General features: G+C 34.1%; 1 protein-coding gene, 1 long non-coding RNA gene, 1 other non-coding gene and 1 pseudogene across 5 annotated transcripts in view; 1 reads left to right on the forward strand and 3 right to left on the reverse strand.

The window, feature by feature from the left end:
* Nucleotides 1-7,394: 7,394 nt before the first annotated feature.
* Nucleotides 7,395-8,034, forward strand: LOC122197276 (protein TIC 214-like; the record flags this gene model as incomplete). The annotated part of the gene is made up of 1 exon (XM_042900891.2): nucleotides 7,395-8,034. A coding segment is annotated over exon 1 (474 nt), but the record flags the coding sequence as incomplete, so codon positions are not given.
* Nucleotides 8,035-8,036: 2 nt separating this feature from the next.
* Nucleotides 8,037-27,377, reverse strand: LOC128133399 (NAD(P)H-quinone oxidoreductase subunit 5, chloroplastic-like; annotated as a pseudogene).
* A 359-nt stretch (nucleotides 27,378-27,736) lies between these two features.
* Nucleotides 27,737-27,843, reverse strand: LOC111896535 (small nucleolar RNA R71). Its single transcript, XR_002851948.1, has one exon. It is a non-coding gene; the product is annotated as a small nucleolar RNA R71 (small nucleolar RNA).
* A 26,336-nt stretch (nucleotides 27,844-54,179) lies between these two features.
* The window catches only part of LOC111896431 (uncharacterized), a 19,975-nt gene continuing 2,065 nt past the window's right edge, over nucleotides 54,180-72,089 (reverse strand). Inside the window, exons 3-4 of one of the 3 annotated variants that reach the window (XR_002851896.3) lie at nucleotides 64,049-64,130; nucleotides 54,180-55,369 (exon numbers count right to left, since the gene is read on the reverse strand). This is a non-coding gene — a long non-coding RNA (uncharacterized LOC111896431). Of the gene's footprint in view, nucleotides 55,370-55,619; nucleotides 55,924-63,753; nucleotides 64,131-72,089 lie in introns of those variants that run through there. The other 2 variants (XR_006190170.2, XR_002851895.3) reach the window with 2 other exon arrangements.

Below are 72,089 nucleotides of genomic sequence, written 5' to 3' on the forward strand. Positions count from 1 at the left end.
TAAAGAATCGTTACCCACGTCCTAGTATTGATGACCTCTTTGATTAGCTACAGGGTGCATGTTGGTTCTCCAAGATTGAATTGAGGTCAGGTTACCACCAGATGAGAGTCCGGAAGGAGGATGTGGAGAAGAAAGCATTTTGAACTCGTTATGGTCATTACGAGTTCATGGTGATTCTGTTTGGGCTCACCAACGTACCTGTAATATTCATGGATTTGATGAACTGGGTATGCATGCCGATGCTCAAACGGTCGGTTATTGTTTTCATTGATGACATTTTGGTCTGATCCAAGACTAGGGAGCAGCATAAGGAGCATCTTAGATTAGGGTACCAAGACAGGAGGGGCTTTATGCCAAGTTAAGGAGCAGGATGAGGAGCATCTTAAATTAGGGTATTGAGATAGGAGAGGCTTTATGACAAGTTCTCCCAATGTGAGTTGTAGTTACGAGAGGTCCAGTTTCTAGGACACATTGTCAATCAGAACGAGATTCTGGTCGATCTGGCCAAGATCGAGGCAGTGATGCAGTGGGAGGTCCCGAAGTCTCCGTCTGAGATTATGAGTTTTCTGGGGTTGGTTGGTTACCGTAACATCCCAAAAATCATGGTAATTTAAAAAAAAAACCATTTTCATAAACCTTATGTCATACAAAACATTATTCCAAAACATAATCATAAAATCAAAGTATCCTCTTCTAGAAGGTGTACGCGTTGTACACGTGCCGCGCACACAAATTTTTATTTTTCTTCTAAAAATCATATATTTTTTATACGACCTCTGTTTTTGACGTTCTTTATATCCACATGTAGTTATCATCGAGTACTACAACTTTCAATTTCTACTTTGTTTTAGACTTTGTTGACTAATTCTCACTTTATTTTTGATTTTATATTTTTAAAGTGATTAGACTGTTAAAACTCGTATAAAAATCATAACCTTTTCATACGAATTCCGTTCTCGACTATTTTATATTGATGGAATTGTGTTCACCATATCTTTACTCTCATTTACATTGTTTTGGATAACACTCAACCAATTTTAGTTTCAATTTCAGTGTCCACACTATTGCACTGAAATTTTGAAAAATCATAACTTCCTCATACGAAGTCAAAATTTGATATTCTCCATATGCACACTTTCGCTTTTATGATTACTACGATTTCATTTAGATTGTTTAGGCTAATAAACAACCTATTGATGATTTGTATTTTACGACACACTTATTCGTAAATGACTGAATGCAAAACTTTAAACAATCATAACTTGTTCATACGAAATCTGATTTGAGTGTCCCTTATATCTTTGGAATCATCATCATGATTGCTACAACTTTATGAAGATTATTGATCCTACATAATCCTCTACCATAAACGTTACTTTTATCACTTAATGAAAAATGACCTTTATAGTCTTGTAACACACACCACTAACAATTATCCTATTCGATGATTAAATTATTTAATAAAATGAATAAATTTTATTATAGTTACTCAAATAATCAAGCCCTAACTGTAACATCCCAAAATACGAAGGTAAAATATCATTTTTAAAGCATAATCAAAACACTCAGTTATCCTTTATTCAAACATTTAGAGTATTTCAAAATAAAAATAGTTATTAGAGTTCATTCCCAAAATCACTAATTGTGGAAAACACGGGTGTATACGTTGCGATTAAGCCGGGTCCTTCACTTTTGAACTAGAAGTAACTCAAACCATAAACCACAAACTATAAGCACAAAGATTGGTAAGTTCCTCAAAATACCACATACCATACATAACATACGAGCCATACATATCATGCATACAATAAGAGGTGTTATGTGCCAACCATAGTCTTGTCATTATGTCACGAGCCGTATCATGGTATTTCCTTGCTAATTCGGGGTCCAAAACCTTGGGTCTTATAGACAAGTGACAAGAGCCACCTCCTGGTCTTCCATGCAAGCATCACAAAGACAACTAGCATACAATCTACAACTACTTATCTAATTAACTGCCAAAGTCCAAACTCGGGCCTTGCATACAGATTTCTAGGAGCCACCTCCTGGTCTTTCATACAAATACCAAGGGCCACCCCTTGGTCTTCCTACTATACATAAACCAAATGGGCTGGCATTGGTGCCTTCGACCCATAATATAGTGAGGAGACTCACCTCGACAGCTGAACCCATAATAAATCTCTTACTGTTGATCCGCTAGAATCTCCGCGCTATCAAACAAATAACACCCAATTAACAATTGGGTTCCAAACCGAATCCAATAATCCATGTAACACCCCTGAGTTAGGGTTAGACGTTTAAGGGGTAATAATAATATTAAATATTTGTTTTATCGAACAACTAAAATCCTCAAATATGATAAACGTTCTTCGTATGCGTTACAAGTTATATAGATACTTATTTATTATATAGTGTTATATGGACACATATAATATCAATTTAAAATTCATTGATATATATTTACATATTGGAAAGTTGTATTACGTTAAACAATATACATATTATATATATATATATATATATATATATATATATATATATATATATATAATTTAATTTAATTTCAAAGGTTTTAATAACTGAAGAAATGTATGAATACATTTTGTGAATATAGTGTATATTGATCGGAAGCTACTGGATTAGGAATAGATATATATTTACTAAAATAGATCAATTATTAATATAAAAACGTGGGTGTAGATTATTGGGTCAAAATAGAGACTTGATAGTTTCATGACACATATCTATAGAAGCCTACGTGTAGTGATTATAGCTTTCACGCATATTAACTTCAAATTTTCCTTAGACACCAAGCAAATTTTGATTTTCCGGATAGCATCTACGCATGACTATAAATAGAGTTCTCTTTTCATCATAACATGTATGAATTCAAAATTCAAAGCATACGACTCAAAACATAATTCTAGAAAGAGTATAAGATATTGTCTTTTTTGAAAATAAGAGGGCAATTTTAAATCGAAGAGTTATTATCAGAATTATTACGATCTGAGGCTTACACTCGTTATTTCAGGTGGGTGTATAGTCACTTTCATCTTACACATAGATATGAAGTATTTTATATAAAATACGTGCTATGTGTATATATGTTGTTTGTTTATGGATATTGAATGAATGTTTTATACAGATTTTATATTGTATATGTATTTTTATCTACAAATATGTTGGGTATAACATGGGTAGATGAAATAGTTGATGTGTGATGAAACAAAATGATGAGATGTCTCGATGTTGACGATGTTCCAGTCATCTAGCAGAATATAGATGATGACCACAGACTTTTCTAGATAGTCCAGTGGAACGTTAATAAGTTTGTAATCTGTAGGTGTTTTTTTTGAACTATTTGTTCATCCGGTGTTTTTGAACTATGTGATCGTCAGGTATTTTTGAACTATATGCTCATTAGGTATTTTGAACTAAGTGTTCACTATGTGTTTTCAAACTAGGTGCTCATTAGGTATTTTGAACTTAGTGTTCACTCGGTGTTTTTGAACTAAGTGTATTCATTAATTATTTTTGAACTAAGTGTGTTTAGTATGTATTTTTGAACTAAGTGTGTTCACCCGATATTTTTGAACTACGTATTTACCAGATGTTTTAAACTATGTGTTCACCAGTTGTAATTTAAGAACCCTGGCAGCGATGGACTTCGCGCCTATTTCTTAGGATAATCCTTACGAATGAATGAATGAAGGACAAATGATTCTTAAGATCTTTAAGAATAAAGAAGATAATGGGGATGAGAATTTGGGTTGATTGTTTGATGTTTAAACATAATAAATTTATTTATTGTGGGTTAAAACTCTATATGCTCACCAGGCTCCCAAGCCTGACCCACTCAGTTATCTATATTACAGGTAGAGGAACAAGGGCATAGTTGGATGATGATGAGAGATTTTGGATTATAGTCCAGCAGATGTAAATAATTGCTGTAAGGCCTATTTTATATTGTTTATGGTTTTGGTCTATATCGATGTTGACATCGCGAGTTTTGTAAGGAAAATGAAAATACATTTCTTTAAGAAATGATTTGATAAATGTATATCATATTTTGTTTTTGGGACAAATTTCGCAACACTTTTCGAAAGATTACTCTGATTTTATTTTAAAAGCATAAACGAAATCAGTGTTTTCTGGCCATGAAAATGGGGATGTTACAATCCATATATGGGGTAAAAGACCATTTTACTCCTCACCCAGTTTGGTTCAAGACTAAGGCCCAAATAGGTAATGATTCAGAACATGGCGTTACACTAACTTACAGGAGTTACAACCAATAATAAAGATTAAATAAAATTATGAACAATAAATGATAACAATAGCAATATGTATGCATGGCTTGTTAAGAAATAAGATCACAATCCACAATGGACATACCAACCAACATAAAATTCGGCACTGCATTCATAATATCACACCCAACATGTCAAATATGTGAAGTTCAATAAAAAAAACGTAGACTCAACAATAAGGTGTACCTAATTTTACAAAACAATTTTGAACACACCATGGTGTGACAAATCCTAAACCAAATGAGGACTAAATTTTCATGTGGGGTTGTAAGGCACTACACGACACTTAGGGATACTTTTGGTTCTATCACAAAACATAAAACGCCCAAAGTAGAACATACTACCTTCCCGTTATTCCATTTCTCCACATTTACGTGACACTTTCATGGGTGAAATAAGTATAATATAGCAACGCTTTTTTTTTTTTGAAAAACAAGAAATTTATTAAAGCAACACAAGCAAGATGTTAAAGGAAATTCAAGGCAAATTGGGACTGATGTTCTAGCTATCCCATGACAAAAATCTATCTTTCCTAACTCTACTTTTTATCCACCAAAAGGAGGTGGTTTTAATTTCCCATAAAATGGAATTACAATTCATGATCATGCCCTTGAAAATCTTACTTTTTATATACCACCATAAAACCCATATGAAAGCCAATAGAATCACTCAAAGTCTATTGCTTTTATCCTTATTATCTGCATCTCTCTTCTGAATAGTTTGGAACATATCTTCGATGGTAACCTTGTTAGTTGGGAACTCATGACTCCACATATTAATAAGAGCGATAACTTCCTTATCTGTTGAACACTTAGTAAACATATGGTTCTCCGTCTCCTCATAACTATGCCACAAAGGGTAATGCGTGTGTAACGACCAAAAATTTCAACCAATTTAAAACATTTTATTTCATTCAAAAACCATTAAGTTCATACATCTTGTTTTCAAAATAGTTTAAACATCAGAGTATCCCCCCAGAACCATATCACATAGATCATAAAACATGAGGAGCGGTACGATCACACATTCGCCTTGCCACGATCTCCTGAAGCACCTGAAACAATAAACCACAACTGTAAGCCCAAAAGCTTAGTGAGTTCCCCCAAAGTACCCATACACACATAAACATACGCATACAACAAAGAACAACATACTACGGTTCGAATCAACCTTCTGGTTGGAATACCCCTGGCCCTCAGCTATCGGGTTGGAATGCCTATGTACTACGAGCCCAATCATCCTACTGGGATGGAATACTCTCAGCCTATAACCATCGGGTTGGAATGCCCATACACCTATACGTAAAACAATAACTACTATGGGTCCAATCATCCCTCATGATGGAATACCCCAGGCCCCTTAACCATCAGGTTGGAATGCCAACTTACTATGAGTCCAATCATCCTACCGGGATGGAATACTCCTGGCCCACAACCATTGGGTTGGAATGCCCCACTTCCAATACATACAACAATAACTACTATGGGTCCAATCATCCTACCGGGATGGAATACTCCTGGCCCACAACTATCGGGTTGGAATGCCCCACTTCCTATACATACAGTAACTACTACTACTATGGGTCCAATCATCCCTCAGGATGGAATACCCCATGCCCCTCAACCATCGGGTTGGAATGCCAACCTACTATGAGTCCAATCATCCTATCGGGATGGAATACTCCTAGCCCACAACCATCGGGTTGGATTTCCAATCTACACTAGCAAACATGTATACATAACAGGCAACCACATAACACTCTAAAGAATCAACATACTAGGGCCCTATCATCCTACCGGGATGGAATACCCTCTGCTACTGCTCAACATACATATACCACAGGTAACCTCCTACCAGCGTACATAAGGCAAGACCAACTACAGGTCTATACTCATAACCACTACTCAACTACCAGGGTGCTGACCCAACAGAACTAGCCATCACTAAACTATCCATTCCTCTAGGATACTAAGCTAACAAAGCCTATCCTCATATCATCATCCTATCTACCAGGATATTAGCAAACATATCATCACATAAACATAACAAGCTCTAAACAACAATTCAAAGGGCCAGCCTTGGTGCCTTAGAGCCTTGAGTACAATGAGGATAACTCACCTGAAATGAAGAACCGAACCACGGAAGCACACACCCGAAGCGCTACTCCAAACTCCAACACCTCCAATATAGGCTCCAACTGAAGTAGATCCTGGATCTACACCATTCCTTTGCAGCAAGCCTCTTGATCTTCAAGCCCCTCTCCAATATTTTCTCCTCCAAATCTTTATTATCTCTATTAATGGAGGCTCACTCGATTCTAGGGTTTTTGGATCTCAAAAGGGTAGCAAAGAGGCTGAGGGTGGGTTATAATGTGCTTTATATAGGGCACAACCCCCGGGATTAGGGTTTTCTCTCTTCAGCACCAACTCGTCGAGTCCAAGCCGCCGACTCGGCGAGTTGGCCACTTAGTTTACGACCCAATCCCGCTCCGACTCGGCGAGTAAGAAGACCTACTTGTCGAGTCCCTTCTTTTATTTACACTTTTGGCCCTTCATTGAACTTCTGAAATTTCAGGATGTTACAACTCTCCCCCACTTAAATTAGGCTTCTTCCTCGAAGCCTAATGCAACATACGTTCCAGAACAAACCCTACTTCTGCATCTCTCTTAAAATGGCTTATTCTCGCGTGGCATCCTTGCCACTACTCCAAGCCAACCATTGGCCTTTCAACTCAATAGCACCACCTATTAACCACGAATCACCCGATAATACTAACCCTTCATATCATGGACACACTTCCACGCCCTGCGAATGCTAGATTCCACAAACACCCACTCAGCATTGCCAAGACACTAATCCATCTTCCTATGCCCAAAAATTGGCGATAACCCTGATAACTTGCAACCTGGATGAGGAAACACTTTGACCAGGTGTTGGAATCACATGTGATTTAATAAAAGGGAGTGTACGACCACTTGGAGGAGTGTACGACCACTTTGAGGAGTGTACGGACATGGGTGTGCGTCCAGGGAGTGTACGGCCGCACACTCATGGTAATGAGTCTACAAAAGCTCTATTTCATTATATTCCATCCATATCCCAATTCCATTCATTTAATATCCTTTTAGTGTCATTAACATAACAGATGTCATTTCTAGTCTATCTCTTTCTATTTCTATATATGGAAAGTTTCAAAATCATCATATAATAATCCATAAATTGCAATAGAAAAGAAAAAGGGAGGTTTGTGATGATTTTGAAATCTTTTCTACTAGGTAATCTAGTATCCTTATGCATGAAGATAATCAATTCGGTCGTTGTGGTCGGACTCTATTATGGATTTCTGACCACATTCTCCATAGGTCCCTCCTATCTCTTCTTTCTCCGAGCTCACATTATGGAAGAAGGAGAAGAAGGAACCGAGAAGAAGGTATCAACAACAACTGGATTTATTACGGGACAACTCATAATGTTCATATCGATCTATTATGCGCCTCTGCATCTAGCACTGGGTAGACCTCATACAATAACTGTCCTAGCTCTACCGTATCTTTTGTTTCATTTCTTCTGCAATACTCACAAACACTTCTTTGATTATGGATCTACTAACAAAAATTCAATGCGTAATCTCAGCATTCAATGTGTATTCCTAAATAATCTCATTTTTCAATTATTCAATCATTTCATTTTACCAAGTTCAATGTTAGCGAGATTAGTCAACAAGATTCAAACATTGAAAAAATAGTAAATTAATAAAAAAATTGCTACATAAGAAAAATAAAAGGACAGATAAGAAGAAATACGCCCACCCCCTACCGATTGAATAACCTCTGCTCCAAAGAAACTCAAAAGACCAACTCCATTTGGAATTGCATCATTATTCGTCTATCAAAAAAATGAGCAAAGTTGGCCAATTTTCTAATCCCCGCAGTTAAGAATCTTCCATAAAAGGCATCTATGTAACCCCGATTATATGACCAATCATATATAGAATTTTTTATTTTGTCATAAAAAATTCTATTAGGACCCAAATTTTGAAAAGATGAATAAACAGGTTTATATAAAAAAAGGCTATAAATATTCCGAAAGGGGCTATACTGACTGAAAAAAATGCATCTTTACTAAATTCATACCAATCTATCGAATTATTTGAATTTTGATGTAAAAGATTTATAGACGGGTTTAACCATTTGGATAATATATCAACGTCTTGATTGAAAGGAATTCCTAAGAATCCAACGAACAAAGTAAATAGAATCAATATAAGTATTGGGAATACCATAGTATTATTCGATTCATAAGGATACGAATACGTCTTGGTATTGCCAAAATGCGGAATAGAAAGAAAGGGTTGTATCATATTTCTTACATTCTCATCAATTTTATATACTTTATTATTTGAAAAAAAAGAATGACGTGGATTCTTTTTCATTTTTAATAAAGTTACCAAACTAAAGTTTTTGTTGCTTATTTTCGAACCTTCTTTACCCCATAGAGACATTGAATAGAAGGGGGTATTCCTTTTTCCACTATAATTTTGAAAATGAACGTTTAAATGTCCTTCAAAAGTAAGTAAATAGATCCGACACATATAAAATGCGGTTAATCCCGCCGTAGACCAAGCTACTATTCCAAAAATAGGTGAATACAACCAACTATCATTAAGATCTATTCCAAAGGTAGGGATGCTTGTGGGACAATTGCTTATTAAGTGGTGAAGCTAAAAAGGCACTTTGGAGGCCCTTAAGCACTAAACAAAGGGGTGTACGACCACATGGAGTGTGTGCGGCCGCACACTCCTTGATAAACATGGTTTGGACGTTTTATAAGGATCATATCTAGTAAGTAACAAGCTTAGGGAATGGTACTTACAATATAGAAGCCTTTAGGGGAGTTTTAATGGTGTTTTGAGGGGTGTACGGCCACACCTTTGTATGCGGCCGCACACAACATATGATTATGAGTTCTGGGCATTTTCTAGGACTAAATTAGGTGTTCTAAGAAAGATTCAAGCAAAGGGAAAGAGTACCTACGATCTGGAGGCTCAAGAAGGCTCAAAATCACCAAGAACAAGTGTGTTTTCTTGGTGTTCTTGGTGAAATGGATGAAGATTTGAAGATCTAGCCAAAACATGATTTCAAATGGATGAAATCAAAGGATGTAACTAGTTTAAGAAGATTAACAACAAATCAAGGGAAGAACACTTACGTTCTTGAAGATCTAGGCTGAAAATCGGATGCTAGTTGTGAGAGAAATCGAGTTCTAGACTTGGGAGGGTGAAAAGGGATGAACGAAGGCTGAGTTCTATACTAACACACATGAGTGTGCGGCCAGGAGAGGGGTGTGTGGCCGCATAACCATGTGTGTGGCCGTACACTCCTTATGTTGGAGTGTAAGGCGTGATTTTGGTGCTAGAAGTGTACGCGATCCATTCCTATGCTCAATGCTTGAATGTACGGAGCTTTGAACCTTCGAACGGACTCTAAACAAGGTTAAATGATGGCAGAAATGAGTCTGGTACTCAGTTATTGTAACAACCAGAATCAGAAAGACTAAGAAAGGAAAGGAAAACCCTAAGTCAAGGGGTCAACTCGTTGAGTCCATAGGTGAACTCGACGAGTCGGAGTGGGATCCGAGTTATGGAATAAGTGACCGACTCAGCGAGTCGGCAAGTGGACTCGGCGAGTCTGGTCTGAGCAAGGAAATCCCTAATCCGAGGGTTTCCACCCTATTTAAAGGACCTTATGTCCTCTCCTTAGTCCCCTTTGTCGGCCAGAAGCTGCTATACACGATTCTAAACCCTAAGTTGAGTGAGAGAAGGAAGAAAGTGAGTTTGGGGCTTTGCAAGAGGAAGATTTGGAGGATTTCATCACTAAGGAGCTGGAGGATCCAACCCTTTTGTTGTAAGCATCAGTTTGAAGGTAACAATATGTCACCTTGCCTTTGTTGCTTCTAGATCTTCTCATGGATGATGTTTTGGGGCCATTTTGGTATGATAAGGAGCCTTTTTGAGTTAGAAGTCCATATCTGAGGTTGCTACTTCAGATCTAGGTGTATTTTGGTTCAGAGATCCATAAAGTATCAGTGTTTGGTGTGTTGGTTAAGCATGTTTGCCCCAAACCCTAGCCCTAGAGTGTTTTAAGCCCGTAGCTCCTTGGTTTCACGTAAAGTTTGCAACTTTACATGAGGAATATACTTTGGAAGAGTGGATCTATGAGTTGGAGCCCCTGCATGGCTCGAAAAGCCACTGTATGGATTAAGAACTGAAGCTACTCGGCGATTTGGATGAAGATAGGCAGGAACCCGACAAGTTGGAAGAACAACTCGACGAGTCTGTTCTTCGACTCGACGAGTTGGATCGCAGAACCTCAACCTTTTTTGGTTAAGACTTAGATCGACGAGTTGAGTGGTGACTCAGTGAGTTAGACAGGATGGGACTCGGAGATCGTCGAACTTGACGAGTCGACGGGGTGACTCGGCGAGTTGAGGCGTATTGTGTGAGTTTCTGAGTTTAAGGACTCGACGAGTCAACGGGTTGACTCGGCGAGTAGGGTCGGTCAAGAAGGTTGACTTTGATCGGGACTCTGACTCTGTCAAGAGTGGACTTAGTTGGCTTCTAGAGTTCTCTTTGGATCTAAGTGTTATGTATATTGATATTGGTAGCTCGGGGAGCTAGTGTAGCAGCGGTTCAGAGAATTGTCGGTCAACAGTCAGAGGGTTATCAACAAAAGTTCAGCAGTGCATGTGAGTTTTCCCTTTGTGCGAATGGGTCTAAGGCCACAATGCCGGACCATGTAGATATGAGTAGGAAGACCTAGGGGTTAGCCCTAGGCACTGTATGCCAGTATGATATTTAGGACCAAGGTCCATTGATAGCGGGCAGGTGCCCAAGGAATGGTTTGCATGATAGAGTACACTTATTGTCTGTGTGATACTTGTATGTGCTTGGTAGGGAGGTGAGTGTGGGCGAGGTCCCGTATCTCACCAATAGAAGAGTGTGGACGGTGCTCCACATCTCATTAGCAGCAGAACAGGGGCGAGGCCCAAGTTAGGGAAGAGTGAGTGTGGGTTGGGTCCGTATCTCACTATCAGTAGGAGCATGGACGGGATTCCATGACTCATCAGTAGCAGGACAAGGGCGAGGCCCAAGATAAGCGAGGCCTCAGGACAGGATTCATTAGTATATGTTAGCTTGTGTGCTGTGATATGTTTATGTGTTAGTATATGTTAGCGGGCGAGGCTCAGTGACATGCGAGGCCTAAGTGAAACATATATGTATCCGAGCGGGGCTCGAAGCAAGGCGGGGCATGGAGCGGTGGGGCCGTTGTAGCGGGCGAGGCCCGGAATAACGTGCGTGGCCCAGTATGTGCAATATGTGTTTATACAGGGTATGTGGTAGGTTGGGGGAACTCACTAAGCTTCGTGCTTACGTTTTTCAGTTTTGGTTTCAGGTACTTCTGGTAGCGGAGGTAAGAGCTCGGGGTGATCGCATGGCACACACCATTGATTAGTTAGCCTGGGATGTTTTACTCTGATAATGAAAATATGTTTTGGAAATGATACTCTGAATTCATGTTATGACTTATGATATGTTTTTATGAATATGGCTTTGGTAATGATTTAAAGAAAAATTTTTGGCACGGATTTTTGGGACGTTACAAGTTGGTATCAGAGCCTTGGTTTGAGGGGTTTGGACATACCCATGGGTGTGTCTGAACTCAAACTAAGGGATTGGTATAAAGGTTTTCAAAAGGAAAAGACAGTTTTTTAAAAAGAGTTTTGAGAAAGAAAACAGTTTTAGTAAAGCAAAAAGAATTCAAAAGGAAAATAATTTTGATAAGAAAAAAGGTCTGGTGCATGCAATCAGCCGAACTCAAGTAAGTACCCCAAAATACCGATACAAGTTTATGTTATGATTATCAGTTAGTAGGACAACATGCTAGATTAGGACTAAGGATCTAGGGAGGATGCCTTATGTGCCTGTTATATGTGCTTTGAGCTGCATGATAGTGCTGATTATACAGTAGTAGGATAGCCTGTTTAGGTTATGCCTGAGTTTATGAGCTTATGTCGCATGCCAGTACAAATTCTTGCTATGAGATTATGATTGCTTGAGTATGTTATGGTTAGATTTTCCCTTGTATGAATGTTGCTTGCTCTGTGCATTGTGGGATTCTGAGTGATGGGAGTTAGCCATTAGGTGAATACGTCACGTCACATGAGATCAGGGTTGAATAATCTCAGAGTGTTGGATTTGGCCCTATTGCACAACTCTTGTTTGAGTCTAACCGTTGTAGGGACGAGTCTTTTACTCGAAGGATTATATGAGCCTCGTCACATGTTATGGTATTCAGGTGATGGCTAATTGGCATTACAAGGAGGCCTTCTACAGCTGAGGACTGGTTTGAGTTGAGTCAGAGGTTTCCCTAGGGTAAGCCTAGGATGGGATAGTGCTGGGAGATGTAGTAGTAGAAAAAGGGACCCGGTGGAGTCGAAGCAGTTCTTGAGGAAAGTACGGATAGATGTGGAAGGTAGTATGGGCCTGTACTACTAAAAGCAGAGGATCCGTACTCGATTCGGGAAAGGCCGAGATGAGACCGGGAAACTTGTAGTGTGTGTGTATGATCCCTCAGTAGTGATGAGTATTCTGATAGTTATTGCGATATGTTTTCAGCATCGTGACATTGCGAGAGAGACCAGTGGGCGGATTAGGCGCCGAAGAGGGATCAAGCTCGGGTTCAGGGGCCGAGCGGCTCGAGGAGCGGATGAGGGAGTTGATATCAGCTGAGGTTATGCGCAGTATCCTAGATCAGACTCCTGTGATCTTTGGCACGGTCAAGGAGGGTATGCGGAAGATCTTGGATGAGAGGCTGAGAGCCTTTCGTACCGAGATAATGGCTTTGATTGGAGCGCGTACTATGACATTCGAGAGTTTAGAGCTTGCGAAGAGCCAGATTATCATGGGGCTAGGGACCCCATCGTTAGCAGCAGGTGGTTGGCCGATGTTGCCAACACATTTCGTATGAGCCGGTGTCCCGAGGGGGACAAGGTCAGAATCGCCTCCTGTCTTCTGAAGAACAGAGCGAGGGATTGGTGCGAGGAGATTGGTCATGCCATTGGTGATGATGCCGCATTGGACGCGATGTCATGGAGCGATGTCTCGGCTAAGTTTAGGGCTGAGTTTTCACCGATTATTGAGGTACAACAGTTGGCACGGGAGTTTCAGGATTTGACGCAGACAACTGAGACGGTGGCGGAGATCGCCGCCAAGTTCAGGGAGAGGGCCCTTCTTGTTCCGCAGTATGTCGCAGATGAGGAGATGAAGAAGGCCTGATACCACGAGATGTTGATAGACGACATCGAGGGATTACCAGAGTCGCGGCCGATGCGGGAGGTGCGGCAGGACGCACGAGGGTGCGTGTAGGAGTGGTAGTGGTGGAGATTCAGGCTGCTTTAAGTGTGGCCGGACTGGTCATCTTAGCAGGGATTGTACTGCTACCACCACACAGGGATTAGTCCTGATATGTTTTCACTGCAGTCAGCGAGGCCACAAGAAGGCCCAGTGCCCCAGTTTGTTTTCGGCAGGACGGGTGATAGCACCTGCCCCTGCAACTCTGAGGATCACAGACAGCCATCAGGGCCGAGCAGAGGCGTCTGCGGTAGGAGGCATGGCTTTTCAGATGACTACCATGGAGACGTGAGCAGCTCCGGACGTTGCAGGTATGTGTCTTCCGTTTTCTGCTTTCTTTATTCATGTTTATATTGTTATGGATCTGCATCGTTTGTGGTATAAGTATTTTAGAATTGAGCGGCTTGCTTGTGATTTAGTTATATGCCATCTACATACCTTGGATAATAAAGTGGTAGTTAGGGGGTGGTGCCTTAGGGAAGCAGGTTACTTAGGATGCAGTAACTATAGCATGCTGGTGTGGAACTCAGTAGTCACCCGCTGGATTCAGAAAGGTGTTATTGAGTGATGGATCGGTTAGACCCCTAGCTATGGAAAGCTTGGTTCTTCAGCGGATTGATTGCGGTATAGCAGAGAAGATTTGGAATTCTTCTCAAGCATTGAGCAGTGAGGTATAAGCAGGATCAAAGTGGGGGAGAACCCTCTGAGTGTACAAGGGTAAGAGCACGCAGATGCAGAATGAGTACAAGACCTTTGAGAAGGAAAAGAAGTAGCACATCGACTAATGCGTTGAGGAGTTCAGCGTTGGGAGTTTGAGAGACTTCCCAACAGTAGTTCATGTAATCGAGATGGTTAGTATCTGGTTGGAGGGTCGCCTGTAGGACTCGAGAAAGTTGGAAGGAGGATTTTGAGAATGGTTAGAATGGGATGCTTTCGTGTTAATATTCAGTGGCAGAGACAACATGTAGAGCATGGTAGAGCGGCAAGAAAGCCGCAACATTTTTCGTCAGCGAGCCAGAGGTGGAAAGTGTTGTAAGACTACGGGGTAGCCGTAGCAGCCAGTGAGTATGGAAGGTGTGCAAGGCTACGGGTAAGCAGTGGCATTCCCTAGCAGCTTAGTTAGCGGAGTGTGGGCGGAGGCCCGTATGTCCTAGTTAGTGGATTTTGGGTGAGGCCCTTATCTCCTAAGTGATCAAGGTGGGGATCAGGAATGGGTAGTAAATGAGAATAGTATGGAGCTAGCCTGCATAGCCCTAGAAAAGTGAGACCGTGGGCGAGGCCCGTATGTGTGTAGCAGTATAGGTGAGACTTGAGAGCAGGGTTGCTCAGTAGTTTAAGCGGGTGAGACCCGTGGGTGAGGCCCGTGAGTTTTAGTAGCACAGGTGGGACCTGGTAAGGACCTTAAGGTCGAGTTAGGGGGATCGAGTACCCTAGGACTTGTAGCGCCAGAGTGGCAGAGTAGATGGGGTAGTAATAGGTAGCCTAAGTTTCCTCGGAAGTCGCTAGGAGCGACTAGAAGTTTGTGTTGGGGCTAGCAACCGGTGGGAGCCAGTAATCCAGATATTGATAGATCAATAGGGACCAGGGTGGTCTCGGTTCATCCGAAAGGCGGATAAGGGACGACATAAATTTTTAGTCAGTGGCAGTGATGGTAAGCAGACTATGGTAGAATACAGTTAGTTTATCGAGGGGTGCCATGCACATCACAACAGGTTGGATAATCTCAGAGGGAAGGGTTTGACCCAGTTGCACAGCTCTCATCTGAGTCTAACCGTTGTGGGGATGAATCTTTTACTCGAAGGATTATCCGAACCATTCGTTGGAAGGGGTGCTCAGGACTAAGTTATAGTAGTGAGAAGTGTCCAGTGGATACTGGCGGTAATGACCCGTACTGGAAGTAGCGGGGGTAATGGATTTGGTGAAGGATAGGACCTTCACAGTGTTAGAGGAAGTAGTTGGTTATGGAACGTTGCCTTGGGGAGGCCAGAAAAGCACAATGAAAAGGGGGTGAACCCATAGGGTGTCCAGCATAAGTACTCGGGGAGTACCAGAAGGTTTGTTAGTTGAGTACGTTTTGTTCCTAGGATGGTCACGGTTAGGGTTGACCCGAGAATATTATCTGCAAGGATTAATGTTAGTCAGAATGACCGGGCGGAAGGCCAGCGAAGGTAGTCAACGGGTGTTAGGTCTACCAAGCAGAGTGTTGAAAGCAGATTGCAGGGTGATTGGCCGTAGAGAAACTTCGAGGATGAAGTTTAGCTTAAGTGGGGGAGAGTTGTAACACCCATAATCAGAAAGATTAAGAAAGGAAAGGAAAACCCTAAGTCAAGGGGTCAACTCGTCGAGTCCATAGGTGAACTCGACGAGTCGGAGCGGGATCCGAGTTATGGAATAAGTGACCGACTCATCGAGTCGGCGAGTCTGGTCTGAGCGAGGAAAGCCCTAATCCGAGGGTTTCCACCCTATTTAAAGGACCTTATGTCCTCTCCTTAGTCCCCCTTGTCGGCCAGAAGCTGCTATACACGATTCTAAACCCTAAGTTGAGTGAGAGAAGGAAGAAAGTGAGTTTGGGGATTTGCAAGAGGAAGATTTGGAGGATTTCAACACTAAGGAGATGGAGGATCCAACGCTTTTGTTGTGAGCATCAGTTTGAAGGTAACAATATGTCACCTTGCCATTGTTGCTTCTAGATCTTCTCATGGATGATGTTTTGGGGCCATTTTGGTATGATAAGGAGCCTTTTTGAGTTAGAAGTCCAGATCTGAGGTTGCTACTTCAGATCTAGGTGTATTTCGGTCCAGAGATCCATAAAGTATTAGTGTTTGGTGTGTTGGTTAAGCATGTTTGCCCGAAACGCTAGCCCTAGAGTATTTTAAGCCCATAGCTCCTTGGTTTCACGTAAAGTTTGCAACTTTACGTGAGGAATATACTTTGGAAGAGTGGATATATGAGTTGGAGCCCCTGCATGGCTCGAAAAGCCACTGTATGGATTAAGAACTGAAGCTACTCGGCGAGTCACATGGGTGGACTCGGCGAGTTGGATGAAGATAGGCAGGAACTCGACGAGTTGGAAGAGCAACTCGGCGAGTCTGTTGAATATTTCCTTGGACTCGGCAAGTCTGTTCTTGGACTTGACGAGTTGGATCGCAGAACCTCAACCTTTTTTGGTTAAGACTTAGATCGGTGAGTTGAGTGGTGACTCAGTGAGTTAGACAGGATGGGACTCGGAGATCGTCGAACTCGACGAGTCGACGGGGTGACTCGGCAAGTTGAGGCGTATTGTGTGAGTTTCTGAGTATAAGGACTTGACGAGTCAACGGGTTGACTCGACAAGTAGGCTCAGTCAGGAAGGTTGACTTTGACCAGGACTTTGACTCTGTTAAGAGTGGACTTAGTTGGCTTCTAGAGTTCTCTTTGGATCTAAGTGTTATGTATATTGATATTGGTAGCTCGGGGAGCTAGTGGAGCAGCGATTCAGAGAATTTTCGGTCAGCAGTCAGAGGGTTATCAGCAAAAGTTTAGCAGTGCAAGTGAGTTTTCCCTTTGTGTGAATGGGTCTAAGGCCACAATGCCGACCCATGTAGATATGAGTAGGAAGACCCAGGGGTTAGCCCTAGGCACTGTATGCCAGTATGATATTTAGGACCAAGGTCCATTGATAGCGGGCGGGTGCCCAAGGAATGGTTTGCATGATAGAGTATACTTGTTTTCTGTGTGATACTTGTATGTGCCTGGTAGGGAGGTGAGTGTGGGCGAGGTCTCGTATCTCACCAATAGCAGAGTGTGGATGGTGTTCCATATCTCATTAGCAGCAGAACAGGGGCGAGGCCCAAGTTAGGGAAGAGTGAGTGTGGGTTAGGCCCGTATCTCACTATCAGTAGGAGCGTGGACGGGGTTCCATGACTCATCAGTAGCAGCACAAGGGCGAGGCCCAAGACGAGACCTCAGGACAGGATTCATTAGTATATGTTAGCTTGTGTGTTGTGATATGTTTATGTGTTAGTATATGTTAGCGGGTGAGGCCCATTGACAGGCAAGGCCTAAGTGAAACATATATGTATCAGAGCGGGGCTCGAAGCCAGGGGGCCTGGAGCGGAGGGGCCGTTGTAGCGGGCGAGGCTCGGAATAGCGGGCGTGGCCCAGTATGTGTAGTATGTGTTTATGCAGGGTATGTGGTAGGTTGGGGGAACTCACTAAGCTTCGTGCTTACGTTTTTCAGTTTTGGTTTCAGGTACTTCCGGTAGCGGAGGGTAGAGCTCGGGGTGATCGCATGACACACATCATTGATTAGTCAGCCTGGGATGTTTTACTCTGATAATGAAAATATGTTTTGGAAATGATACTCTGAATTCATGTTATGACTTATGATATGTTTTTATGAATATGGCTTTGGTAATGATTTAAAGAAAAATTTTTGGCAGTGATTTTTGTGACATTACAGTTTTGTTGACTGGCTGGGCTTTACAAGGCAAAAAAATTTTAAAAAAAATTATGGGTTGTCACAGGTTTCGACGTCGTTCTGGGAATAGATTGGCTTAGCGCCAACGATGTTGAGATTCTTTGCAGGAAGAAGATAGTAAGGGTGAACCTACTCGGAAAAGAGTCATTTATGGTGTATGAGGACAAACGCAAAGTGAATTCTGGAATCATCTCCCTGATGAAAACCAGGAAATGCTTGTCCAAGGGATGCACATCGTATTTGGCATTTATGATTGATGCTAAGATGGAAAAGGAGGTGCAGAATATACCAGTGGTGTGTGATTATCCAGAAGTCTTTCCCGAAGATCTTCCCGGATTACCGCCTGATAGACAAGTAGAGTTCCGAATAGACTTGTTACCAGGGACGACACCAATAGCAAAATCATCGTACCGATTAGCACCGACGGAGATGAAGGAGCTTATGACGCAACTTTAGGAGTTGTTGGACAACGATTTTATTCGACCAAGTTCATCACCCTGGGGAGCTTCGGTGCTATTCGTGAAGAAGAAAGATGGAAGCATGCGAATGTGCATAGATTACAAAGAATTAAACAAGGCATCGGTGAAGAACAAGTACCCATTGCCAAGAATTGATGACCTATTCGATTAGCTGCAAGGTTCGAGTTATTTCTCAAACATCGATCCTAGGTCAGGATATCATCAGCTGAAGGTGAGAGAGCAGGATATTGAGAAAAACTATGTTCAGGACGAGATATGGACACTACAAGTTCTTGGTTATGTCGTTTAGACTTACCAATGCTCCAGCAACATTCATGGATTTGATGGACAGGGTTTGTAAACCATTCCTCGACAAATCCGTGATAGTGTTCATAGATATGAACATTCTCATCTAATCGAAAAGCCAGGAGGAGCATGGAAAACATCTATAAGAAGTGTTGGAAGTGTTGAAGAGGGAGAAACTTTATGCAAAGTTCTCCAAATGCGATTTTTGGATCCGAGAAGTCCAATTCTTGGGTCATGTGGTTAACCAAGAAGGGATAATGGTTGACCCAACAAAAATCAAAGCGGTGATGAAGTGGGAACGACTGAAAAGTCCCACGGAGATTCGAAGCTTTCTGGGATTAACTGGATACTACCAACGATTTATCCAAGGATTTTCTTCGATAGTTGCTCTATTAACAGATTTGACCCACAAAGGAGCTACTTATACATGGAGTGAGAAGCACGAAGAAGCATTCAAGAAGCTAAAGAAGAAGTTGTGTGAAACACCAATTCTTTCTCTACCCGATGGAGTTGAAGACTTCGCAGTGTATAGCGATGCGTCAGGAGTCGGGTTGGGTTGTGTTCTGACCCAAAGAGAAAAGGTGGTAGCATACGCATCTCGTCAATTGAAGGAGCATGAAAAGAACTACCTCACTCATGATCTGGAGTTGGCAGCCGTGGTTTTTGCTGTAAAGATATGGAGACATTACCTCTATGGCACGAAGTGCAAACTTTTCATTGATCATAAGAGTGTCTGGTATCTCTTTAATCAGAAGGAATTGAACATGAGACAACGAGGCTGGCTAGAGATACTCAAGGACTACGATTGTGAGATACTTTACCACCCCGGTAAAGCAAATGTTGTTGCTGATGCTCTCAGTTGAAAAGTCAACCTTGAGAGAAAAAGGCCAAGAGCATTGAGGATAGAAGTTGTCTCGACGATTGTGGAAAGTATCAGGAAAGCTCAAGAAGAAGCTTCAGAGAAAGATGACCGAAAGGAATAACGTTTGGGCAAAATGTTAGTGTTCGGTACAAACAGTCAAGGACTGAAGGTATTCCAAGATCGGATTTTGGTACCTAAATAAGAGATCTTCTGATGGAAGAAGGGCACAAGACCATGTACTTAATTCATCCCGGCAGCACAAAAATATAAAGGGACCTTAAACCCTACTATTGGTGGCCGACGATGAAGCTCGATGTTGCAAAGTATGTGGTCGAGTGTGTAACCTGTGCAAGAGTTAAGGCACAACATCAAAAACCGTATGGGAGTTTAGAAACTTTACCTGTACCCATGGGTAAATGGGAAGACATCACCATGGATTTTGTGACTAAACTGTCCAGGACGAAGAACAGTCACGACATGATTTGGGTAGTCGTGGATCGTTTCACCAAAAGTGCACAAGTCATACCAGTCAACGAAAGGTGGTCTATGGATAAGCTCGCAAATGATTACGTGAAGGAAGTGTTAAGACTTCACGGTGTTCCTCTAACGATTGTATCATATTGTGATAGTCGTTTCACCTCACGGTTTTGGAGAAATCTACAAGAAGAAATTGGTACGAAGTTGTGTTTGAATACAACTTACCATCCGCAGACTGATGGTCAGAGCAAAAGAAAGATACAAACACTGGACGATATGCTGAGAGCATGTACCCCAGATTTCCAAGGGAATTGGGACGAGCACTTACCTCTGGTAGAGTTTTCCTATAACAATAGTTTCCACTCGAGCATCAAGATGGCACCTTATCAAGCTTTGTACGGACAGAAGTGTCATACGCCATCTTGTTGGCTTGAGGTTGGAGAAAAGCAGTTTATGGGCCCCGAGATAGTCCATGAGATTGCTGAGAAGCTGAAGGTGATTAGGTAAAGAATGTTAGTAGCTCATTATCGTCAGAAGAGCTATGCTGACAAGAAAAGATGATCGATGACTTTTGAAATTGGAGATTCAGTTTTGCTTAAAGTCTCACTGTGGAAGGGACTTATAAGATTTGGGAAATGAGGAAAGTTGAGTCCAAGGTTTATTGGACCGTTCAAAGTTCTTCATAGGATTGGGAACCAAGCTTACAAGCTCGAATTACCCAAAGAACTATATGGTATTCATAACACTTTTTATGTGTGTTTTTTGAGGAAGTTTACAGGAGAAGTTCCCAACATAATTCCAATCTCAGAGTTAAGAATGGATGAGAATAAGAGCCTAATCGAAGAGCCCGAGGCAATCGTTGACCGTAAGACTAAGAAGTTACGACGCAAGATGGTCGATTTAGTGCTAGTATTTTAGAAACATGCAAATGGGCCGAATCTCACCTGGGAGACAGATAATGACATGATGAGTCGCTATCCACATCTGTTTGTTGATGCATGGTTGCAGGACGGAATCATCCTAAGGGGGAGAGAATTGTAACGTCCGTGTTTCGGGGATAAGCAGTAGTAAATGATGTAATAGTCTAGGTCAACTATTGTAATACTTTTTGAAGTAATAAAGATGAATTATTTGAGTAATACGTGAACTATATGAATTTATGTGCTTATTACTTGTTTATAATGAAATAATAAATAAAGGATAAAAATAAGCGTAAAAAATAAAGTGTTAGATAAACCCAATCTCAATGAAGAAAGTTGTATTGGTCGTGACAAGGATTTCGGACATATAAAGAATGTTGAAATCCGAGTTATAACGAAGAAGTTATGACTTGTCGAAGTTTCACGACAAAACCGGCACGACGTTGTGTGACGTAAATAGTTAATTTACGATAGAGGACTTTTTTTCCTTAGTAATCTAAACCAAAGTTGTAGTATACATTAAACTGAGAACGTGCATAAAAAGAACGCCCAAATCTGACTTCGTATGAGGAAGTTATGAATTTTCTAAGATTTGGCTTAGCAGTGCACAGCCCGAAACTCGAATTTTAGATCGAACAGTTTTTGGCCTATGCGACCTAAATGAGAATTGAAGATCTCATTAATAGGAACTCAACGGTAAAAAGACAGACGGAAACGGAGTCTGTATGTAGAAGTTATGAATTTTACGCGGACATTTAACAGTATAATCTCCTCGTACTGTTAAATTTAAGATCGGTCGAGAATTAGCCGACAGAGTAAAAATGAAAGTTGTAGATCTTATTTTTACCTATGCGTTGATATAAAGAACGTAAAAAATGGAGCTCGTATGTGAAAGTTACGAATTATAGAAGTCGGAAGTGTGCGCGAAAATGGGTGCGCGACACAATCTTGGCCATTGCTTTCTCCCAAAGTCTTGCCACCAGATGGTGACATGTGGCACCAAGTTCAGCCATATTTCATCCTAAAAATATAACCTCTTTCACCCTCATTTTCTTCACACCTTTCCCATTCTTTCTTCTCTCTACTCTCTCTCTAAACCTCCCCCCCCCCCCCCCCCCTTAAGCCCTAAGGAGCTCCCTTAGCGCTAGAAGAAAGCCCCAGAGTGCTCGACGGCTCCGAGAAGAAGAGATTTTCGGCTCGGGAACACTGCTCCAAGCGAAGCCCGGTTTTCGAGAAAAACTGTTGTAAGTAAGCTACGCCTACACTATTTTTAATATAGCTGTTAATTAAATATAGTAACGTTATTAGGACCTTATAATAATTATTTGGGCTATTATTATGAGTTATATAAGTGTCATTATAATATTTTTTAGCTACTCGCGGTACAGGGAATCTAATTTAAAGGGCCGCATAGGGTTGTTGGATTTCAGAAGTGTTATATGCCAAAATGGTCATGCCCTCCGGTGTTTTATGTCTGGACCTTGTCTGTACATAGCGGTTGGAAAATGTTGTTTAAACGCTTATATAATAATAATAATAATAATAATAATAATAATAATAATAATAATAATAATAATAATAATAGTAGTAGTAGTAGTAATAATAATAACAACAACAACAACAACAACAACAACAACAACAACAACAAGAACAACAACAACAATAATAATAATAATAATAATAATAAGACTAATAAGACTAATAATTAGTCACGGTAAATATTAGACTAAAATCTAGTGGTAATAATACTAGGTTTCGTCGAAGGAAATTATTTTTAAGAAGTGAAGCACTGTCTGAGTTTGGAATCACCACCTTTTCAGGTGAGTGCATAGTCACTTTCATCTTACACATAAATATGAAGTATTTTATATAAATTACGTGCTATGTGTGCATATTATCTTTATACTTGCTATCTATGTTGGATGAACGATTTTTATACATGTTTTAAATGATTTAAATTGTATATGTATTTTATATCTACAAAAATGTTGGGGTAAAACATGGGTAGATGTGACAACCCTAAATTTCTATCTTGTACAAACCATTCACTTCAATCAAATTCAGACTTGTTTCTGCTAACTTTTAGCACTGTTTAGAGTCTGTTTAAGCATTTTGAGCCTAGTACACCAAAGGAATGAGTGAAAGGAAGTGTCAATTGAAGTTGTAAACCATCAAATAAGCCATAAAACCTCAAATGAGGAGTTTACGGCCAAGACCCATGAGTTTACGGCCGTAAACTCATGATGGTCGTAAACTCCATCCTATAAGTATGAACCTTGGCCATTTTTCTTCACTTTTACTAATTCCAAGTCTAGAAATCGGTTTTTCTCTCAACTATCTTCAAGAGTTCTTCATTTTTCTTCAAGAATGTAAGTGATTTACTTACTTTGTGAGATTATACTCCTCTTATCCTTGATAACCCATTGATTCATACATCGATTTCATCTTTAAGACTAGATCTTCAAAGATTCTCAAGAACATCAAGAACACTTAAGTGTTTTGGGCCGAAAACACCCTCCTTTTGCCTTCAAATCGTAAGTATCTACCTCCTATACTTGTTAGTTAGTTAGGATGTTTGGATTAAGGCCTTGAAAGCAAACTTTTCCAAGAACATGAGGTGTTTACGGACAAGAGCATCTCCCTTGGCCGTGAACCCTAATTGTTGGTGCGTAAGAACCATAACTTCCTCCTAAGGCTTGGACATGAACCTAGAAGCCTTCCTCAATGCTTGAAAGCCCTTTAAAACACCATTTGGCACCTTTCACCATGAGTTTACGGCCGTAAACTCATGTAGCCGTAAACTCATGGCCGTAAACTCCCATGGAGCATACCACTTGGATGTAAACACTAGTGTGTAGCCATACACCCCTTAGATGCAACCCTTTGTACTTCTAACACTTGAATATAAGTGTTTTCCATGTCCTAGGATGTCTTTACTTGAATAATTATTTGTTATAAGCACTAATTAGATGCATATATGTGTCATTATACGCTAAATAGGATCCGTGTGTGCTCAAGTCTTCACTTGACACTTAGCATCCTTTACCGATCTTACATTCGCATCACTCACTACAGGTGAGTTCATACCCCTTAATCTATCTTTTAAATGATTTTAAATGATTTTAAAGGGGGAATACAAGTAGAAAACATATTAGTTATATAATCAATCACATGTGATTTATAAACTGTGTTTCAAACAAAGGATTTCATATACTTCAAAATGTGTTTCAAACAAAGGATTTCTTATGCTTTAACTGTGTTTCAAACAAATGATTTCTCATACTTTAAACTTTCTTGTCAACCAAACTACTTTTAAATCGTTTTATAAATTGACATCAATTCATCAAAATTTATTATTAAACTCTTCAAATGTTTTACAAAACTTCTTTTTAAAATTATATATTGTCAAATGCATGTCTATATATGTATAGTTATATAATTAATGTTTAAAGAACTTAGGACTAATAACTCGCTTTATTTCCTTTTCCTTGTTTGGATGTGGCCTGAGAGTATTGGTTATTTGTCCGAATGTCGTTTAAATATCAGTTATATATTATGTATATATATATAGATATAAAAGTACTATCAATCAGTTCAACACCTTTGGGTAGCAAAGGTATACCTTCATTTATTCAATTACAGAAATCACTAGTAAACTATAATAGGTATAGTTTACGAGAATACTATCATATACAAATACTAGACAAAGAATACTATAACAAAGAATACTAGACAGAGAATACTATAACAGAGAATACTAGACAGGGAATACTATAACAGAGAATACTATATAACAGAGAATACTAGACAGAGAATACTATAACAGAGAATACTATAACAGAGAATAGTAGACAGAGAATACTATAACAGAGGATACTATAACATAGAATACTATAAAAGAAATACTATACATAGAATACTATTACTATATCAAGTATACTATAACAAGATTTACAGATAACATAATGTGAGATACTACTTCATGACACAACAACCATTTCGTTGTGTCACGTTTTGTAACCAAAATCTCCTGGAGGGAGAGCGTGAGTTTGCATATAGATCTATACTGGATTGACTATCCTACACCTTGTTGTTCGCTACAGTGGGACTTGCAAGTCTACGGGTGCCAAATGTCATTTCTTTCGACGTCTTTCATCGTCGTGTTTTAGTTAGTTTGATATTTGCATTTTTAGCTATATTTCTATGTTTGATTTTTATCCTTTATTGGCTAATTAATTGCATATCGTGGACAAAAGATACTTAATATTGTTCAAATTATGTTTTCAGTTCTAAAAAGAATCTCGGAAGAAAAAGGAAGCAGGAGATATGAAAGGAAGCTTGGGAAAGAAAGAAAGAAGAAAAAAGGCTAATTCTGAAGCTACTCGGTGAGTAGGATCGTCTACTCGATGAGTCGACACGAAGATTCGCGAAGCGAAACGTGGAGCCCTTGCCGTATACGGATTCCTCAAGGGGGACTCGGCGAGTCTGTTGGCTACTCGACGAGTAGCCCCTGTTTTGAGAAAACTATAAATAAACTTCATAACCCCGAATTGAGGACTCTCTCTGGATCTTTGGTGGAACACTTGGCGATCAAGAAACCCTTGGAGCTCTGGAAAACGATTGAAGAACCCTAATCCTTCGTTCTTAATAGATTAAGACACTTTAGGTTTAATATTCCACTTTTCTTTTGCATTGAATTATGTTGGGATTATTTGAATTTGTCTTTGAGCTTTCACATACTGAATTCATGAACTAATTTCGTTAGTTTCTGTTTAGGGAAAAAATTTTGCTCCTATGGTTTAATTTATTTGTTTTTGATTAATTGTTAGTTGGTGATATTGTTAAATTAAGCTTGTTAAAGACCCTCATGTATTAACCATAACTGTTTTCTGTTAATTGCTAAGTAATGAAGCTGCATGAACATCTCTTAATTGCTTATCTCATATAATTTATGTGAACACAATACTATATGCCTAGGAATAATGAACATGAAACTAGGATTAATTAGAGAATGGGTAAATTAATGTGTGAGCTTGTGTGATACACCATCAACAAGAGGTTAATTGAATCACCAAATTTAATTAGCTAGTTACAAGTCTTATTCAACCCAAATAATAAACCTAGAAAATCTATTAGTTTAATCAACTGGACATTGCTTGAATTGGTAAGTTTTCAAAGGATTAGTAATAGTGACTGCGAATCTAATCACCAGAGTCGGTAACCAATAACAATTAATCTATCATATTATCATAAAATTGACCATAGGAGTAAAAGAGTTGAACCTAAACAGAAACCCTTTTTGATCATTGAATGAGTTTGTTTTTATGTGTTTTCAGTTTTTCATTGAGTAGTCAAGTTGTAGTTAAATTTATAGTCTTGCAAAACTAGAGAAACCCCTTATTTATATTACTTGTTTTTAGTTAATTCTAGTTTTTAGTATTAATTTTTTGTTCCCTAAGTTCGATACCCTACTTATTTAGTTTTACCACAATTGATAAGTCAACTGCCTTTGTGTGTCAATTTATAATTAAAAGTAGGATTAAAACTAGTTGAGTAAACACACATTAAGTTTTTGGCACCGTTGCCGGTGAACAGTTCAAAAATTAGCACTAATTTCTAGTTTTATCGATCCTTTGTGTGAGATTTATCTTGCACAAAGTTATTTTTAAGTAATTTAGTTATTAGGTTTAGTTTTAATAGTTTTCTGTTTTAGAATTTTAATTAGAATTTTTTTCTGTTTCTGCCTTGAACTTGCCGAATGCAGTCGAAGCTACTCGGCAAAGTCCGTCGCAGTTTCACACTTTTGTTTTTTATTTACTTTTTGTTCTTTTTACGCATTTTTCTTACTTTGGTTGCAGTTATTACATGACCCGAGGATCCAATACGCCTTTAGTCCCTCCACTTGAAGACCCGGAGTCCGCCGTAAAGAAGAATAAAGGAAAAGTCGTTGGAGAATTCGCTTCTTCGAAGAGCTCGCATTTGAAGAATCTAAAGTCCGTTTTCAGCAAGAAGAAGAGCAGCAAATCAGGAGCATCCATCAACTCTTCCTTGGCAAACGAAGACCCAATCAAGGAAGACACCGTGAACGAGTAAAGGGAAGAAAGCGAATTTGGAGAAGACAGCGATCTAGAAGGTGAATTTGACAACACCATGGCGAACATTGATGAAGTTACCATGGGCGAATGGAAGAAGAGGATACGAGATGACACCGGCCCGGGACTTGTGCAACCCACAATTCCTGCGACTGCCACTTTTGAGCTCAAGGGTCACATACTTGCTCAACTCAAGGAGATCCCCTTTTTACGGAAAAGACCACGAAGATGATTATAAACACTTGGATGAAGTCAATGATGTAGCTGATTACTCTAATGTTCCAAATGTGCCTCGTGAAACCCAGCTGCTTCGTATGCTTCCAATTACATTCAAAGGTGCTGCAAAAGATTGGCTCAAGTCACTCCCTCCCGGATCCATCACTACATGGGCTAAGATGAAAGAAGAATTCATTAACCAGTTTTGCCCACCTTCTAAAATAGCCAAGTTGAAGAAAGCTATAGCCAACTTTGAACAACAACCCGGAGAGTCCATTTATGAGGCGTGGGAGAGGTACAAAAGTCTACTAAGGAATTGCCCACACCATGACCTTAATAGCCAACAAGAAATCTCCATCTTCTATGATGGAGTCAATGTTACAACTCAACAGCTCCTTGACTCGCAAGGACCCCTCACAAAGAAGGCACCCCCGGTGATCAAGGGATTGATTGAGGAGTTCTCTAACCAATCTATAGAATATCACAACCCACGAAATGAAGTAAGTAGGTGGGCAGTGAACACGGTTAACGATGACATGGAGGCAATGATGGCCAAACTAGATAGTTTAGATAGGAGGATGACAAAGATGTATCAAACAATCCATGCTATTCGGGTAAGATGTGAGAATTGTAGAGGACCTCACCTCACAAGGTATTGTGACTTGGATGAGAATGGAAACAAGAAGGCTCAAGTATTCTATTCAAGTGGCGACAGATTTGATGATAATTCGCGGAAACCAAAGAAGGAATGGGTCCCGTATGAAGAATACAAAAAGGCAAAGGAGGAGAAATTCAAGCAAAAAGAACGGGGTTAGTATCAAAAGGAGGAACCGGTTGTGGAGAAGAAAGCTGATTTGGAAGAGATGCTTACCAGATTTGTAGCCGCGTCCGAGAAACGACACAATGATACCGATGCTACACTTAAAGATCAAAAAAATATTTTGAGAGAACACCAACTTATGATGAAAGATCAGCAAGCCTTACTTAGGAATCAACAAGCATCCATTCTCAACATAGAAAAACCGATAGGGCACTTGCACAACAAGTGAACGAGAGAAGACCGGGTGGACTTCCAAGCAATACCGAAAGTAACCCGAAAGGCGCACATATAAACATTGTCATAACCAGGAGTGGGAAGATTATAACCCCTCTAACCCCTATTTAGAACGAAGATCCAAATTCGGTGCAAGAGAAGGAGGCAGAAGGGCAGAATCAAGACCAGAACCAGCTGAACCCAGACCCTACTCGCCGAGTCCACGATATGGACTTGAAGAGTCCGACACCTGATCAGAAAAGTAAAACTCTTGTTAAGCCATATCAGCCTCCACTGCCATATCCAGCCCGAGCTAGACAAGAGAAGAATGAAGAAGGCTACCAGAAGTTTCTAGAACACATAAAGGCTCTTCAAATCAATATACCATTCATAGAAGCGGTTTCCCAAATGCCAAAATACGCCAAGTTTCTCAAGGAGCTTCTAACTAATAGAAGGAAGATGGAAGAAGTGAAGAAGGTGGTCCTAAACGAAAACTGTTTAGCTGCTATGTTGAACACACTTCCTGAGAAGAAATGAGATCCATGAAGTTTAACATTGCCCTGTCAATTTGGAAACTTGGCCACCATATATGCACTAGCTGATTCGGGGGCAAGTGTAAACCTCATGCCTTATTCATTTTTCAAAAAGTTAGATCTCCCCGATCCAAGACCCATTCGCATGGCAATCCACCTAGCAAACAAAATGGTTACATTTCCTAGGGGAGTCTGTGAAGATCTTTTGGTAAAGGTGGACAAGTTCGTGTTCCCCTTGGACTTTATAGTTCTCGACATGGAAGCGGATCCCCAAGTCCTGATCATATTGGGAAGACCTTTTCTCAATACAGCAAGCGCTATAGTCGATATGAGAGATTCTAAACTTACCCTTCGGGTAGGGGACGAATCAGTCACTTTCGGAGTTGATCAAGCCATGAAGCATGCAAGGAGTAGTGATGACACGACGTTTTCAATTGACATGTTGGAAGAGTTATTGGAAGATTGGAAAGAAGAAAAGACAAGAAAGCCCACCGTTTCATTTGAAGAACAGTTTGATGCTGAAAAGGACCTGATGGAGTTAGAAAGACTGCTCGAGGAAGCTGAGTATGACGATCTGATCAGAAGTGCTGAAGAAACGACTCGCCGAGTAGCCTCGATCTACTCGACGAGTCTATTCGAAGAACCCCGTACAGTCGTGAAAATTACATTGGACTCGACGAGTCCCTTTTCTGGACTCGACGTGTTCAACATATAGAACATAGAAACTGAGCTCAAGGCACTACCAGATCACTTGAAGTACGCATTCCTTAAAGATGGCCAACAAAAACCTGTAATTATAGCTGCTGATTTGGCCAAACATGAGAAGGATAGCCTTGTACGGATACTAAAGAAGAGACAAGGTGCTATAGCATGGAAAATAACCGACATAAAGGGAATTAGTTGTGACATCCCCTAATTTCTCGGCCAGAAAAGACCGATTTAATTTATGCTTTTTAAAATAAAATCAGAGAAATCTTTTTAAAAGATGTTGCGGAATTGGTCCCCAAACAACATATGATAAAATTTTATCAAAACCCTTCATTAAGAAGGTATATATTTTCCATATATATCAAAACCTCGGGATGTCATGTTCCGATACAGATCAAAAGCATAAACAAGACATTATAAGCCTTTCAACAGTTATTTACAACTACTGGCCTATAATCCAAAAATCTCTCGTCGTCCTCCGACTATGCTCGGGGTCCACTACCTGTAACATAAAAAGCTGAGTGGGTCAGGCTTGGGAGCCTGGTGAGCATATAGGGTTTTCAACCCACAATAATAATAAACTTTATTAAGTTCACCAATCAACAATAACCCTGATTACCCGTTCCCGTTATCCTCACTTTACGTCCCTAAACACTTTTCACAAGGGACCTAGCCTAAAGAATATCATCGAGATGGACACTACTGCTAAGGGGTTTCCTCAGCCATGCATGTCCTAAAGGCAACCATGAGGGGGATGGAGTACAGCGAATGAACACCCAAGTTCAGTAACACCTATAGGTTGCGGACCTGCTAATGTTTCCCACTGGACCGTCTAGAAAGTCCGTGGTCGTCATCCAAACTCCGCTAGATGACTTGATCTCAAAACACATCGAGGCCTCTCATCACTTTTATTTTATCACACATCACTATCTACCCATGTTCTACCCAACATATTTATAGATAAAAATACATATACAGTTTAAAACTTGTATAAAACATCAACTCAATAGTCACCTCAAATAAACAATTAATATATTTACACATAGCACGTATTATAAGGTAAATACTTCATATCTATGTATAAAATGAAAGTGACTATACACTCACTTAATTTGATGATGATCGGGCAGCAATTCGTTTCCTAAAACGATCGTTTCTAATAAAACCGGGAGTTTTATTGAGAAACCGGGCTCTACAAAGGTCGGGTTTCGAAACCGAAAAGATAATTTTTCCGGGCTTCGCGGGCGCTTCATGGAGTATTCCGGGGCTTATAATCGATATCGGGGCTTTGGGGGATGTTAATATGAAGAAAATATGGGAAAAGGGGTTAAAAGTGGCAAATTTCCAAAGTTACCCGGGAGGTCTCGCTCCCTTCTAGTTATAGGGGCGAGGCTTCTTATCAGACGGTCAGGAGGGAAGACACACATCGCAGATCCGGAGGCTCGTAGGGAGGGCTCGCACATGGCTCATACCTGTGAGGGGCTCGCTGTCAGTCTATGATTGGATCGAGGTCTAGGGTCCGAAGTCGGTTCCGGTGGTGGGGTACGCAGGCGAAGGTGCGCAGATGGCAGCACGTGCGAGGGTCTCGGTGGTGGTTGCTGATTGGACCGCGGTCTAGCAGTCCATGTGCGAGGCTCGAACTAAGGCGTGCGAGGTTCGGATTAGGCCTCCCTTCGGTCAAATCAGAATTCGACACGTGGCTTCGCATGACTCACCATTTCTGACATGTGGCACATGCGAGGCGAGGGCGACGTGACAACTCGTGACTATGCGAATTTTCTCGATTTTCGCGCCAAAACTTCTAACATCCATAACTTTCGCATACGAGCTCCGTTTTTGACGTTCTTTATATGCACGCGTAGGTAAAATTATGCTCTACAACTTTCGTTTAGACATCTTTGGCTAATTTTGATTTTAATTTTTATATTATTATTTTTAACAGACCGGGACAGCAAATCTGTTAAAAATTCATAACTTCTTCATTTGACGTTCGTTTTCGTCAGACTTTTTACCGTTGTGTTACTAATGACGAGACCTTCAATTCTCGTTTAGGTCGTGTTGGCTAAAAATCACTCGATCTAAAATTCGAGTTTTTAGCTGTCTACTGTTAAGCTGGAACTTCGAAAAATCATAACTTCCTCATACGAAGTCAGATTTGGGCATTCTTTTTATTGAACTTCTCGGTTTAACGAATACTACAACTTTCGTTTAGATCACTAAGGCTAAAAAGTAGTTCATCAAAAACTCATTTTTTACGACATTCAGCACCGTGCCGGTTTTGTTGTAAAACTTTGACAAGTCATAACTTCTTCGTTATAACTTGGATTTCAGTATTCTTTATATCCCCGAAATCCTTGTTTCGACCACTACAACTTTATGTAAAGATATCGGCTTTATCTCACACTTTAATTTTGAGGCTTATTTTTATTCTTAATTAATTAAACCCTAATAATTAAGCATAAAACACATAATTCACATAATTCCTTTTCATTTCTTCATAATGAGTTACAAAGGTTAACCTAGACTATAATGTCAATATTAATGCCTAGCCTAGAAACACGGGCATTACAATTCTCTCCCCCTTAGGATGATTCCGTCCCTGGAATCACACAACGACAAACAATTACAGGTAGCGACTCACCATGTCACTCTTCGTTTCCCAAGTGAGATTTCGCCCATTTATAACGTTGCAATGCACAAGCACTAAATCGACTATCTTACGTTACAACTTCTTAGTCTTACGGCTAACAATTGCCTCAGGTTCTCCAATTAACCTCTTGCTCTCATCCAACCTTAATTCAGAAATGGGAATTATGTCGGGCACACCTCTCGTAAACTACCTCAAATAACACACATGAAAGGTATTGTTAATACCCTATGGTTCTTCCGGTAATTCTAGCTTGTAAGCTTGATTTTCGATCCTCTGAATAACTTTTAAATGGTCCAATAAACCTTGGAATATGAGTCTCGCAAAGCAAAAAGCAAGCATCATTCAGGCATCGAGTAATCTAAACCAGTGCATCACCTATTCATGCCATTTTATCCAACATTTGAAATCCATACTAGCATGCAGTTCTAAAAGCTTAATCACTAGGTACATAAGGGCATCTCTCCTAGCATTCTATCATGCAATCTTGAGCAAGCCCTTAGCCCTAATCTAGCATGCAGTTATCATAACATATAACATAATATCATGTATGGGTATTCTGGGAATCACTTACTTGAGCTCGGCTGATTTCACGCATCACACCCTTTTTCTTTTATACATAAAGAAAATCTTTAAGAAAATTCATTCTCTTTCAAAAATATTACCAATTCCTCAATTTGAGTTCGGACACACCCGAGAGTGTGCCCGAATCCCTCAAACCAAGGCTCTGATACCAGCCTGTAACACCCCAAAAACTCATAATAAAAATTTTATTTTATAATTAATCAAACCATTTATTCAATTGCTTCAAAAGAAAATCAAGTAATAGTTTTCTCAAACATCAGAGTAAAGACCACAAATAGTCAATGTAGAATAAACTTTGGGGGAATAAATGCGATCACGTTGGGCCATTCCGTTTGGAACCAGAAGTACCTGAAAAAATAAATGTGAAACTGTAAGCACAAAGCTTAGTGAGTTCCCTAAAATACGCCATACCTTACATAACCTCGGGCCTCGCGCAACATATAATCGGCCCCGCCAAGCGTACATAAGGGGCCCCGCCCAACATACATAACGAGCCCCTCCCAACATTGTAACACCTCAAATTTTAAACCAAAATTTTCATTTTTTAAGTTTCCAAAATATTGTTCACAAACCAAGTCATCCAAAAACATAAGTGTCAAATATAATCATCATCATAAAATATCAGAGTATCACAGACTGTCCCAGTAACAAATATCCCAATGAGTGGGTATAATCAGACCTTCACCTTCCCGCGATCTTTAAAAGTGCGTGAAACACATAAATAAACAACTATAAGCACGAACCTTAGTGAGTTCCCCAAGACACCACATACAACACAACATAAATAAACATCTATGTGTTATCAGCAACCATGGGGACTATCAGCAGTCCCAATGGGCAACAACACGCCCTATGGGTCATCAACAACCCTGGAGACAATCTGCAGTCTCAGTCACACATAAATATCATAATACAAAATAGCAGTTAGACCCAGCTGGTCATCACAAATACAACTATTCTACCACATAGGTAAGAATAAGTGATAAGACTCACCTGATACTGATGACAAATATATCTCACACCCGAACTGTCAGAACTAGACTCCGCCTAATAACACAATAATTAACCCTAATTAATAATTAAGGTCCATAACTCAACCCACGAGTCCAAATCCCATAACTAATCCCCTTAATGGCAAAAAGACCATTATGCCCCTCCCATGGTCCACAACACTAAATCTTGAACAAAGGTCAAAGTTAGCAAAAGTTAACTACCTGGATACGTTGGGCGTACTCGAAAGACCAGGCGGAATCGGGGTCGGACCTGGATACATTGGGCATAGCCAGAAGTACACGGGGCATATGCCGCCTGGCCCCAAAAATCACTCCAAATTGGTCTTGATCATTAAGATATACATCCAAACACATATTTGACCTTATTAAGACGTCTTAAACCATAAAGTCCAAAACTTTAAGCCTTCGCATGGTTGAACAGAGCTTAATCCTTAAAACTCTAACTTAATGCGTACTTAACACTACCAAAATCTTGTATGGGTAGAAAGGGACCATTAAGCAACCATTTTTATGAATATACAAGACCTAAAATGCATGAAAGGACAACTAAAATAATTTGGAGTACTCCATACTCACAAAGGTCCAATCTTTGAGACAAGAAGATCATAAAAACTCATCCATAGGGGGAGGTAAAAAAGGAAACACATCAAGGTATTAAGTTTATACCTTCAAAAGATGCACAAGGTGAAGCATTTTTTTGTTCCACAAGCTTGCAAGCAACACGACTTTCTTCGCTAGTCTTTTTCTTCAACAAAAGTCCACCAAAACCACCACCAAGCTTCAAGATCTTCCCTCATAATGGATACACTAGAGATTAGAGTTTGGAAGGAGTGGAGGCTGATTATGGAAGGTCCAAGGGTGAGTTAATGTCTGTAAATAGGGGTGACACCCTAAAATTTAGGGTTTAGAGGTTGGGCTAGTACCCCTGGTGTACCATATATACGCCCAGCGTACTAGCTTGGCTTCCGCGATCCGGGCTCCTCACGAGTACGTTGCGCGTACCTACACATACGCCCAACATATGGGTTGAAATGTGGAACTTTACACCACAAAGGACCAAATGTGCCAACTTTGATTAGGTTGTGGGCTAAAAATGAAAGTACCTTATAATTGGATGTTACAATCCTCCCCCCACTAGAATCAGACGCCACCCTCCCATTTTCAGTCGCCACCACCCCGGTTGAGACCCCTAACCACCGGAGCAACCCTCTCGTGCTCACGATGACGCCGGGAAGACGAAGTTGTTCGTGTAACCGCCGCCTTCTCTCGTTAGGCTGCCTTTCAGTCTTCATAGCTGCCATGGAAGCCCTCCTTCACCGTCGAGAGTGTAACAAAAACTCGGGAACCACCAGCCGAGTCCGATCCCGCTATAGCCGGCCGATAGCACCGCTGCGGCCACTGCCTTGTGTCGCCGATAGCCGCTGTTATTGCTCGTTGTATTTGCCGCCTGCCTCCCAAAGCGGCTGAGCTAGTTGTGTTCTCATTACTCCATCCCGTATGGCGCTTGTAGATGTGTGCTGATGGGACTGAGAAGTTGGGTGCTTGTGATGCTGGCCGGAGATCGAGGAAGAACCACCATGGCCGCGAGCCATGGTGGCCGCCACCACTGCCATCCCAAAGCCGCTGCAATCTCCGCCTCGAGCCACCAGCTGGGTGGCTGGAGAGTATTATGAAACTTGAAGTATGTGTGTGTATTATGGGGGTGTTTGGATAGGAAAAAAAGAGGTGCTTATTGCTTATTCGCACAATAAGCTAATTTGAGTGTTTGGATAAAATCTAGCTTATTAGGCTAAATAAGCTAATTTTAATAAGCATCCCTCCCCATGCTTATTGCTTATTGTTTATTCCCACCACAAATAAGCTATAAGCAATAAGCTAAAAATCTAATCCAAACACCCCCAATGTATATCCGAAAATTTGAGGATATCCACCACCACCATCATGAGGTGGTGGCTGCCGTCATCTACCACCGCTGGCCACCACGAGGTAGTTGGGTGTGTATGCTATTAGTGGGTGTGTATGTGTTTATTAATGAGTTGTGTGTGTTGGTTAATTGGGGTTTAATATTGTAATTGTAACAAAAGAGGAATAATGAAAAGAAGAAACCAAACCACCACCATACGGTGTTGGCTACCGCCACCGGCCGTCGTGTCGGGTGGCGGTGTGCTTGTCTTGTTGTGTTTGACTCGTTTGGGGGACGATTGGACTATGTGGAATCAAGGAAACCCTAGTGGGCCCAAAGAGACCCCAATGGACCTAATAAAACCCTAATGGGCCCAATAAGGCCCAAAGTGACCTAAAAGCCCACCAATGGGCTAATGGGCTAGTATTGGGTTGGAAAACCCTAATTAGGGTTTGGAAAACCCTAAGAGCATAAAATCCTAAATGTGGGAATTGTTTGGGATACACACGAGAAATTAATTATTAAACCTAAAATAATAATTAATAATCATTGAAAAACTATCTTAAGGTAAAAAAAGTCCTTAATGGATTAAGTCCTTAATGGGTTAAGTAAGAAACACTTAATCCTAATCATCATTTCATGTGGAAACCCTAATTTTGGGATTAGGGGCTTGGACTTATCGGGACCCACATTTAGGCCATTGGAATGGAATTGTGTATTAAGCCCAATCACACCATATGACTTATTTAGTAAAGTGAGAGACTTAATGGATTAAGTCCTTAATGGGTTAAGTGAGAAACACTTAACCCTAATTGTCATTTAGTAAAGTGAGAAACACACACCATATGGAATTGTAATTTCACTTGGGCTTTGTGTTGGGCCTTTCCTTTAGGCTTTGGTAATCGGATTATTAATGGGTCATCCAAGAATAATCATATGGACTAGAATATGTTGATGGGATTAGGGTAAGGCCACATGAGGGTGTGGGCCCAATTTGGAAAATTGGGCCATATGTTGGGCTTTAGTCCATTACTTGACTATTGAGCCTTTAGTGTGTGAGTTGGACTTTAGGCTTGGAACCCAATTATTAATTGGGTGTTGTTTGATGTTGACAGTTTGGGAATCTGTCAACCAGCAGCTGGAGTTTTATCGGTGGGACTTCAGCAGTGTCAGGTGAGTTCTCCTCACTATATCAACAGGGTCTAAGGCACCAAGGCCGGCCCTTTATGGATTGTATTCGGATTATTGCATGTTATGCTTACTGATTTATATCCTGGTAGTTAGGATGGTGATATGATATGCTTTAGTGACCTGGTTGGGTCGGTATCCTGGTATATAGGATGATGCTATGTTAGTGACCTGTTAGGTCGATATCCTGGTTATTGGATTGTTGTTATGCTTTGGGATATGTTAGATCGGTTTGACTGTTACATATATACATGCTAGTGTTATATGATGTTTATGTGCACATGATTGTCCTGGTTATAAGATGATGTTATAGTGACCGGTTAGGTCTGTATCTCGATTATTGGGATGTTGCTATGATTGGTGATCTGTTAGATCAGTTTGACTGTTATACGAAATGAGCTAGCGTATGATATTTATGTGTACATGTTTGTTTGATTGGGGGTTGGGTTGAGGCGGTCTTGCTTTGTGTTGTAGGCCAACATACCCGACGAGCGGTCCGGATAGGCTGTAGGCCCTGCGAGGCGGTCAAGACGTGTCGAAGGCTCGGAGAGCAGTCCATATAGACTGAAGGCCTGTAAGGCGGTCCAGTCGGGCTGATGACTTATTATGCATGATGTTCTGTATTGGTTATATGATATGGTTATGTTTGTATGGCGTTGGTATTTTGGGGAAACTCACTAAGCTTCGGGCTTACAGTTGTTGATGTTGTTTCAGGCTTCTGATGAGCGCGGGAAGGCGAAGGCATGATCGTGCACCTCCTCATATTTTCATGATTGATTCTGGGGATACTCTGATGTCTGAACCATTTTGAAAACAAACTGTAATAACTTAATGGTTTTAAAATGTATTAAAAAGTTTAAATTTGGCTTGAATTTTATGGGTGTTACATCATGAGAGAACAAAACATGTGGAAATTGATTGTCATTTTATCCGTGATAAAATCATTGATCAAACTATTAAACATCTTCCCATAAGAACTCAATTCCAGCTTGCTGACATATTTACCAAACCATTACCACGAGCTAAACTGTTCCCTTTAATGTCCAAGATGGCCTTGAAATCGATTTTTTCATGTCCATCTTGAGGGGGGATATTGGGGGTATAAATGTAATTTAACAGTTTTAGTTAGTTAGATAGTTAATTACTGTTTGTACTTTGTTAATTAGTAACAGAGTATGTTAGCATTAGAGGCGTATGGTAAACCTTTGTATATAATCTCTTTGTAATCTTTGTAGTTAACAAAGTAATGAGAATTTGATTCACTCATTCTCTTTCTCTTGATTTCTCACTCGTACTTGTCGTTGTTGATAAGAAGTTCAAAAGTATCTTATCTTAATGTCAACAACTTCTTTTTTTGTGAATCCACGTATTTGGCATTCATTATGTTCTTTTATCAACAGTCCTTCAAACTCGTATGTTCCAATTTTAAGCTCTCATTTCAGTTGGAACTAGAAACATGATTTTTTTTAATTTTTTGTTATCGTAAATATCATCCCAATACCACAATAGTCAACTAGCATACAGTTATCCATATAAATGTATGCATTCGCCATTAAATGAAAATTCATATAAATGTTAGCCCATTCATTTCACTTAATATCCCCTCCTTTTTTCTCTCTGCACATTTCCCTTCACTTATCACCTTTTTAAACTCACGGTCTTTGAAGTAAAAAAAAAAAAAAAGCAAAACAAAACATTTCTTGGATAACAGAGGGATTTATGTTAGTTTCTCACTGAAAGACCCTTCTTGTTCAAATTAAAAAGTAAAATCGTCCTTTACCATCTTTCATTGATGTATAAATGTATATGTTGCATATATAGCTTTTGGGTGGCGCTTAAACATCTGCTCCAAAATATACTTTATATTACCCAATGATGTCTGCAAGAATGAATCCAGTTTAGATTTGAACAAAATTAGAGAAACGTATGTGACCTCCTTTCCGTAACCCGATCAAGAACACTCCATGGTCATATCATCAAATTAGGCTTTCAAATAATCACAGTCGTTGCAAGAAGGAAGGCACAACAACATAGGAAGAAGGAAGGCGACTTCAATTTTAATACCTGCTATACGATCATGGGAGTCTCTGATTGTAAATCCTTAAGTGTGAATTGTGATATTAATTCCATTAAGGGTATTATTGTCCATTTGATATGTTTTTTCAATTATAATGATAGAAGATTATAAAAAAGAATTATAAATTAATAAAAATCATTAAAAAAATATATTTGGATAAATATGATATTTTAAAACATTAAGAAGGGTAAATATGATATTTAGATATTAGGTCGGACAAATATGATATTTTGATGTTTAATAAGGGTATATACGAAATTCTCCCTTGTATGAATGTTTTCATTTTTCAATTTTATTTGGGTGTTAATGACTTTATGTAGCACTCAGTTCAAGGTATTTTTCATTTTGGACCCTTGTCGTGTAATTAGATTGCAATTTTGGTCCTTAGGGGCATATTTGTAATTTTTGGGAGGAGGGTGCGTACGATGGGCATACGTAATCATGGGACAAACCCTAATTTTAGGGTTTGTATTCTATTTAAGCAACCTTATTTCCCAAGGTTCTCTCATTTCCGAGCCTCCATTGCCCTTTTGAGTCCCATTTCGAAACCCTAGTTCATTTCAAGAGAGAGTTAGCATTTGTGTGTGTTTTGGTGTGTGTTTGGTGTAACTCCAAGAAGAAGAAGCTTGGAGAAGGGGCTTTGAGCAAGGATGAGCTTGTAGATCCAAATTTCACTCATCATTTCTAGATTCATTGAGTTATAAAGCTTGGACCATGCTCATTATATGCTTAAATCTAGTTATTATGGAGTTTTGGCCACTTTTTGGTCCCATGAATGAGATCTAGTGGACTTTTACCACTCTATAAGTTATGAGTTACTCCTCTTGATGTTTCTGAGATCCCTAGTCCATAAAGTTAGCATCTTGGTGGTTGAGGATCAACCATGCATGAGTTTTATGTCCACTTGGTGAAAGTATGATGCTAAATCTAGGGTTTAAGTTCATTTGAGCCATGCAAAGGCTCAAATTTAGTGACTTTATGAATTAAGACGTTCCCCAAGGCTTGGATCTGAAATTTGGATGTTTGGTCTTAAGAGTTAATGACTTAGCTAAATGGATTAACATGGGGCATACGTTGGGCGTACACAAGTGTACGCAAATGTACACGTCCGAGTCCCCGATTAGGCATAGCCACCCGGTATGCCGGGCGTACGTCTGGAATGTTTAGTATTTGCGGCCTAGTCATGGGCTTTTGTTGGTTTAGGTTATCTTTGGACTTTAGGGTTTTGGTCCTTTGTTAGGCCACAAGTTTTTCTGATTATGGGCCACTTTTAGGGCTTGGGCCTTCTTGGATTTGGGCCCATATTGGGCTTTGAGTGTCCTTTAGGAATTAGGCCATTATTTGGGCTTTTGTGCCATTGAGTGTGGGCCTCAGCTTTTAGCCCAATTAAAGGAAGGGTAAAATGGTCTTGTAACCTAGGGTTCCAGGTTAGTTGATTAAAGTCTCGATGATGGTTTATAACCCAGTTATTAATTAGGGTTTTATTTGATTGTTTAATGTGGGGATTCTCTGGTTCAGCAACCCATACATCTATTTGACTGATAACAGACTGAGGTGAGTTTTCTCACTATACTATAGGACACTAGGGATTATATGTGTGCGTGTAGTCTGTGTGACTCCTGTTGTATATGTTTTATGCATGTTTGATATATGTATGTGGGGTGAAATAGACTCGGGGTGAAATAGACCCGATTCAGCCTTGTGCTGACATTTGAGTTGAAATAGACTCGGAGGTGAAATTGATTTGCGGTGAAATAGACCCGGTACGGCCTTGCGGTGACATATGAGTTGAAATAGACTTGGGGGTGAAATAGACCCAGGGGTGAAATAGACCTGACACAACCTTGAGCTGGCGTATATGTATGGTATGTGGTATTTTGGGGAACTCACTAAGCTTCATGCTTACGGTTTTTAGTTTATGTTTCAGGTACTTCTGGATCGAAGGGGAAGAGCTTAAGATGATCGCATCGCACACACCATGAATTTTCACCTATTTCACTCTATGTATTTTGGATGATTATGGATACGTTATGATTTCCATTTGGTTTTGATAAACACATGTGGTTAATGTTTTATTTAATATAAAAACAAGAAATTTTGGTTTTGAGTTCTGGGACATTACACTTTATGACTTTATGTTGAAAACCTTTTTTATGTTAATAACTTTAATCACTTTATGACATTATGTTGAAAAAACCTCATTTTTTTAAAATGTGTTGCTTATTTATTAAACGAGTTATGCGGGTTGGTTCGACCCACTAACCTGTGAACCAGCAAACCATATACGTAAACGGGTTATATGGGTTGGGTTGATGTTACAACCCCCAAAAATATACTATATGGGTTAGGTCAAGTTTATATTTTCTAACCCGCCAACCGGAACCCAACCCGATTGTCAAGTCTAGTCCAGACACATATATAGTATATAGTGAGGTGTCGAAGTACAGTTAGGCCTAGTTAGTGTCGAAGTCGTTGTATTGCATTTCAAATGTATGTATTACATAAGGCATTTTTAGAGGTCGAAGCTATCATGTCTAGCCCTTATGTACTTTATGTACGCGTCTGTTACTCCTTATAAATAGGGGTATATATCGGAGTCGAGAGTAAATTTTGGTGATCGTGAGCACTTTACTCTTCTGTACCTTTGTATTCTTTCAGACATAATCAAAGAGCCAAACAGATTCTACTTACATCATTGTTCTTATCGCATTGAGTTCTTGATTTTGTTCTTAATACTCGATTCAAACTCACTACAATTGGTATCTGAGCATGATTTAATCAGTCATTTATGGTTTTCTCGTCTTTTTCAAAAGTTTTGAATCGTTATTTCCGACAAAATATTTCCACACTTTTGATTAAGAAAACCTGATATAATTAACTAATTTGTTTTGATTCTGCGTTTAGTTTCACAAATCGAGTGTACTCTGAGCTTGTTTTGAAAGAATCATTTGTTAGATTTCATTTTCTGAATAATTTCATCATTTTAGCCCGTATGACAATGACGAATTTCAACATGAACACAATGTCTAGTTGTTCTCATCTGCTTGGATTATCCACTAAGATTCCAATGCTTATCCTAGAGTGCTACGAGAAATGGCGAGATCACATGGAGGATTACCTCAACGGTATTGACGAGGATCTATGGAGATGTATTACTAGTGGTAATTACCATCCAGGAAGGTTAGGACAAATTGGAACAACTATTCTTCAGGTGATGTTGCAATGAAATCTGATAAACAAAAAGCGAATGATAAAAGGTGTTTACGAGAACTTCGTGGTGCTCTTCCACCAGTTGTTTACAATTATGTCCAAGGTTGCAAGACGGCTAAAGAGATTTGAGATACCTTGAAGGAAAAGTATCAAGGGAGCGAGAAAAAGAAGAGATCAATGAAGCAGTGTTTGTTAGAACTTGGAGAATTCAAGCAAAAGGAAGGTGAAACCATTGAACTCTACTATGATCGTCTCAATGAGTTGATCTTCAAATGCAACCGGTATGGAGCTCAGTGAAGCAGTGTGGTCCAGCTATATGTTGTAGGCAAAAAGAGGAGACTAGCTTCATGCTAAAGGCCAAAGTGTGGTCCAGCTATATGCTATAGGAAAAAAGGGGCGGACCAGCTTTATGTTGAAGGTCATTATGAGTATGCATTGTGGAATATGGTATATTTGGGGAACTCACTAATCTTAGTGCTTACCCAATTGTTTATAAATATTTTTCAGTAACTCATTGGTTCGTGAGAAGGGCAAAGGTTTGATTGTACATACGTGCATTCAAAATCATGTTTCCGCATAAGGTAATAAATAATATGATGTAATTAAATATTTTGAATAAATAAAAATGAAAATTGTAGGTTGGAAATCAGGACGATACATTCCAGTAGTACAAGATCATACTACCTTCCACACCTAATTGTATTTGTCTCAATGGATCATCATAAACTACCCTAAAACAAACCCACAACTAGGATACACATTCATCCTATATTCACTCTCTTGAGAGTGGCTAACCATTCCTCAACTGGCCTACTCCAAACTCACTCATGAAACTTCCACAAACCCTGCAGTCGCTCGTGTATGTTAATCATACATAACGTTGGATTCTATAGACAGTCGAACACCTAATTCTACCCTAAGCCGACAACCAGACAAGGAATAAGAAATAAGGCTAAACTAAACATTCTCAGTCTATAAAATCTTAGTTATGTACAACTATGATGCATACACTAAGCAACTACAATAATGATGTCAATTTCATCTAACATACAAGAAGTTCTCCTAGGCTATCAGGATCATACATCTGACAATATTAAAAACAATTTCAGCTCTGCTACGACTTTCCTAATCATGCAATCAGTTTAGATCTGGTTATTCAGAATGCGTTCTATCTAAGCTGGTACTGAGAAAAACTAACAAGCTCTAGTATAATCTCTTTTACCTAAACTAGTTAATCATAACAAGCTCTTTAAATTAACCTTAACTTTTTACTGTTCAATTAATTAAGCTCTTAATTAAATCACAAATTTGCATTAAGTTTTGTATAAAATTCCCAACAATACCCAATACTTCTCACAAGCTCAGAAGCGTAAAGTTATGATTTTTATAGTTTATACCAGAGTTAAATCCCAAAACATAACCAATTTAATACTTGTTACTTTTACCAGCTGACAAAAACAATTATGAATTCTATTAACCGATTAATTGGAATGATAAAACCTTAGTTAGGTGATCAGACTAACAAGAATTAAAATCAAAAACTCATTAAACTCAAAACTGAAAATTCTAGATAGAAACACAAAACAAAGATCAGATCTGAAAACTAATCACATGAGAAGTACTAGTCTATGCAGAACTAAAACTAAAGTTTATGCAGGCATGGCCAAAAATCGAAATCAAACCAGATAAAAGAAACATTTACTGATCAATCTTCTAAGCTAAATGTGTGAGATGATTTACAGTCTTCAGATCTTCAAAAGTCGCTAAAAGAATTCAAAAATCGCCTTCTGAAGTGGTTTTCTTCGTCTGGAATCGTCCAACCCTTAAAACTGATTATGAGGGTTGTATTTATACTCAAGGTGGAAGCTTCTGGAACAAGAAACTGATAACATGCGATTGCATGTATTGAGGTTGCGATCACAGGTTCTAAAGATAACGCGTCTCGGGCCTTTTTAATGAAGTAGGATGCTTTTCTTGCCTTTTTTGGCAAAGTTGTGATTGCATGTACATAGGTTGCTATCGTATTTTTTGAGTTTTTACTCCCAGATGAATTTTTGGCACGAAAAAACCTCGAAGACAAGTTGCAAGAAAAGTTATGATCGCATAAAGGCTCCATGCGATTGCATGTTTTGCCTAAGACGTCCGAAATTTCTTCTAGTTTTTAGAACATTTCTTGACCAAAACATCTTCCAAGCATTCCTCAAAATCAATCATAAGTCCCAAGCTCCATTTTAAACTCCAAACGCACATCCGACTGCTCCCAAATCACTACTCCAATCGAAATATCTGAAATTGACACAAAAACATGAGCAGTACATGAATTCTAACGAAATACATGAGCTAAACATTATTTAAATAAATAACATTAAAATTACAAAATATGATCCTAAATGATGATCAAAACTACCCTAAAAGATGCATAAAGTGGCATCTAACATTACATGTATCTCATACAGATACAACCACTAATTTGGGTGGATCTTCAACTACTACCATCCCTGAGAAAGCATTGATGATACCACCACAGGTTTCGATGACTTGAGTCTGTTTCATAGAAGGTTCAAACCTCAGGAATCACTGTGAACATATCTGATATGTACACAAATGTCAATATGGGTGAAGGGATGAAGCTCAACGAAGCTCAAGGTACATCTTCTGTTGAAACCTCTTCTATTCCTACCACACTTATTTTATATTGAACCATCGAAACTACCCTATCGACACTTCAACTTCTTTACCACCATTCTCTTCTCCTATTCCATCTTCCTTACATGCTTCTACCTTTTCACCCACTTTCTCAAACATCATGCATCAACCCATTACATCACTTTTCTCTTCCCAATCCACTGAACGGGAAAAGTCAGTTCCAGAAGATGAACAAGATGATAATGATGATGTGATGGTATCCTTTGTAGAGATCCAGTTTGACCCGGAAGAAGATAACATTCATGATCATATGCTTATTTTAAGGAAACAGTTTAAAATTCATAATCATAAGTTGAATTCATTGTTACAAATTCAGGCAGATACAAGGGGTCGAAATTTAGTGTCTAGGATTGAGGTGGATGTAATGCTTAAATCACAAGAGCATCGTTTAAAGATGGCCATGTTGCAACCCGCCAATCCCTATTACTTGCCATTATCTCTTTCACCCTAAACCTTATACTATATATATGGTTTGAAACAAATGTTTCAGCATCATGTATCCATTATTCACAATGGCGTAGCCATAATTTTGTTTTAGGGTGAGCTAAATAATTTATAAAATATGAACGGTAGTAAAATACTTCAAATGATAACAAAATGTAACAATATATGCAACAAAAGATATTCTATTTGTGTATAATTTGAATATATATATATATATATATAAACTCAAATTTATTTGGGTGGGCCAAGGCCCACCCTTGTACTAAGGTGGCTACGCCACTGATTATTCAATTTTCATGATTTCCTCTCTTGCGCCTTTTATTCATTTATACTTTTTTTTTTATTTAAGATTTGTGTAACCTTTTACCTCCCTTGCTTAACAAACATTGTAAGAGTGCATGTCAACTTCTTTGTTGGTTGTTATAGTGTCCTTGATTTCATGAGAAGCACTCCAGATTATGTTTTTCGTTAGAAGTAAAAGTGTCAGTACGTTTGAACTTGTCTACGATTTATAAAAAGTCTTTTGGTGTAGAAGATGATGAAGACATATTTTAACACAAAATATATGTTTGGTACCGTTTTATTATCCCATTTACATTATTTATATAAAAGTTTGCAATGATATTAGGTGACATGATAGTTGACCATTAGTAAGCTGGTAAGTGGGGTAGCTGGTAATCATTTGATGTAATGCAGGTGAACATTCAATAAATAATAAGGTTGTTAGTGATCATCTAATAAGATAGGATGTAAACATTTAATGCATAACTAATAAAAACATTAGGTAATATTAATACATCAATAGATATATTACATTCAATAAGCTAATAAAACATAACATAATGTCATTTTGGGTACGAGTCCTACTATAGACACACCAACCTATACCCTCCTCATACACTTTTAGACTTATTTTTTAGATAATTATTATCATATCATTACCATATAGCGTAGGCATCATTATTACCGGCTAATCATTTTCATTAAGGGAATTTCTTTATACACACCAACCTATTTCATCCCTACTACACACCACTCTATGTTGACCTATTACTTTCTCTTTGTTTACCAATTTCTGTTTCTAAAAGCTGTCAAGTTTACTTTTTATTTTCAAATAGGAAATAAAATTAAAAGAAAAGAAAAAGTTGGAATCACGCTCTATCCAACCAATGGGTTTTAAATTTCCAAAAAATCTTCTCTTTATTAATTTTTTTAGATTATATCCAAATCTCTTTTATTTAAAAAAAATGCCGTACACACCATATTTTGGCTTCCACAAAAACTTTAATACATCATTTTTTTTAATTTATAAAAAATACCAACACACGTCATAAGTTTTTTAGTTTTTTTTTTAAATGTTTACTACTAATAGATATATATGTTTACATAAAGTCAAATATAAAATTTAATCTTATTATATTTTAGTTCTTTATATTTTATCTTGTGGTGAAATTATCTTTGTTTGGTATAAAAAACATAAAGTAAAATACAAAATTATGTTTTAATTTTTAATTGTTTAATATATTATTTAACAAATACATTTTCATGTATAAAAGACTGATTGTCAAAACACATTTATCAAAATAATATTGTTTTTATTTATCAAAAAATATACACCTAAGAAAAAATATGTAACTTTTAAAATATAAAAAGTAAAAATAACCATCCCCAAGTATAAAGTTTTAAACATTGTAAAAAGTATATGTAACTTTTTTACGACTCATAAACAATTTTTAATAAATTTTTTTTTTCGTGAAAAAAATATAAAAAAAAAAGTGTTCAATGTGAAAAGAATAAATGTAAAGTTCCAAACATTGTAAAAGGCTTAAAGAAAACTTGAAAAATGTAAGAAAAATTAATATATATATATATATATATATATATATATATATATATATATATATATATATATATATATATATATATATATGAAAACCGTTAATCAAAAGCTTGTACATAAGTTTTAATAGATTAAAATATCATAAAACATTTAAAGTAAACTTGAAATATGTGTAAGTAACAAAAAAGTTTAAAAAACATGAAAAATGTTAATAAAAAAGCTGTAAATTAATTTAAGTATGATGTTTTGTTTACAAAAGGACTTATATAAAAATAAAGATAAAAAACTGATTGAAAGTTTATTCAGAATATATATATATATATATATATATATATATATATATATATATATATATATATATATATATATATATATATATATATATATATATATATAGGGTTAGGTTCAATAGAAAATGAACAATTAGGGCAACATATGCTGGAACCAATGATCAAGTGACACGTGTCCATTTCTTTATTCATAAGCAATCTACTATGGAAGTTATTTATGTAGTTATTCCAAAATGATGTGTTGTCATGCTTTCACTGATTTCAACATGTGTTGCTCTAATTGTTTATTTTCCATATAACCCTTCCCTATATATATATATATATATATATATATATATATATATATATATATATATATATATATATATATATATATATATATATATATATAATATTATTGCTGTTTTTTTATCTTAATAAAAAATAAATTTAAAAGTTAGTCAAAATAATAATTATAATATTAATATTAAAGTTTTAATGATTAGGTTATAATAAAGTAAAGTATAAAAGTTAGTAAAAATGATAATTATATTATAATGATTACATAAAAAGAAAGCCTAATAATGTAGTATAATGTATATAAAGTGGTGTGTGTAAAGTAGGACCCTTCGTTAATTAATAATTTTATTGCATTGTTTTCACAAAAAGTATTTTATTTACTTTTCTCTCTCTCTCTCTCTCTCTCTATATATATATATATATATATATATATATATATATATATATATATATATATATATATATATATATATATATATATATATATATAGATTGAGGCACCTAAAATCGGCTATCAGGAAATGGAAAATCAACACATTAAATATGGAAAACATTACTGTCGCTGAAATGGGAGATTGACGGGGACGACTAACCTGTTGGAAATCAAACAGGAGGCAGAAAAGTTTTTTGGGAATAATTCAAAGAGAGATGGCCAATTAGACTAAAGTTCTGTAACCAGGGTTTCGAAAAACTTTCGGAATCCATAATTGAATCTAGGAATGCCCAATTTACAGAGTCAAATGCTTTATTGAAGTCAGCTTTAAACATGAGCATCTTTTTGCCTATCGCCTTTGCCCATGAGCAAAGTTCGTTAACTATCATTAGCCCTTCCAATATGTACCTACCCTCCACATATGAAGATTGTACTTCGTCAATGATGTTGCCGATAACCTTTTTTAACCTGTTTGCAAGCAGCTTTGCTATGATTTTATATATGGACCCAATCAAGTTGATTGGTCTGAAATCTCCAAAATGAACTGGATCCTTAGATTTCACCGGATCCTTCATTATGTGATTTTAGGGCTTTGGATTGAAATGGAGAATATGGATGAGCGGTTTCCTAGAATCTGGTAAAGCTTCGGTAATAATCAATGGCAACCCGACTAAAGAATTTTCAATGTCAAAAGGAGTCAGACAGGGTGACCCACTCTCCCCATTCCTATATATATATATATATATATATATATATATATATATATATATATATATATATATATATATATATATATATATATATATATATATATATATATAGGGTTAGGTTCAATGGAAAATGAACAATTATGGCAACATATGCTGGAACCAATGATCAAGTGACACGTGTCCATTTCTTTATTCATAAGCAATCTACTATGGAAGTTATTTATGTAGTTATTCCAAAATGATGTGTTGTCATGCCTTCACTGATTTCAACATGTGTTGCTCTAATTGTTTATTTTCCATATAACCCTTCCCTATATATATATATATATATATATATATATATATATATATATATATATATATATATATATATATATATATATATATATATATATATATATATATATATATATATATAATATTATTGCTGTTTTTTATCTTAATAAAAAATAAATTTAAAAGTTAGTCAAAATAATAATTATAATATTAATATTAAAGTTTTAATGATTAGGTTATAATAAAGTAAAGTATAAAAGTTAGTAAAAATGATAATTATATTATAATGATTACATAAAAAGAAAGCCTAATAATGTAGTATAATGTATATAAAGTGGTGTGTGTGAAGTAGGACCCTTCATTAATTAATAATTTTATTGCATTGTTTTCACAAAAAGTATTTTATTTACTTTTTTCTCTCTCTCTCTCTCTCTCTCTCTCTCTCTATATATATATATATATATATATATATATATATATAGATTGAGGCACCTAAAATCGGCTATCAGGAAATGGAAAATCAACACATTAAATATGGAAAACATGGAAGTTGAAAAATGGAGAAAAAGAATGGCAGAAATTGAATTATTGGCATAATCTAGGTTCATTACTGTCGCTGAAATGGGAGATTGACGGGGACGACTAACCTGTTGGAAATCAAACAGGAGGCAGAAAAGTTTTTTGGGAATAATTCAAAGAGAGATGGCCAATTAGACTAAAGTTCTGTAACCAGGGTTTCGAAAAACTTTCGGAATCCATAATTGAATCTAGGAATGCCCAATTTACAGAGTCAAATGCTTTATTGAAGTCAGCTTTAAACATGAGCATCTTTTTGCCTATCGCCTTTGCCCATGAGCAAAGTTCGTTAACTATCATTGGCCCTTCCAATATGTACCTACCCTCCACATATGAAGATTGTACTTCGTCAATGATGTTGCCGATAACCTTTTTTAACCTGTTTGCAAGCAGCTTTGCTATGATTTTATATATGGACCCAATCAAGTTGATTGGTCTGAAATCTCCAAAATGAACTGGATCCTTAGATTTCACTGGATCCTTCATTATGTGATTTTAGGGCTTTGGATTGAAATGGAGAATATGGATGAGCGGTTGTCTAGAATCTGGTAAAGCTTCGGTAATAATCAATGGCAACCCGACTAAAGAATTTTCAATGTCAAAAGGAGTCAGACAGGGTGACCCACTCTCCCCATTCCTATTTATCATCGCGATGGAAGGGCTCAGTGTAGCGATGAAAATAGCTATGGACAAAGGAATTTATGAAGGAATAAAATTTTCACAATCTAACATCTGCTTGTCTCATTTATTTTACGCAGATGATGCGCTATTTATTTGAGAATGGTCGAGCTGGAACATTGCAAATTTAGCAAGAATCTTAAGGTGTTTCCATGTGTCGTCAGGATTAAAGGTGAACTTCAGAAAGGTTTATGGGGTGGAGGCATCAATTATGGAAGTATCAAACTGGGTAGCTCCTCTCGGATGTGAACTGTCATCTATCCCATTCTCCTTTCTGGGAATTCCAGTGGGTGAAAACATGAATAGGAGGCGAGCATGGAGACCGATTATTGATAAATTCCAAGATAAGCTCACGACTTGGAAAGCGAAATCATTGAGCTTCGGTGGTAAAGTAACCCTTGCAAAGGCTGTCCTCGGCAACCTGCCCACATACTTTATGTCGATTTTTGCAGTCCCTAAAGGTGTAATCGACACCTTGGAAAGAATCAAAAGAAACTTTATTTGGAGCAAGGAGTACGGAAAGGAAATCATCTGCTGGGTGGCTTGGGATAAGCTTATTTCTCTAAAGATGATCGGTGGGATCGGACTCGGGTCGATTACATCTCTCAATATTTCATTGTTAGCAAAATGGATGTGGCGATTGAAATCGGATAACTCAGCTTTGTGGGCACAAACTATTCGATGTATCCATAACTTAGACGGAAGACAGTGGTCAATTTTTGCTAATAGATCAAGTATTGGGGTCTAGAAAAATATAACTAAATCCAGGTCGTGTCTGCAAATGGTCTACATTGACCCCAATGAAATAATATCTTGGAACTCGAATGACGGTCGTTGGGAAAAAGCGACCCCCTTCAAGATTCTATCATTCATGTGGAGAGAAAAGCAAGGAAAAATTCCTTCTGGTATGGCACTCAGTAAGCGTGGGGTTCCTATCTCATCTAAAAGGTGTAACATTTGTAATTTGGATGAGGAGACATCAGACCACATTTTGATCATGTGCTCGATGGCTGAGATTGTCATAGACTCGATTCTAACTTGGTGTGAAATCTGATGTGAAAGATTCATTACGGTAAAGGATATGATACTTTTCGTTTCAAGATGATCGGGGTGTATCACAATAGAAAGGATAAAAGCCTTAACTTTTACTTGGTGCAAACATAAAACTTCATGCAAAAAGGTTGATTGGAGAGTGTGGAAGTTATGCCCTTTTCATTGTTTGTAATTTTCGTTTCTGATCTTTATTATTGTACTATTTTCCCCACAATATCATCTTGATGCGGTTTATTAATATATTTGCCGTTTATATATATATATATATATATATATATATATATATATATATATATATATATATATATATATATATATATATATAGGTTTAGGTTCTATGGAAAACAAAAACCCCTAAAAATCATAAAAATACATAAAAAAAAATACTTAGAGATCACAAAACTTTTTTTTGAATTTTTTTATAAAAAATCGCAGTTTTTTTATAAATATTCGCTGAAAAAAAAATAAAAAAGAAAGAAAAAAGAAGAAGAAGAAGAAGAAGAAGAAACTGACGTGGTTTAAAATTTATGATTTTTTGTTACATCATAATTTAGGTATTTCATTATAAATTGTAGAGTTAAAATATATTATAAAGTATAACATTTTTAATATTTATATAAAAAATAATTAAAAAGGTTGGACGTCACAAATAAAAATAATGGGTATTAAGAAAATGGCACATGCATAGGTCATAGGTGTTATGCTATTAAAAAAATGTGTAAAATTATGAACACACAAAAGAAAAAAATTCGGATTAAAAAAAAGCCCAAAGTTTTCAAACGGCTCCCAATCAAATTTAGTCAAAAGTTTTAGATGATTGGTGTAATCACGATGTAATTAAAAAACCCTATAATCTAAAATTAGACTTGTGTAAAATAAGTTAGGTTAGATTGGTGAGTATAAAGAAAATGTTTTTGGGTTTTTCATTTTACACACCATTCTTCACTAAGCCTAGGACACACCAATCTAATACCTATCTACTAATATCCATATACACTGTACAAAAATCAATGCACCTTGGTTTTAAGAAAAAAGCCACGTGCTTTTTTGGCTTATAAGGCCATCCGTAATGCTCTCCACGAGCAAGGGTCGTGGAGAGCTTCCAAATCAGCAACCACGAACCACCCAAACAACCGGGGTACTCACCACGAACACGAAGAGAGAGAGAAAGAAGAGTCGGAGAAGAAGAAATCAGAGAGAGGAGAAGAGAATGATTGGGCGTTCTCCTTCGTCTTGCCCACCACAATCGACAACGAAGATGAAGGATAACGGTGTATAGGGGTGGTGTGCACGAACGATTCTCGTTGCCACGTCAACCACGGAGCTTTCGTGCTCGGTATACCAGAAGGCCTAAGAAGCTACGAATCTTTTTTTATTTATTTATTTATTTATTTTTTGCAAACTAACATAGATACATCAAACCTTTAATCTAAACATTAAATTTTATGATATTTATTATTAAACCTTACCGTTAAATTAATTTTATTTACTATAATTTTAATAATAAAGTATTTTCCAGTGACTTTTATTTAATTTATAATATATTAAAACAAAATATTTCTTATTGTTTTTTTTTTCTTGTTTATTTACAAATTAACCCTTAGATACATCAAACTTTTAATTTAAACCTTTAAATTTTATGATATTCATTATTAAACCTAGGTGTTAAATTAGTTTTATTTACTACAAACTTAATAATAAAGTATTTTCCAATGATTGTTATTTAATTTATATTATATTAAAGCGAAATACAAATAAAATATATTGTAATATCAACTAAGTTTTAATTAATGTCACTTAACATTTATATTTTTTAACATAAAGTTGTAACTAAAATATAAAGGTAAACAAACAAAACATACATTCGGAACGTTAATAAATTGTTTGACAAAAATAAATTTATTGTTTTCTATTTGATAAACGAATGTACATATGTACAAATGCATTACTTTTTTAAGGTAATTCTTTTTATCAACGGACATGGAAAAAATTATGGGTTTATATATTTTTTTAGTCAGTAATATATTTTTTTTTATAATTAATGATATTAGGTTTATGCAAATAAAAATAAAAAGTCTAAAAATATGTCAAACAACTTTTGACTTTTTTTAGAACTTATTTTCTAAAAAAGTCACATATTCTTTTTTTTTTTTTTTGCTATTAAGTTACATAACTTTTGACTTTTTTTAGTCTAATTATTAAAGATATGTCATACAATATATTTATTGATTTTCTTTAAAAATATAATTTTTTCCCATGCAACAATAAACCTTCTCATTTTTTATAGATGTTTGTGGTTTACTTCTAACAAAAAATAAAATGTATTGAACTTTTATTGTTGTATCTTAATAAAAAATAAATATAAAATTATTAATATTAATTAAGTTAGTAAAAAATGTAATTATTAAATAATAATGATTTATAGATTATGTAATAATGAATTAATAATAAAAGTTAGTCAAATAATAATTATATTGTGATGAGGATTTAAAAAATAAAGTAATTAATAATTATATGATGTTAATTACCATCATTCACCTAAAAAGTAAAGCTAATATATAGCGTGGTGTTATGTAGAATGTCTAACATGATTTTTATTCTCTCTTTTTTAACCCATTTATCGCCTTCACTTCAATCATTATTGCATCCTCCTGCCATACATTCATTTATCTAGTGCGCGAGGATTGGAAGTGTGCTCCATAATTTCTTCTTTTTTGGCAATTACATCCTTTTTCAACTCATTTTGTAGCAAAAAAGTGTTGCCCTTACAAACAACCCCATTACCAAAATTAATCTCTTTTATAAATAAAATATCATTAAATTTTTGACATAAAAGAATTTCAAAATGTACATTCCTGATATCGTACACTCTAGACATTTTGAAATTTTTACACCACACATTTTGGCATCATATATATCTTTCTTTAATTGTACTCAACATGTCACTACTTTTGTTAGATTCTCATTACAACTTTACGGTAGATTTCAAAAGATAAAATTATATCGAATCCTACATGTCGTTAATTTTTAAAGTCTAACATAATTCATTTATTTAATTTAGGCCTATCTGATGCTCACATTGTGTCGTCCATTATAACACCTATAACATCTTATATTATGAAACTAGTTTATAATACATTTGCAATGTGTTTAAAAGATATATGCAACATTCTTTATGTCTAGATTAATTATAAAATAATTATGTTGTATAAGGAGATATAATCATATAAATTGAAAAAAAAACATAGACAATCAATGATGGAATAAACATTGTTTTATTTAAAATTTTAAAGTAAAATAATATAATAATAATACATTAACATAAAAAATAAAAATAGAAAAAATATTGAAGTACAAAAATGGCCCTAGTTTTTTTATAGTTTTAACCGTGTTTAGTTCTAAATTGATATTTTTCAATGCTCATCGTTTCGAATTTTGATCCTTATTTTAAGGTTATATACCAATTTTGTTCTTATTTCTGGGTTCTTGTGATCAAAATCAATATGAAATCTAAAAATCAGGATCAAATTAAAAAAAAAAAAAAAAAAATAGATAATGAAATGAAACTATACTGCTATATGGCCAAATGAACATATTCTTATTCACTATAGTTTTTTACCAAACAAAATCATGTAATCACAACAATGGGTAAGACTGAGTTATGGCCAACACAAGATCCTACAGAGAAATCATGAAACAAACATCACCAACTATTTATAATAATAATAATAATATATGATTTATTCAATTTAATTTATTAAAGAGTTTATAAACATCAAAATCTAACCAACATCCCAGTTTTTTGATATTTTCCAATTGGCTAAAAGTACCTCAAAAGAATAATAAATTAAATAAATAGTTGTCGAAATAGCAGAATTCACCATTTTTGGGGGACAAAGGTTGCAATAATAATATATAAACCAAAAAATAAAAAAATTCATCATTTTTCTACAAACCATTTATTGTTTTTAAAAAAATGTTAGTATAACACATACATACCATAATTCCATAAAAACTGTCTTTTGCTTCAAAAAAGACCGACCTTAAATCACATGATACCCCTCTTATAATGAGAACAAACCTGTAAAAACTGACATATCCCAAAAAATATCATTTTGACCAAAATACCCTCTTATAATGAGACCTTCAATCTCCCAGACATCTTCAAATGAATAACCCCAGTAACAAAAATGCATTCTAGACCCTTTCAGATCAAGTAAATTTCCGACAATCTATCAAAAAAATAAATTATTTTCTTTTTAACCGAATCCTCATTTCCTTCACCTTCATTATTAAACACCAAGTAACCATCCTTAAACCTTATCAATTTAAGTCTTAAATCTTAAAAAATATTCAAAATCACTTTGTTACTACCTTTCTTAAAAAGCCTGTAGTTTGTTGGAAAGCTTTGTGTATATAACAAACTCAACCATCATCTTCATCAGTAAATCAGTTATCTCAGGTAAAACAAAGTAAAAATGTATGCAAGAACCTGAAAAGATAAGGTCTACACCCAACCATTGTTGTTTTCTTTATTTTCACAAAATAAACATTTCTTCTATTTCTACTATTCTTGAAACTTGGTTTAAAAAGTTCTTGAATTTTGAAAATAAAAACCAAAGACTTTTGAACAACTGAAAATTCAAATCCATGAAAAAAAAATGATATTTTTAAGTAAGGAATTGCAAAAAGAACACTGTAAATTTATAATCATAACAAGGGCTGGAAATATTTCATCAAGAAACTGTAATTATGAAGAGAAGCTTACCACAAGAGTCGTATTCTTGATTACAATGTCATAATATGATAAACAGTTATTACAATGTCTTTGTTGTTTAAACTAACTAAAATTATAATGCTAGTTAGATTATAAAATAACACCTTAATAGAAAAAATACTAAAATTTCAGATGTTAAGTTTTGAAAGAAAGAATAAGGCAACAGATGGTGAGGTTTTCAGAGTACAAAGTCTTGTAAGAAAAAAAAAACTACAATTGCCTTACAAAAAAGATTTAAATGATAATGTGAAAATAAGTTTGGTTTTCAAAGCAAAATGACTTATAGAAATTAAAAAATAAAAATAAAAGTAAAATATCTTAATGGAAAAAATTAGAGTTAATAACCAAACTTAAACAAGTCAAAATATTTCGAGTCCACTTGTCTTAAAGGAGAAAAAGCTAAAAACAGAAGAAACAATAATGCTATGTAATCTGTCTTAATGGTAAAAGGAAAGTTTTAGTAGATCAGATTTTGAAAGAACAATGATATTATTACAGGTTAGATTTTCAAAAACGTTTTAAAAGAAAAAACAAATTAAAATTAAAATGTCTTAATAAGAATAAGGCTATAACCAGTTTTTCCCATAATCAAAGTGCAATATCTTTTTAATTGGAGAAAACGATTCAAAGCACAATGTCTTAATCAAAGTGTTGTAACTTAATAGGATAAAATACTTCAATTATGAATCCACAGTCAAGTACAATGTCTGAATTAAAAAAATAGAATATATAAATGTTATAATATATTTAACTAAAATCGAACAGGTTCAATTTTTGAAAGTGTAATGTTGGAAAAAATAAAGGTGCAATGTCTTAATATGTTAGATTACGGGAGTAAATGCTATAAATGAATAGTATACAATGTTATAGATGTTTAGAACTTTAATGTCTTAATAAGTAAGATATTGAAAATGATATGACTTTCAATGTACAATAACTTAATTGGAAAAAAAAATAAGTAAAAGTGCATTGTGCTGATAGAAAAAAAAAATAGTATCTAAATGCTATATAGTCTTGAAATATTAAGACTATTACAATGTCTTAATAGGAAAAAGAACAAAGAAAAGTATAATGGTACAATTAGTAAAGAAAAACAACTTATAATGAGTCCTAAAAGGGTAAAAAAAGAAAAATGTTTTAATATACTGAAAAGTGCAATGTCTTATTATGAAAAAAGTGGTTTGACTTTAAAAACGTAACTAAAGCTCTAAAAGTATAACACTAAAATTGGTTTGATTTTCAAATTATAATGAGTCCTAAAAGGGTAAAAAAAGAAAAATGTTTTAATGGGGAAAAAAAAAAGTAAAAGTATATAGCTATATTAAGTAACAAAAACAAAGAAATAAAAAAATGTTTTAATAAAAGAAAAATGTTTTAATGGGTAAAAAAAAGTAAAAGTATATAGCTATACTAAGTAACAAAAATAAAGAAATAAAAAAATGTTTTAATACAACATATTATAGATTTTATAAGTACATATTAATAAGAAGAAAAAAAATAAAAGAATACCTTAATATGAAAAATATTGATGGTATACTGCTATAATCTGTTACATTTTCAAAATACAATGTCTTAATAGATTATAACAATTCAAAGTAGAATGTTATAGTTTCATAAGCAAAACAAAACAAATTCAGATTTTCATACATAAAAATGTCCTAACTGAAAAAAATAGAATGTTCTATTAGATTTTGAGTGTAAAATGTTGTAATGAAAAATACAAGGTTACAAATAGTTGGATTTTCAAAGTACAATGTATTACTAAAATACAATGTTTTATTAGAAAACTATGAAAAAGTACATCATCTTAATAGAAAACAACTAGACTTCAAGTATACTATGGATGCTAAGCAACATAGAACACATATAGACCAACAATGTCTTAAAATGAAAAAAAAAAAACATTAATACAACGTTTAATATGCTAAGTTTTCAAAGTGCATTGTCTTAAATGAATAAAAAAAATGAATGTTTTACCTTTACAATGTCAATGTCTTAAATAGGAAAAATATTAGAAGTAGAAGAATATATGTGGTTGGTTATATTTTAAAGTACAATGTTGTAGGAAAACTATTAAAGATACAAAATCTTAATCGAAAAAATTGAAACTATAAAGTTGTACTTTGATGACCAAAACAAAAAAAAATAAACATACGAGAGTGAAAAGGTATACTGACTTGATATGAAAACAATAGAAAGTAATCGACATAAAATGTTATAATTGGTAACCAAATTTAAAAAAAAATAAAAAATAAAAAAAAAGTTAAGATTTTTAAGATACAATGTCTTAAAAAGTTAGAATATGAGGGTGCAATGCTATAGATGAATATATAATGTTTTAATTGGTTTAAATTTTTAAAGAACAATCTCTTAATGTTAGTAATTTAAAGTAAAATGTCTTAAAAGTAAAATTATTTAAGTTTTACATTGGTAACTAAAACCTTAAAAGTTCAGATTTTAAAATTATAGGCAAAAATGTCTTAAGAGAAAAAAAAAAAAAAAGGCAAAGAATACGATGGTATATATGGTAACCGAAATCAAAAACTATGTTTAGATTATAAACTACAACTTAATAGAAAAAATGTGATGCTTTAAAAAGTTATTATACGAAAGTATAACGCTATAATTGCTTAAATTATCAAAGTAGAAAAAATAAAAGTAATGTCATATTAAAAGAAAATTTTAAAGTATAATGTTAAAAATGATAAGAAAAACTAAACATGTTAGAACTTCATAGTGCAAACACTTGGAAAAAAATATTAAATATACATATCAATAAATGTACAATGTCTTAAAATATGTTTGTGTATTTAAATAGTACAAAAACTTAAATAAGAACATTAAAAGAGTGACTTTTTAGCAGGAAATAAATTTAATTATTAAAAGTATATAATGTATCTTGAAAGTACCATGTCCTTCATGGTAAACCAAAATAGAACATGTTTTATATTTCAAAGGGTAATGCCTTAGCAGGGAAAATTTTGATTATACTATATCTTAACAGAATGGATTTTGAAATATATTTTGTTATATTTTGAAAGTACAAATGTTTTAATCAAAGTGCACTATATTTTTTGTTATAGCATATTTTACTTATAGCTATAACTCCTTTGATTATCAAGAAATACAATGCTTTATACAAAAAAGTTAAAAGCTATTTGCCTTAATTGCAAACCAAAAACATGTTGGAAATGCGATTGAATCAATACGTAATAGTTATAATACTTTTCTCCTTTGAAAGCAAAATGCTATAATTGGTTGGATTTTTTAAAGTAGCCTGAATCAATACGAAAAAAATCAAACAGGTTGGATTTGTAATAATAATGCTATTATTAGTTAAGTTTTAAAACTAATATGACTTCATCAGAAAAAAATAATTAAAATTACAATATCTTGATAACAAAGAATAGAGGAAGGTGTAATTTGTATAACTAGTAACCAAAAACAACTTCAGATTTTTAAACCCCAATTTTTAATGTCTTGAAAAGAAAAAAGAAAAAAGAAATTAAAATATTATACATGGTAACAAAAAAGTTAGGCTTTCAAACAGATTACCTTTTGAAAGCATAATAAAAGAAAAAAGTATTAATAGGTTAGCTATTGAAAGAATAAGCCTATAAATGGTTAGATTTAGAAAATACTAAATTTTAAAAGCTAAAAAATAGGTTCCCAATGTTTTAAAAAAAAAATGTTTAAGTAACATATTGGTAACTAAAAAATTGCTTAGTGACCATTTTGGAATGTGATAAAATACTATAAAGCATATAAAGTACAAAGAAATAAGTTAGGAACTGTGTACGAAGGTTAGTTTGAAAAATTCAACTTTTTCCAAAAAAATAAAAAAACAAAGTTTTTATAGGTTAGATAATGAAATTATAAGGCTATTACTACGAGTACAATGCTATGATTACTAACATTTTCAAAAAACAAAAAAAAAGAGTCTTTATTGTAAAAACAATAAAAGTAAAATGTGAAAAAGGAGTAAATGTTAAATTTGAAATAACAATGTCTTAAATAGAATCTAAATGTACAAAGTATAATGTTATAACTAAGTATTCAAAGTATATTGTTTTAGTAAGAAAAAGATAAGATTACATACAACTAGGGTCTTTTTTTCGTTTACATACAGTACATTCTAATATTAACCTATGCATCAGTTGATCATAACAGTATATGGTAAATTCATAATGCTCATATAATTAGAGATAAATCATCTGAAACGTAGAAAATAAAAGGAGACTATTAATTAATGTCTTAATAGAAATGTAAAATAGAAGGATAATGTCTTAATAGCAAATAAAATAAAAGTAGAACGTATTAATAGGATGGATAACTGAAAGTAAAATAAAAGTTAAAATTTTCAAAGTACAATTAGGAAAACAATTATGAGAGGAACGTCTTAATAAACAGAAAATATAATATTATGAATAGTGACCTAAATCAAACAAAGAGACTTTTATATACCATAGTCTTAATAAGATCTAATTTGAAACTATAAGGCTATAAATGATAATTTTTAACATATTTAAATAAGAAAAAATAAAGTATAATGGTTTAACACAAAATAATTTAAGTATGTTGATATATAAGAGGTAACCAGATTCAAAGTTCAGATTCTCAAAGTATAAAGTCTTTGGATTGAAAACAATAAAAAAAATGTCTAAAAAGTTAGATTTTCAAAGGATAATTTATTAATAGAACTTATTATAGGTACAATTTCTTGATAGGAAAAAAAAAGTTGGAAGTCCAATGTCTTATATGTTATAAATCAAAAACATAATGTCAACAGTGGGTTAGATTTTATTAATAAATCTTAATAAGAAAAAAAAAATATCTTAATAGGAAAAATATTGAGTATGATGCTATAATCTGTTAGATTTTCAAAGTTCAATGTCTTGATCAAAGTGGCAGTATCTTTATATGAAATAACAATTCAATGTACAAATTCAGATTTTAATAAGTAAAAAAAAATGTCCCAAATCAATGTCTTAATAGGGAAGAAATTTCAAGTATATTAACTACAGATGAAAAGGAAAATTTTATAAGTAAAATGTTAAAAAAACTAAAAGTTAAATGTTATATATGGACATATGGTAACCAAATCAAATAAATTCAGATTAAAAAAATGTCTTAAAAATAAGATTTTACAAGTATAGTAAAATGTTAATAGATTAAATTTTGAAAGAATAAAGCTACAAATGGTTAGATTTTGAAAATGCAATATCTTAAAGAAATTAAATAAATAAATGTACAATGTGTTGATGTGTTGGATTTTAAAAGTATAATGTTATTAAATTTTCAAAATACGATATCTTTATAGAAAAAAAATCAAAAATATAATGTTGTAGTTTGATAACCATAACAAAACCTGTACAGATTTTAAGTGGAAGGCCTTGATATATATATATATATATATATATATATATATATATATATATATATATATATGTATATATATATATGTATATATATATATATATATATATATATACACAACATTTTAGTGTTAGATTTTGAAAGTTTAACACTATAACTACTTTGATTATCAGAAAATACAATGTCTTAATACAGGAAAGATAAAAGTATAATTTTTTAGATAAAAAAAATATTGAGTTTCCAACACTATAATTGGTAACCAAAAACAAGTTTAAAATTTCAAAGTACACAATTTAAGTAACAAAACAGATAAACATATGAGAGCTAAAAGGTATACTGACTTAATACAAAAACTATTAAAAGTACAATCTCTTAATAGAAAAATAGAATATAAAATGTTATAATCTATAACTAAAATCAAACAAGTTTAGACTTTTAAAATATAATGTCTTCAAAAGATAGATATCTTATTTGTTAGTAGCAAATTATTATAATTTCTTAATAGATGAATATATAAAGTTATAATTGGTTTATATATTCAAAGATTAATGTTTTATTTGTAAATAACAAAAAAAGTAAAAGTACAAACTATGATGCTCTATTTGGTTTGATCTTTCTAAAGTATAATGCCTTAGGTTAGATTTGAAAAAAATAATAATGTTATTAGATAGGTTTTGAAAATGCAATGTCTTTATAAAAAAAAATACTATATTTACATCTGTCTAATAGAAAAAACAGAAGAAAGAATGGTAAATTAAGTAAGCAAAAACAGCTTCAGATTTTCAAACTGCAATGTCTTAATATGTTGAATTATCAAAGTGGCTTAATACAGAGTATAATAATAAACATACATTGTCTTTATAGGAAAAAATGGTTTGATTTTAAAAGTATAACAAAGTATAAAACTGGTTTGTTTTCAAAGTCTATTGTCTCGATAACAAAAAAAAAGTAAGATGTTTTAAAAAAAGAATACAAAATGTTAATGTATATTTGTCTTAGTAGAAAAAATTAGTATGATGTCTTAATGGGCAAAAATTAAAAATAGATTTTCAAAAAACAAAATCATCGAATATATTTTCAAAATAAAAAAAAACGAAGTTTTAAAAAGTTAAGATTTTCATAATATAAGGCAAGCGGTTGGAATTTCGAAATAAACTTTCAAGAAAAAAAATTACAATGAGTTTTAAGTCGTTTCAAAGTGCAATAAAAGTACAATGAGGTGAGATTTTGAAATAACAATGTTTCAAATTTTAGATTTTGATCCTAGACCATATTTTTTGTTTACAGAACCCTGGGTGTACAAATAAAAGTTCAAGATCTTTTTTTGGAAAAAAAAAATGTTTAAGGACTTTTTGTATGAAAAATGCTTTTCATAAAGAAAAATGAAACTGCTGTCTTCTGTAGGAAAGAAAATAAAAGTGTAATGTTATAACTGATTACCAAAAACAAAATCAAACAAGTTTAAGATCTGGGTTTTGAAAGTACAATCAATCTACAATGTTAATAGGATTGAAATTAACATTTTTTTCATGGGAAAAAAATTTAATTATCAAAAGTAAAATGTCGACAGCTGTTTAATATTCAAAGTAAAAATGATATAGTTGAAAGTATAATGCTATAATTGGTTGTATCTTGAAAGTACCATGTCCATGGGAAAAAAGGAAAATATTAGATATGGTAACAAACAAAAATAAATTTAAAAACTGAGTTTTTCAAAATTGAATGTGTTAGTAGAATAGATTTTCAAAGTATAATAAATGTAAAATGTGTTAATAGATTAGATTTTGATTAGAATAAAGCTATAATAGATGATTAGATTTTAGAAATGCAATGTCTTAAAAGAAATAAAAGATGATTTTAACCTACTATCTTAATAGAAAACAAAAGAAAAATGCAATATGTCTTCTTGATAGAAAAAATGAAGGGTATTGATTAAATGGTAAATAAAATCAAGTAAAGTGTTATATAATTGGTAAGTTCATTGCCAGTTATTAGTTGAATTTATATAGTATATAGTGTATTAATGTGATAAAAATTAAAATTACAATGTCTTCTTAATACATAAAAAGTAAAAGTATAATGCTGTAAATGGCAATTAAATCAAATAAGTTAAGGTTTTCAAATTACAAAGTCATAACAGTAAAATTAAATTTAAATGTAATAATCTCCTAATAGGAAAAAAAAAAGGTATTCATGAAGGTCACCTGTATCACATCCTTTTCAGTCCAAATACATTTCATCCAATATGCCCTAAAGTGGTTGTATTTGGTGCACCAACAGTTGTCCCTATAATCATATAAAAAAACAATGGAGTTTATAGTGAAAGGAAATATGAGAAACATATGATTTGTAAGTGTAACATCAAAAAACTATATTGATTCCTAACTCAAATTTCCAAATGTTACATTCAATTTAATTTTTTTCATTTAGACATTTCATCAAACATATAATATGCATCTAACATACCTGCATTATCTTTACTACTACAACATCTAGCAGTTCTATCATCCTCATGAAACAGGTTAGATTTTCAAAGACATGGTAACAAAAAGGTTAGATTTTCAAAGACATGGTAACAAAAAGGTTAGATTTTCAAAGACATGGTCGCAAACAGATTAGATTTTGAAAGTGTAATAAAAGAAAAAAGTAATAATGGGTTAGATATTGAAAGAATAAACCTATAAATTGTTAGATTTAGAGAATACTACGTTTTAAAAGCTAAAAAAAAGTTCCCAATGTCTTAAAAAAATGTTTAAGTAACACATTGGTAACTAAAAAATTGGTTAGTGACCATTTTGGAATGTGATATAATACTATAAAGCATATAAAGTACAAAGAAATAGTTCAACAACTGTGTATGAAAGTTAGTTGGAAAAAATCAACTTTTTCCAAAAAAATAAAAAATAAAAAACTATGTTTTTTTAGGTTAGATAATGAAACTAGAACGCTATTACTAAAAGTACAATGCTATGATTACTAACATTTTCAAAAAAAAAACAAAAAAAAAGTCTTTAAAGTAAAAACAATAAAAGTACAATGTATAAAAGGAGTAAATGTTAAATGTACAAACTACAAAGTTATGTCTTAATAAGTTATGTTTCAATTTATAACGATAGATTTGCTTTAGATACTTAGATTTAAAAGTATTAAAGTTCTTTATAATGACATAATTGGTAACCAAAATTAAACAAGTTAAAACTTTCAAAGTATAATATCTTAATAGGAAAACTTTCTAAGTGTGTCTTATTAGGTTAACTTTCAAAAATAAAACTAGGGTCTTTCTTTTTTTTTTGGTTTTTCTGTTTTTGTTAAATATTAGAATGTAATTGAGGAAGTATCCTTTCTAGATGAGTTGCTTCAGCAATAGTAGCAGCTTGATGACAAAATGTTAGTAATCATAGCATACATAGTTTTATAAACTACACAGAGGAGAGAATAAGCATACATCTAAGTTTTTCACATCATCTGAATTGGCTGAAAAAATCAAATACAAAAATGAAGACAAAGACACATGTGAGGAAAAAAAACACACAAGTAGATGCAAAAATTCACTAAGATAAACATGTTGGAATAATTTACAGATAAATCATCTGAAACGTAGAAGAACAATTTTCTCTTAAAACTCAAGTAGGGTTTTCAACTGATTGCTTTTTTGGTCCACACCATTTTGAAAATTGCATAAAGCAAATCAAACACAAGTTTAGGGTTTCACCTGATCAATAGGATGATGGATAACTGAAAGTAAAATAAAAGTTAAAATTTTCAAAGTACAATTAGGAAAACAATTATGAGAAGAACGTCTTAATAAACAGAAAATATAATATTATGAATGGTGACCAAAATCAAACAAGTGGACTTTTAAATACCATAGTCTTAATAAGATCAATTTTGAATGTATAAGGCTATAAATGATAGTATTATAATGTTGACATTATACTTTGAAAATCTAACCATTTTATAGAGTTCTTCCAATTTGAACATACTTTCAACATCTAACCTTTTAGACATTTTTTTTATTGTTTGTAATCCAAAGACTTTATACTTTGATAATCTGCACTTTGAATCTGTTATAAATCGAAAATATAATGTTAACAGAGGTTAGGTTTTATTAATATAAATCCTACTAAAAAGAAAAAAAATAAGAGAACATCTTAATAGGAAAAATAACAATTTAAAGTGCAATGTCATAACTAAAGTGCAATATTTTAATAGGAGTAAACAATAATGCTATAGTTCATAAGCAAAACAAAAAACGAATTCAGATTTTTATAAGTAAAATGTCCCAACAGAAAAAATACAATATTTTATTAGAAAACTATGAAAAAGTACATAATCTTATTATGATAAGAAATACAATATCTTATTATGTTAAGTTTTGCAAGTACAGTCTTATAAATGAAAGTATAAATATAATTAGCTTTTCAAAGTACAATGTCTTAATAGAAAACAATTAGAAATTGAATGTCTTAATAGGGAAGAAATTTCAAGTATATTTACTACAGATGCTAAGCAAAATAGAACACATAGAGATTGAGAAAGTAAAAAGTATCATTAGTGTCTGAAAAGGAAAATTTAATGAGAAAAATGTTAAAAAAGCTAAAAGTTAAATGTTATATATGGACATATGGTAACCAAATCAAATAAATTCAGATCTAAAAAAACAATTTCTTTAAAAAAAGGATTTTGTAAGTATAGTAAAATGTTAATAGATAAATTTTGAAAGAATAAAGCTACAAATGGTTAGATTTTGAAATAGCAATATCTTAAAGAAAATAAATAAATAAATGTACAAAGTCTTGTTAGGAAGAAAAACTAATACTATAATGTTTTAATGTGTTGGATTTTAAAAGTATAATGCTAATAAATTTTCAAAATATGATATCTTTATAGAAAAAAAAAAAACATTAGTATGCTAAATGTTCAAAATGCAATGTCTTAAATGAAAAAAAAAGGTATATTTTACCTTTACAATGTCAATGTCTTAAATAGGAAAAATATTTAAAGTAAAAAAGGATATATGTGTTTACCTTTTAAAGTAAAGGCTGTAAAGTACAAAATCTTAATTGAAAAAATCAAAAATATAATATTGTAGTTTGATAACCAAAACAAAACCTGTACAGATTTTAAGTGGAAGGCCTTGATAAAAAAAATATAAGTACAACATCTTAATGTTAGATTTTATAAGTTTAACAATGTGAAAATACAATGTCTTAATGCAGAAAAGATAAAAGTTTAATGTCTTAATAGGAAAAATATTAGATATACATGTCAATAAATGTACAATGTCTTAACATATGTTCATAGTGTAAATGTGTCATTGGTTAGAATATCAAAATACAATATCTTAATAGAAAAAATAGGAAAAAAATGATTTTAAAACTGGCAATGCTATACATGGAAATATTATAGTATATTTAAACAGTACAATGTGTTAATATGTAAAATTTTGAGTGATTACTACTATATTGTGTATTTAAATAGTATGGTAAACCAAAAAAGAACATGTTTTAGATTTTAAAGTAAGTTTGTCTTATTAGGTTAGATTTCAAAGGGTAATACCTTAGTAGGAAAAAGTTTGATTGTCTTGATAGGAAAGTAAATAAAAGTAAGTTTGTCTTATTGGGCATATCTTTCATAGTACAACGTTTTTATAAGGAAAAAAAATTTAAACATGCAAGAAGTGGTAACCAAAATCAAACATGTTTAAGTTATCAAAGTACAAAATTAGGTAAAAAAAATATACGTCTTAATAGGTAAATTACCGAAAGTACAATGATTTTCAAAAATTTTGAAGCTAAATGTTAGATATGGTAAACCAAAATCTAACAATCTAAGATTTTCAAAAAAGAATATTCAAAGTACATTAAAATTAAAATGTCTTTAAAAAAAAAAAAAAAAAAGAGATGAAATTCACCTACCAGCATTTTCCCATACATCCAACATCCTTATAGTGGCAACAAAAATAAATACATATTTAGTTTTTAAAAGTACAATGTCCTATTAGATCAGATTTTTTTAAGTGTAATGTCTTAAAGAGAAAAAAATCAAAAGTAGTAAATCTTATAATTTTAGATTTTAAAAGTACAGTATTTTGAAGTATAACTTCTTAATGGAAAAAGGTAATGTAATGGTTGGTAACCAGAAAAAACAAACTTACACTTCCAAAGTAAAATTGAAGTATAATGTTTTAACACGAAATAATTGAAGTATGATTATATAAGAGGTAACCAGATTCAAAGTTCAGATTCTCAAAGTATAAAGTCTTTGGATTAAAAACAATAAAAACGAATGTCTAAAAAGTTTGATTTTCAAAGTATAATTTTTTAATAGAACTTATTATAGTTACAAGTTGGAAGTCCAAAGTCTTATATGTTATAAATTGAAAACATAATGTCAACAGTGGGTTAGATTTTATTAATAAATCTTAATAAGAAAAAAGAAATAAAAGAATATCTTAGTAGGGAAAAATATTGAGTATGATGCTATAATCTGTTAGATTTTCAAAGTACAATGTCTTGATCAAATTGGCAGTATCTTTATAAGAAATAAAAATTCAAAGTACAAATTCAGATTTTCATTAGTAAAATAAATGTCCCCACAGAAAAAAAAAATGTTCTATTAGATTGACTGTAAAATGTGGTAATGAAAAATACAATGTTATAATTGGTTGGATATTTAAAGTACAACTTATTACTAAAAATACAATGTCTTATTATGTTGAGTACAATGTCTTAATAGAAAACAATTAGAAATTGAATGTCTTAATAGGGAAGAAATTTCAAGTATATTTACTACAGATGTTAAGCAAAATAGAACACAAATAGATTGAGAATGTATTAATAGACAAATAAGTAAAAGTACAATGACTTAATACATTAAATTTTGGAAGTATAATGCTATGATTTGATTTTCAAATTAGCATCTGAAAAGGAAATTTTATAAGTAAAATGTTAAAAAAACTAAGAGTTAAAAATGTTATATATGGACATATGGTAACCAAATCAAATAAATTCAGATCTTAAAAAAGCAATTTCTTAAAAAGAAGATTTTGAAAGTATAGTAAAATGTTAATAGATTAAATTTTGAAAGAATAAAGCTACAAATGGTTAGATTTTGAAAATGCAATATCTTAAAGAAAAAAATAAATAAATGTACAAGGTCTTGATAGGAAGAAAAACTAATACTATAATGTTTTAATGTGTTGGATTTTAAAAGTATAATGCTATTAAATTTTCAAAATATGATATCTTTATATAAAAAAAATCCATTAGTACAATGTTTTAATATGCTAAATGTTCAAAATGCAATGTCAAAAGGTATGTTTTACCTTTACAATGTCAATGTCTTAAATAGGAAAAATATTAAAAGTAAAAAAAGATATATGTGGTTAACTTTTAAAGTAAAATGCCGTAGAAAAATTATTAAAAGTAGAAAATCTTAATCGAAAAAATAAATATAATGTTGTTATTTGATAACCAAAACAAAACTTGTACAGATTTTAATTGGAAGGTCTTGATAAAAAAAATATAAATACAACATTTTAATGTTGGATTTTGAAAGATTAACACTATAACTACCAATTATCAGAATATACAATGTCTTAATGCAGAAAAGATAAAGGTTTAATGTCTTAATAGGAAAAATATTGAGTTTCCAACACTATAATTTGTAACAAAAAAGATGAACATATGAGAGCTAAAAGGTATACTGACTTAATAAAAAAACTATTAAAAGTACAATCTCTTAATAGAAAAATAGAATATAAAATGTTATAATCTGTAACCAAAATCAAACAAGTTTAGACAATGTCTTAAAAAGATAGATATCTTATTTGTTAGTAGCAAAATATTATAATTTCCTAATAGATGAATATATAAAGTTATAATTGGTTTATATATTTAAAGAACAGTATCTTAATAGGAAACATATTACAATTTCCTAATAGGGAAAAAAAGTATAATGCTATAACTGGTAACCAAAATCAAACTAGTTTATATTTCAAAGAACAATATTTTATTTGTTAGTAGCAAAAAAAAGTAAAAGAACAATGCCTTAAGTGAAACTATAATGCTCTATTTGGTTTGATTTTCAAAATATAATTCCTTAGGTTAGATTTGAAAAAAAAAAAATAATGTTAATAGATAGGTTTTGAAACTGCAATGTCTTTATAAGAAAAAATATTATATTTACAACTGTCTAATAGGAAAAACAGAAGAAAGAATGGTAAATTTAGTAAGCAAAAACAGCTTCAGATTTTCAAACTGCAATTTCTTAATATGTTGAATCATCAAAGTGGCTTAATACAGAGTATAATAATAAACATACATTGCTTTATAGGAAAAAATTTGTTTGATTTTAAAAGGAAAAGAAATTAAAAGTAAAATTGCTATATATGTGACCAAAAAAAACTAGAGTTTTAAGTTGTTTCAAGGTGCAATAAAAGAACAAAGAGGTTAGATTTTGAAAAAACAATGTTATAATTTGTCAGATTTTCAAAACACAATGTTTGAAGAGCAAAAACAAATTAAAAGTACAGTTTTTAAAAGAAAAATATTTAAGTTATACATTGGTATGTTAATAATAATAAATAATATGTAATAGATTAGTATCTTTTTGTTTACAGAGCCCTGGGTGTACAAATAAAAGTTCAAGGACTTTTTTTGTATGAAAAATGTTTTCAAAAAAGAAATATGAAACGACACTCTTTTGTAGGAAAGAAATTAAAAGTGTAATGTTATAACTGGTAACCAAAAACAATTTCTTCATGGGAAAAAAGCAAAAGCATAACTCAATAATTAAAAACCAAAACAAAACATATTTAAAAATTTAAATTACATTGACTTATTGGGTAAGATTTTCAAATTGTTTATTAAAAAAAAAAGTACACTATCTTAATAGGTTAGATTTTGACAATAGATGCTATGACAGGGGAAAACAACTGAAAGTGAAATGTTATACTGATAACTTAACTAAAGGAAAATTTAGGATTTCAAAGTATAACAGAAAAAAAAAATGTCTTAATATGTTATCAGAAAGTAAAATGTTATAATGTTAAGCATAAGACTCAAAAAGGTTAGAATTTAAAAGTATATGTACTAATCGAAAGTCAAATGCTATAGCTAATTAGATTATATATCATAGTACAATGCCTTTATATGAAAAATTAAGATTTTAAAGTCATCACAGAAAAAAAAAATTAAAATTACAATATCTTGATTAGAGAAAAAAAAAAGGTACATTTCTATTAACAGTAACCATAATCAAACATGCCTATGATTTCAAATTACAAAGTCTTAATAGGTTAGATATTCAAAATACAATCTGGGAAGATAAATAAAAGTGCAATGTCTTGATACATAATATTTTGAAAGTATAATGTTACAATAGATTAGTTTTTTCAGAGTAAAATGAATTAATAGGAAAAAAAAATTGAAAGTATCATATGCTATATGTTTAGGTTATAAACTACAATATCTTAATAGGAAAAGTGCAATGCTTTAATAAGTTATTATATGAATGTATAATGCTATAATTGTTTAAATTCTCAAAGTAGAATGTCTTAATAGCTAAGTTACAGAAAGTATACATGGTTATTACCATTTAAACGTCAATTAGAAAAAATAAAAGTAATGTCTTATTAAAAGAAAATTTGAAAGTATATCATATAATGTTGAAAAAGATAAGAAAAACTAATCATATTTAGATCTTCATAGTGTAAATGCTTAGAAAAAAAATATTAAATATACATCTCAATAAATGTACAATGTCTTATAATATGTTTGTAGTGTAAATGCGTCATTGGTTAGAATATCAAAATACAATGTCTTAATAGAAAAAATAGGAAAAAAATGATATTGAAACTGCAATGCTATGAATGAAAGTATTATACTATATTGTATATTTAAACAGTACAAAAACTTAAATAAGCAAATTAAAATTTAATTTTTTAGAAGAAAAAATATTTAATTATCAAAAGTAAAATGTCAACAGCTGTTTAATATTGAAAGTAAAATGATAACTAAAACCAAAATAAAAAAAATAACAAAAAATTAAGATTTTCAAAATTGAATGTGTTAGCAGAATAGATTTTCAAAGTATATTAAAAGTAAAATGTTTTAATAGATTAGATTTCGATTAGAATAAAGCTATAGATGATTAGATTTTAGAAATGCAATGTCTTAAAAAGAAATAAAAGCTGAATTTCACCTACTATCTTAATAGAAAACAAAAGAAAATACAATGTCT

The sequence above is a fragment of the Lactuca sativa genome, chromosome 4 (genome assembly GCF_002870075.4).
Source record: "Lactuca sativa cultivar Salinas chromosome 4, Lsat_Salinas_v11, whole genome shotgun sequence".
Taxonomy (NCBI): Eukaryota; Viridiplantae; Streptophyta; class Magnoliopsida; order Asterales; family Asteraceae; genus Lactuca; species Lactuca sativa.